Source organism: Glycine max, chromosome 2, assembly GCF_000004515.6.
Source record: "Glycine max cultivar Williams 82 chromosome 2, Glycine_max_v4.0, whole genome shotgun sequence".
NCBI lineage: Eukaryota > Viridiplantae > Streptophyta > Magnoliopsida > Fabales > Fabaceae > Glycine > Glycine max.
In genome coordinates this window covers 31,464,774-31,536,862 of record NC_016089.4, presented here as the reverse complement: position 1 = coordinate 31,536,862, position 72,089 = coordinate 31,464,774, and the positions used below count along the sequence as shown (strand labels likewise).

The following is a 72,089-nucleotide window of genomic DNA, read 5'->3' as shown; positions in this document are numbered from 1 at the left end:
TGTCAAATGGCTCCATTGTCATCACTCCAAAATTGTCAAGTAACTAAGTCAAACAAAACATATACTCTGAGGGAGTCCCGAAGAGATTTGCAAAAAGATAGGGTAAGGTCTCATGAATTATCACGTCTTTCAGAAAGAGACAGTCAATCTATGTTTGCCACAAAAAAGAAAAGAAAAAGCAAAAAAATCAAATCAAAATCACAAAAATAGGAAAAATGTCATGAGCATTACACGATTTTCATGATTCAAAACCTTTTACATTTTAGTGCATTTCAAGATGAAGGTTGCATGCATCTGCATCCCAAAATCATGTTAGGTTATAAGTGCATAGATTTCTCTTTATATACCCAATTCCGAAATCTAATGTCCTATCTTTTGAGTTTAGGATGAGAGGCCCTCTCAAAGAGTCAACCTCTTGCTTTCTCATAAGGTTAAGCCATTTGGTACCTATTGGCTTGTTTCGTAGGACTCAATGTCCTTTCCTTTATCTTTCATAGGACTCAAAGTCCTCGCTTTTATCTTTCATAGGACTCAAAGTTATAGCTTTTATCTTTCATAGGACTCAAAGTCCTCGCTTTTTTCTTTCATAGGACTCAAAGTTCTCGCTTTTATCTTTCATAGGACTCAAAGTCCTCGCTTTTTTCTTTCATAGGACTCAAAGTTCTCGCTTTTATCTTTCATAGGACTCAAAGTCCTCGCCTTTATCTTTCATAGGACTTAAAGTCCTCTGTCATTTACATTTCAAAGACTCCAATGTCTTCAGTCATTTACGCTTTCAAAAGACTACAATATCATCATTTACATTTCAAAAACTTCAATATCTTCAGTCATTTACGCTTTCAAAAGACTACAATGTCTTCATTTACATTTTACAAGACTTCAATGTCTTCTGTCTTTTACACTTTATAAGACTTCAACGTCTTCTGTCATTCATAGGACTCAATGTCCTTGTCTTTGTGCTTCTTAGGACTCAATGTCCTCTGTTTCTATGCTTTGAAAAAAAAACTTCAAATGTCTTCTGCTTTACAGGACTTCAATGTCCTCCATTTTCATTTTATAAGACTTCAATGTCCTTTTGCTTACACGTTTCACTTCCTTGGTTTTCGCCAATTGCCCGGTCAAATAGCAAGATTGCGCGAACAAAATTAGTGTCCTTATCTTTACTTAACTTTTCATTTCCAATAAAAGATAAGTAAAGAGAGGCAACTGTCATACCCTAATTTCGTTTGAGGACTATCATTCATTGATCTTTTGATCCTTGCTAGTCAACTTACAATGTTAAATGCCAGTTACCGCACAAGATGAAAGATCGTTCAATGTTTTGATCAAGAATGCGAAATACCAAAAAAGAGGGGCAAAATGGTCTTTTCATTGAATTTCCTGGACCCTAGCTCGCTTAGGCTAGCCTCTGGCTCGCTCGGGCCCCTAAATCACTTCAGCCTGAAGGAACCAGCTCGCCTGGGCGAGCCAGTTACTACAGGTGTAAGTCTTGGCTCACCTAGGCGAGCTGCCATGGTCCCAAGTGCCCTTTTTTCTATAAATAGGCATAAAAGGGAGCTGAGGGGGAGGTTCCAAGGTCCAGAAGGTGAGGAAATTGAGAGAAGAGACAAAGAAGAGAAAATGAGGCCGAGGGGCTATCGAATCGCAACCGCGATCATTCCTTACTTTGTTTCTTGTTCTGCGTTCTTCGTGCGACCGTCGATTAGTTTTGTTTTTAAGATTTGAATGTGATCTATGTACCCTTAGGGGTCCTCCTTGTTATTATGTGCACAATCATTTCCTCCATCTATCATCGGTGATCTCATTTTCTTTGTAAAGTTCAATCTTACCCAATCACTAGTGTTGTAAAATTGTCTTTAAAAGAGATTGAAAGTTAATAAACAAAATCAAGATAAAACTAACTCATAACTTCTTTTTATCAAATATCACTTGAGAGCGTTTCAAGGTCCAACGCCTTAATGATTCTCTCCATTTTTCAAAATTTAAAACATCGTTTCAAGGTCCAACGCCATAGACGACTTTTTGTTTGCAATTAAAATAAATCTTTCAAAAAACATAAAATCAATTTAACACACAAACATTCAGACTTAAAGAACTACGTAGGTCTGAATTCTTCATCGCACCTGAGAATACGTAGGAGCAAGAGCAACACCCTTGTCAACCAAAAAAACAATTTAAAAAGGGAAAAATAAATAATATTGAAGTCACATTTTTGCACACTCGATTAAAAGCTGTTGTCCCTTGTGACGGGTGCGTGGGGTGCTAATACCTTCTCCATGCGTAAACAACTGTTGAACCCATATTTTCAAAATTCGCAGACCTCTTTTTGGTTTTCCTAACATTTTCCTCAAATAAACGTTGGTGGCGACTCCCACGCGTTTTCCTTTTTGGAAGACGCTCCTTTGGCTTTTCGCCCGCACTCTCGTCGTAGGGTAGGTTACGACACTGACCATTGGATCTTACAATGCAAACTATGAAAATTACATACACCCTACCAGGAGTCAACAAGATTAGGAAAATACACCTTTTGACAGACCGACACCACCAGTTATTAAAAGAGACTCGGTCGACCCAACAAATGTAGAAGAAATGATCAGAATGAGGGACAAGACAACAATAGTAGACTGAAAAGATCCTACTAAGAGGTCACTTGTACTAGATGTGATCTGAATGATCATAACAGTAGGGGATGCATTAATGGTGGTGTTCCACTAAGACCAAAAAAGTGGAAACCATCTCTTAAAGAAAAGACTAACTCAAATGCAACCACAACAACACTAGTAACAAATTTTTTAAAATCTGATTAATTATTTTTATTATTGCTTACAAGTTATTTAAGTTAGATGTTACATATTTGTAGGATGAGATTAACTGCTCTAAATCTGCTCCACAAGTTGAACAATCTCCAACTAATTTTGAAAGTACTCAAACTCCTAATGTTGAAAATGCTCCAACTCCAGCTCCCACTACCACTCAAAGAGCTCCAACTCCTAGGACTATGAGTGACTTTGGCATATAACTGATTAGTTATTGTTAAATTATGTTATGCATAACTAGTCACTATTTATAATTGTTGTAGGAAACAATCTTCATACCTCCACCACTTTCAACTGCATTTATATCACCTCCAATTAGACCTCTAGCACCAATTCAAATTATATTCCCAGATGTACCATCTCATAGGGTGAACCAATCGAATTACACGAGCTTCATACCCACACCAAGGTTGCCCCTTCGCCAAGATTCGAAGAAGTAAAATATGGGATATGTTTGTCTTTTATTTATTGTAGATTCTGACTAATTATTATAATTTGGATAAATTTATAATAATTGGTACATTGGTACAATGTTTATTTTAGTACACTGGTAGAATGTTTATTTTGGAAAATTTCTATTATGACAAACAGATTATGGTTATTAATCAATATTATGCATATTATTATATTTATTCTAACTTATGTTTGCTTCCCTATTTTTTTAAGTATTTATTGTAATGTTATATTTGCAACGATAAAAAATGGGGGAAGATAAAGATTAAATTATATTTTACCCTTAAATGAAACGAAATATGAGATCTGACAAATTAGTCCATTGGAAACGTACTCATGTTTTAGTTGAACAAAAAATTACTGACGTTTTGATCCAATGAAAAATTACTGACATTTTAGTCTAATGGTAACTTATTGACATTTTTGTCCATTAAAAACGTACTGACATTTTGGTCACTTACTGACATTTTGGTTCAATCTATTTAACAGCCATGTTGACAATCATTTTTGTAATATTTTTGTCTCTCTGTGCCATGTAGGTTTTTTTCATTAGCGGTAACGGATAGAAATTAACGGATTGATGAATTTGTCGCACTTTTTTTCACTTTCGGGAATTAAAATTAGAATTTTCATATTTCCGGAACGAATTTTCTAGTATTTTATGCATTTAAGGACAAAAATGATTATTTACCCTTAAAATTTTCGTATACTAGCACCGGAGAGTGAAGGTGAGAGTAAGGGCAAAACTGAATGAAATTCACAAGGTTTATGACGGTACACATGTAAAAGCCAAATTTCTTCGGATTTCTTCACTTGAATGTGTGGAAGTTCTTTTTGTATGAATCATGAACAAATTTTAAAAAATTATTCTCCTTTTCTCCAATACCAAACAACGGAAGTTTAATTTGTATTTTTCCTATGCTTCTCTTAACATTTTTTTTCCCATTTGATCGCTACTAAACAAGGTGTTAAAGTATAATTCTTAAATTTATCCCACAGTTGTTACAAAGAAATAGAATAATTAATTTCAGACATATTTTATTTTTGGATAAGTTATAATTTTACATTCAACTAAAATTTAATTTAGTGAAGAAAGTAGGAAAAATTTATTCTCATGTGACAAGAATCTCTTTTCATAAGTAAAAATCGATATACTTCCCTTGCTACCCGTTACACTACCTCACAATCTCTCTTTCACGTTACGTGCTATATAACATTTTTATCCTTTCTCGCAAATTTCGTCCTTGCATATTGCATCAATTTTATTCTTGCAATTTCATTCACATTACCACCAATTTCTTGCATGTTACTTACTTTTTTTTTTCCTTTCCCTCCATTGCTCCTCTTTTAATAGGATTATGTATATATTTTAGATAGGAAACTTATTTAGCATTTTTGCAAAGATAGAAATTGTGAGATTTCTTCACATTGGTTGCATTGGTAAAAAAAAAAAACTAAAACACAATAAGGATATTATTATAATATATATTTCCAAAAAAATAACTCGATCAAACATATGTTTTTATTATTCCTAAAAATATAAAAAAATACTTTCTGCCTTGTCTTACCCAATCCAGATATGGGGCCTGTCTTCCCTTCTTGTTTTTCTTTATTTAAGCTACATATCAAATTTATGATAAAACACATTGTCAATCATATTATAATTATTGCCATTGATAAAGCATATTCATGCAAAGTCAGAGAAACATGGTGGAAAATGACAGCCACAAAAAATTAAAAATAAAAGAGAAAGTAAAAATGCACTAACAATATAAAATAATTTCACAAATTAACCGTTAAGATTGATTATCTATTACCAACATAACAGGTAATTTGGTAAGTTTTGTTGAATTGGTATTTTAATCCCTTGAAACTTTGAAATTTATGAGAGTAATGTTAATCATTATGTGAATATCATGATTATCTTCTTCTTCTTTTTTAACAGAATCATGATTATCTTTTGTCATTTCATTCTAGTATTTTTTTTTTCAAGATTTTGAGGTGACAATTTCTAGTAACCCCATTAGAAAATTCGGATTGTAATTAGAAATTATATTTTTTAGATTAATCTATATTAAAAATTAAGTTAATATAACTTGTTAAATCTTATTTTATTTTTTATTGACGGTAAGATTATTTATCAAAGTTTTGTTATTAAGTATTTCTAACATTTCACTATCCATATATAAAATGAGAAATTCATTTATTTTTCCTTTAATTTAGCTAATATTAAATAATTTTTAGATACTTTAAATATTTAAAATATTATTTTCAATAACAACAATGATAATTACAAATAGTTTCAACAATATTTTAGAAGCAATGTGTGTATTTGAAAAATAATATAATATTTGTTAATTGCAGCATAATTTTTTTTTTAATGTGTGTGTGAACTTAGGGTATTCCTCACCCAGGAAATAAGAAATATCTCGAGAGGCATTTGGATATATTTAATAGAACGATCTTTGTTAGTCAGCCCTCAAAATGGATATCAATACCTAGAGAGATTACTTCTTTAGTATTGACTACTAAATTAAAGAGAGAGATTCATTCTTATTTTGTACTTCTGACTATACATTTGTTTGTATGAATTGTATATGTTTGTACTTGTTGCATTATCCAATTTTTTTAAAAATAAATCAAGATTTTTTAATGTTATAAAACTTATTAAACTTGAAAGCATTAATAATGAAATATTAATAAAACTTTATTTCAAATGTAATATACATACATATATTTATTATTAAATATTCAGATCAATATAAAATATAATTTATACTAACACAATCAATTAGAGAATAATAAACATGAAATTTATCAAAATTAAATTTAAATAGTCATAAAACTTAATTTAAAAATAACGTAAATAAAAATAAATATTAATAAATTGACATATATATATATATATATATATATATATATATATATATATATAACATATTTTTTACACAAATAAATAAAACATATAACGTGATTTTTAAAACAATTTAAATAAAAAAAATTGAAAAGAAAAAAAAACAAAAATACAATGAAAAATCATTTCCGTTATGTATCAAAATCACTTTTCTATTGTGTTTTTCAGATAAATCCAGAATGAGGTGCACAACGAAAGAAGTTTATATTTGCATTTCTACACAACGAGATTCTCATTTTCATTGGATCTATAGAGTTTGAAAAACAAAATGTCTCGATGGAGACACAACTGCAAAAATGAGTTTATGTTGTGTATTTCTACACAATGGGATTCACATTTTATAATACTTAATGTGCCTTATTTTTTACTTGGTGCATCCCAAAATCACTAATATCTCATTTTTATCCTTCCTCTTACAAGTTACAAGCAAACCCTAACCAACTCTCCCCCAAACCTCCATGACCATTGTACCCCACCTCCACCCAACACCATGGTTGACCTAAACACCACAACCACCCAATGCTATCTCCACACGTCACCAAATTGACCACCATACCACCACGCAACCACCCACCTCCACCATGCAACCCATGAACCTCCACGAATTGTACTACACCACTCTCATATAGTTACACATTGAGTAATATAATGGATTGAGCAATTTGCAATACATACAAATGTATTATGAATATAGATAGAGTAATTCATAATAAATCCCTAATGCAAAATGTATTACAGATTGAACAATCCATAACTATAAGGGAGTGCTGATATGTGATGTGTGGAGGTTCGTGGCTCACATGGCGGTGTTGGGTGGTGGCACGGTGGTGGATTTTGTGCAATGTCACTACTAAAAAAAATAGATTTAACATTGGTTTTGGACAAAACCGATATTAATCTAAATGCGGTGGCATATTTGTAAATAATGTATATTCCTTAACATCAGTTTTTCTGAAAACTGATGTTAATTAAAAGACATTAACATTGATTTTTTAAAAACCGATGTTAACACCATTAGTTAACATCGGTTTTTGGAAAACCAATGTTAACATATCATACAATAACATCGGTTTTTTGGAAAACCGATGTTAACGTGTTTTAATTAACATCGGTTTTTAATAAACCGATATTAACATATGATATGTTAACATCGGTTTTTATCATAAAACCGATGTTGATGTTAACATCAGTTTTTTATTGAAAACCGATGTTGGACTTATATTTTAAAATTTCAGACCCTGAGCCCAACACTTTCCTTGCGCTATGTTCTTTGCGACCGTGAGTACAGGTTCTTTAGCTTCTTTGTACAACTTCTTCGTGACCGTGAAACGTAGCCACGTTACCTAGGTATAGCTTCTTTTTCTTCTTCGCGACCTTAGTCTTTGTTGTCTTCTTCTTGTTCTTCTTCTTTGTTTGTTTGTTTGGGGAACTTGTGCTCACTGCAAGGATGTTTGTTTGTGTGTGTTACAAGGAGTTGGTTTGTGGAAGTCGTGCTCGGTCTCGCTCGAAGGACTAGGTTTGTGGTCATTGTCGTGGGCTGTTTGGGGTGCTGACTTTGCATTCCGTTCGGGGTGCTCACTCGTGCTCACAAGGTGTCATTTTGAGTGAGGTAAACTATTTTGTTGAAGTTTAGGACTTTGTTGTGTGACTTTGAAGTTTAGGACTGAGTTTTGTGCTTGGTAAACATTGAGTAACAGTGTAAACTAAGACTTCTAAACATTTCGACAGTCCAAAAGAATTGTTCGTAATTAATTGCCTAAAGTTATTCTCCTGATTTGAGTTATTCATACCTTAGACATTGCAGTAAACTCTCAGCAGCAGCAGCCTCTTGCATAGCCTCAGTTGCTGCTATCTGTGCCGCATCTCTGTGTTTCATTACTTCTTATCACAAATTTCAACATAGAATAAGAACAAAATACAGTAAAAGAATTTCTCATCTGAACAAAAGGATTCAGTATGCCATATAATCTTTTGAATAATCATATCTAGTAAGGATATAAGTTTGGAACAATGATATGATCATATGACCAAGTTTTATACCTGTGGCATACTTATTATATAGTAGTATTCATGAATCTAACATGATACTCATTTGAGTTGTTTCAGTGTAACTCATGAGACCATTTTTTCAAATATATTCTGTGACAGCCAAGAATCAAAGAAGTAAAACGTAAAAGCAAAGGAGTTCTTGATGGATATACCCTTCCAATCTTTGAAATAGATGATGGGAGTGAAGCCCATTGAATACTTGCATCTGTCACTTTTCTATTACTTAGAGTAACTTTGACCAAGTTCCTAGGGAGTCTGCTGTTAGAAACTTCAGTTGATTTCTTTCCAATGGAAGTTCTTAGCTTACTAGACTTTTCTGGTTCCTCCACAGTTCCATTAGCATTAGCCTTCTTTGTAGGCGTTTGAATCTTATGTTGTTCCTTAGAGGGCTTTGTTGGTGCTTGGATCCTACTCTCCTCTTTAGATAGAAACTTTTCAGTTGAAATGTTTCTCCTCCTAGGCATTTAGTAGACCATAAAATGAAAGAGAAAATGTATAAAATTTTTTAATTGACTCAATCCATGGAGGTAATGAATTAAAATCCAGGTCTCTCAGACTGAAACCAACTAAACTTTATAGCAGAGTATTCCACATAAATTTTCGAAGGAAAAACAATACAAAATGACACAATTTAATCCAGCAAGCCCAGGCATTTGACATCAAGAGTTGCTTAAAAGGAGAAATGGTGACTCTGGGATAGCTTCTCTCAACTCCATAGTTAATTATAGAAGTAGATTATATTAAGGTAGTTTTCTCAAAAATAAGGGAAGGGGTCCTCTAGGTCCTGAAATTGGTTGATAACAATAACATGTTTAATGCAGCTGCAATGTAGTATAATAATTATGTACTCATGGTTCAGTTTTTAATGGAGCTTCAGTGTATTATAATAACTTTATACTTGTGGTTCACATTCATCAATTCTGCTCTCATCACCCTGTTAGAACTTAGAAGCTTAAGCTTGATCCATCATACAATTGTTAATTGTATCAGGTATTTAAAGCCTACGCAAATGCTGAGTTGCAATAAAGTTGTAATTGCAAGTTGAGAGACAGATTAAGTAACGAGTTAGTGATATACAAATGCTAATATATCAATTATGGTCAATAATTCGTCTTTAGTCCTTTAAAAGTCAAAACACTATAATATAGTAGATGTATCTTGTTGTCCCTTAAATTTATACAAATCAAACAGATTCTAATTTTCTTATTCTTGTTGGTTTCTAAACTTTATTTAGGTTTGTGATTGCATTCAGAGAGGAATTCTATAAGTTGTACTTGCCGACTTTGGGTGACATCAAGGAAAGGGTAAGATTTAAGCTAGGATTGCCTATTTTGAGCATTATTTAACTTTTTTATGCACTTTAAGCATATTCCTTGTTTAATTCCACTTTAAGTTGGCACCAAGTAAACTGTGATTGTTTGCAACTGCTGATATTAGGGTGTCTGACATGAGATAAGCTTGTAATTTCTCTAACAAAAGTGTCCACATTTCCATCATCATTGATTATGTGCTTTATTGCAACATTCAGATTATTTGTCATTGTACCCTTATAGACCTTACCTAAAATTGAAATCCATTAATAAGATTTCCTTATACATACAGATTCAATCAAGCTTGGACAATTTAAATAAATAAGTGGATGTCTTCAATTGGTTAGGCAAGGCAAAGAACCAAGATTTAAGTTTTTAACTCCAGGAACACTTATCCAATTCCTGTAGCTCTTATTTCACAGTAATATGTATTTGTATTATTCCAGGGCATCTAGGAAATTTAGATTTAACTGTCTTATTGTATTTTGCGATTTTTTTCTAGACTCATTCATGATTAGGTTAATAATTTTTTGTCACCACCATCTTTTCAACAAGGTGAGAAAAAAGAATCTCACCTAAAGTTCCTTTCCCAATGATATTCATTTCATTCAGATGGTTAGTGGCCGCATACACTTCTGTAATAAGAACTCTGGGACATGCAGTTTTCCTTAACATGTCTCCAAATGTTACTGTAAAAAACAAAAAATAGTTCATGACACATGAGCATAATAACCTTAATCTATGATACTATCTAGCATGAGTTTAAAATAATTGTGGGCTTAGGATTTTTTTTTTGGTGGGGCTGATCTGAAGTATCTTTGAGACATGAAGCATGCAGAGATAAGTATTATCAATATAACCCCTATGATTGTTCCAGTCACAATCCATATACCTTATTCCACATAAAAGAAATGATGATCAAAAGAGAGGATGACACCACAATATGCATATTAGGAAGCACAATCATTGAAACATTTAAGCACCTATATTCCTCTTCATCTTCTGATTATTGCCTTCTGTGATTTGATTTTCTGCTAGAGAAAAGAAGAGTAATCACAAAGGTTAACTAGCACTTCATATAAGATAACAATCCAAATTTATGTGTACACTCACCTGAATAAATATGTTGTGCTCCAAGGCGTCTCAGAACTGTTTTGACATACATCACATTTTCAATTTTTTTGCTTATCAATGTCACAAGAATTGCAATTCTACAGAGATTAGCTTCAATTTTTTCAGTTTTGGCATTGGTCTTTTTGGAATCTGTCCCTTCTAATTCATGTCAGAAACCCTAAACTGTGATAGTTTTATTCACATTCACAATTTCCGCTTCCAATTAAAAAATAAAAAACCCTCTCACACGTGGCAAACCTTAACAACCTCATTGTCGCTAGCTACTTGAAAACCCCAAATTTTGGTCACTCATATTCATTCCTGCGATAGCACAAACTTACCCAGTGGGTGAGGTGATCCAAATTGGAACTTTCCATTCCCATTTTGAACATTTTCTGTTCCCCTAAATTTTAGTCTGCAACTCAATTATTATTTTGAACTACAAGTTACTTATCTAGTATTCTTAACAGCTTTTGGCAGGTAGTGCCTTGAAGGAAAGAAACAAATTTGAAAAAAATTGCTACCAGAGACAAACTGCTTCTAGACGGTTAGTGCCACCACATCCTTACTTCAGAGTGTTTTTGGTGTGTTTTTGCTTGCTTATTCTGCCTTCTTCGTTCTGCCTTGATTGGTTATTCTGCATGCTATGTTTTTGTTGTTTCCAAAATGGTTTGTTGCTGCATATTGTTGTTGTCAATTATTGTTGAAAGAAGATAAATATAACACCCTCCACCCCCCAATACTAAGTTTAAACCATCATGTCAACTTAGTAAAAAAAAAACTCAACTATGTGTGCTAGAACATGAATGATATAATTTTTAACAGTATGCTGCCTCACTTGGACCATTTAATTGATCAAATAAAATTGGCTTCATGGAATTGGTTGAAAGAAAGGATCCCAGGCTTAAAATTCAGTTTTTATAGTTGGTGTATTAATCATGTGGTGTGTCTAGCATGCCTTCATCATTAACAACGATCAAATTTGAATGGTATTATAGTAGTGGGAAATTAAATTTGGGATTTGCTTAGCGGGGGGTGGTGAGATTTTGTAGATTGTACTTTATACAGGGTCTTAATATTGTGCTGCTTCACTCCTAACCTTGAAAGAGCAGCTTGACTAGCTCCATGTTTCATTGGTGTATGTGCAACTTTTCATTGTATTCCTAGACCTTGAATTGTCTTAACCAGTGACAAAGAGCAAGTATTTGTTTCTCTCCAATCTTCCCTGCTCTCCATGTTCTCTCCCATGATTAATTTGTCATTGACATCAAGAATGCTTACTATCAAGTATAAAATTATTAAAAAGCATCAATCATTAATATAAATTATTATATTATAATTATTTAATCTATGTTTTCAACATGCACCCGTTAATATAGATGATCCAAAATCCAAATCCCCGGTTCCAAAAAGTCCTAATGTGGAAATAAGCTCACTTATTATATATAGTACTCACTCCTAAACAACATTTTTATTTCATATGAATAGTTTGAAATCTGCTGCTTACTGATTTTGGTCTAACCATGCATGTGCTACCTCAGGTTGCCTAAAATCCACAGCCTTAACTCCACTTACACTCTCAAGCACCGCTACACCAAAACTACCTAGTCTTAGGCACCACAGCCTTAAATCCACAACTCCTAACCTTAATTAAAATCCACAGCCTCAGGTTGCTCCTATTGCTGATTACATGATGTCCATGCTCATTCCTTGACAAAAACTCAGCCACAACAAAACTACCTAGTCTTGGGGTCATGTCAGGTTCAAGAGTCACTGCTGAAGAGGTTATTTTCCTGTGAATGACTTTTTCATCCCATTCCTCATGCAGATAGAGAAATGGAGATGCAAGTCATTTCACTATGTTATACCTATGATGGTCAAGTTAGTGACTGAGACACACACACACACACACACAGACACACACACACACACACACACACAGAGCCACACACACACACACCTGAATTGCAGAAGCTGTCCAAAGCTAATTAGTAGTATGTATTGCCTTAAGGTTTGTCTTTGGTGGTACTCCATTTTTTTTCTTCTTAGGCTAAACTTGTTCTAGTACCCCACTAATTAGTTTTTAGGATAATCATTAATAAAACTGGTTTTGTTTATGTTGGTTAAAACATCTTAAATTGTGTACTAGAAGGTCATTTTCAATTATGAGATATCTAAGTCCACTAAAAAACATAACTCGTGTGGTAGCTAGAGTTTTGTCAATTAAATTGAGTAACATGGCTCGAATTCCCTCCTACATGCTAGAAAATTCTTAGCCTGCATCATAAAAACAAGTCATTCTGTACTCTAGTCTATACATCCAGCTAACTTGCTAAAGAGAGATATTCGGATGCTTTTTGGAAAGAGAGATTAATTTCATACTCAATCGGGACCTTATACAGTTGTGCAAAGCCACATATATCCAGAAAGTAACCCCCCTAGACCACTTTGTTAATTACTTAAACTCCATCTTCACTAATGAAATCAATTTGATCGAAAAACCCTTGTGGGATAAAAAGCTAATTAATTTATGTTACCTATATATGTCTCTTTCTCAATTGTTGACATATAGCCCACCTACTTTGTGCTGAAATTCAATTTCTTATTAGAAATTGTGAGCAGAGGCAGAAAGTCAGAAATCCAATTACTCGTCCACTTTCTGGAGCATAGTAGTTTGTAGCATATAGTTTTCTGAATGTTAAATGTACTTAGTATTCTTATGCTTCCAGTTGTTTCTAAATTATGTCACAATTTACTATATAAATTATATAATTGTATCTTTGGAATATTGTTGAAGTATCATTTTGGTTAATTGAGTTAAACTTTTGATGGAATGTTGGCCACAAAAGTTGCTCGTAACACGGCGTGCCGTTGCACACACACACACACCCACCCTCATCACACACACGCACACACCCTCATCACCCTTATCACCCACACACCCTCATGACAAATACACACACACACTCATGACACACACACACACACACCCTCATGACAAATACACACACTCATCACACACACACACACACACAAACCCTAATCACACACACACCCTCATCACCCTAAGTACACACACACACCCTCATCACACACACACACACCCTCATCACAAACACACATACACTCATCACAAACAAATGTTGTCATTTGAAATAATCAACAAAAAATACCTACATGTACAAGTGTATATTCTACCAATATAAGTTGTCATTGTTTTTCTTCATCAACAACTCAGTATAAATTCCATTTATTGCTGTTTGATTTTCAGTTTTCAGTCATTGAATGATGAGTTTGATTTACATGGTTATTTCAGGAGGTTAGGTTATAATCCAATCTAAACTATATTGAGACAAAACAAGTAACAGCTCTTAAAATATTTTTGTTTCAGAGGTTAGACACCTACCAAAAATTGCTAGTTTTTATCTTTTGTTTGAATGAAACATGATGATGGTATATATTTATGTAGGTCCTTGATGATGGTATATATTTATGTAGGTCTATGTGATATATTTATGTAGAATATTTTTTTCGCATGTATTGCCTAGGATTATTTGCTATCAACATGGCAAAAGTTTTGACACTAGTTAAAGACAATAGGTCTGGTTTGTTCTGTATTGTTGCCCTCAAAGCTTCACCCAATTACTTAGATTACATTACTATCAAATAACACTTATAGCTATTCAATATTCATCCTTTTTGGAAACTACACATTTACTTCTATGAGTTATTAAGAGAGATTCCTCCAACATGAAAACATCATCACCATTAAATTCTGAATGAAGCCCTTCATGTCCATCAAATTCCTTGAGTCCTACCAATGCCTCAATTGGAATCTCAGCCTCTTGATCCAAAGAAAAATATCCTCTTTTTTAGATGGCATGACTATCCTTGATGCATGGCTAGATGTTACACTGCATTCGCTTCCATCATTGCAGAAGCTCTTTTTTTGTCTACCTATTATACACTTTCTCTAGTTTGTCCTAGAAAGTAGAAACCTTAAGCTTTCACCACTTGGCACACTGTGCAGCATTGCATTACAGAGTTGGCTACAGCAAGCAAACCTAAATTCCTACCTAAAAGGCTAAAACACTATTACCATTGTTCCCTAACTCACTATTTTCGCTTTTTAGTACATTGTAATTCATTCTCAAGTCACTGCCAATTAAAAAGCCGAAATCCACTTCCACTTTCTCGATCTGTGGAATCCGATTCACTTCCCATTGTATCCAGTCTGCATGCTCAACGACCCAATCAGTGAATTATGGAGAAGATGCTCAATCTACTAGAGCTTACTTAGTGGATTCTACTAGAGCCTGCCCATTTCTGCTCTGCTTGAGTCCCAGAAGATTGTGACAAAATCCCGAAAGATGGTGATACAACACCTGCAACAGAAAAATGAATCAAATTAAAAAATTGTAAGAAGCTTCGTATGTTTAAATAAGTGTGTAAAATATCTTAAAAAAAGCATTTTATAACACTTCACCCAAGTTCATTATGATGACTCACAATAGGTCATCATGATGGTTAGGCTGTATGTGAACCTCCATGCATCTCATTTGCACATTGATTAGTCTGCTTGATGGTTTCCCATAATGAATAGCATATCGAGTTGGGTCTTGAATGATCACCAAGCAAATGGTGTCAGAGTTGGTTGAGGCACATAACATTTTCTCTCCCCCCATATGTTTTGCTTGCTACTAGTGAGAGAATGATCAATCCCCATCTCTGAATGTCTCAGACACACTCACTAGTTACATAAAGAACTGTTGATGTCGATATTTGTCTGTAATCGAAATTTACATTTTGCATGTTCTTGTATGTCATGAATGTAATATGCTATACAAACAACTATTGATGTCGATATTTGTCTATAATCGAAATTTAGATTTTGTATGTTCTTGTACGTCATCAATGTAATTTGCTATATAAACAATTGTTGTTCATACTGAGTGAACCTTAGATTCCCGTTTGAGACTGAATGCAATGATTCTTACGGACAATTTGCATTAGTCATTGTATTTAGTCTTGAATTGTCCGTTTGGACAGTTTGGGGAGATTGATATTTTTATGTTAGATTCATTCGTTAAGGCTATTATTATTTTGATTAATTTGATGAAATTTTGATACAATGCATTTCAAGTTGTTCTCTGAGTGCATACTTGATTATCGGGAAATTAATTTCACCGATGTCATGTCGTGTACTTGGAGACCAATGCGAAATGCTGCCGAAATTTCGTCAAATTTTTCAAAATAATGCTAACCCTGACGTATGAAGCTAACATAAAAGACAGTCTTCCTAAATGGGATAGGGCCACACCTATAAATAAAAAAGTGAGATTTTCATGCATGGAATTGCTTAGATGGATCGAAGTTGGATGAATCAAAGTCACATAAGCCCAGAATATGAGGATGGCATCGAGCAGTTCTTGTAATTTGCTTCAGAAAGTGGTCGACCGAATGAAGAAGGAAAATATTATTGTCATTGCATCAACTGTTTGAACGGAAGACGACAACTACTGGACGACATACGGGAGCATCTATTGTGTGATGGGATTAAGAAGAATTACACGATGTCGATATGGCATGGTGAAGTGACAAACATACAAAGTGGGTCCCAATTTGAACCATTTGATATAGAAATGGGAGATCTCTTGGAGGACATGATTTGTGACCTTGGACAAGAGTCTTTTCAGCAAGCACACGCCCCTGTGTATAAAGGATTGCAGAGTGATTCAAAGAAGCCTTTTGTATACGGGGTGCGAGAATTTCTTAACCCTATTGTTTGCGGTTAAGTCTGGTTTATGTGAAGGCCAGGTATGGGTGGAGTGACAAAAGTTTTACCTCACTGCTTGAGGTAGTGCACAATCTGCTTCCAGAGGACAACATGTTACCTAAAAATTACTATAAGGCGAAAAAGATACTATGTCTGATGGGTATGAAGTATCAGAAGATTCATGTTTGCCCCAATGATTGCATACTGTACAGGCATGAATTCCAAGAAATGTCCAAATGCCCTATCTATGGGACTTCACGGTACAAAGTGAAGGATGAAGAGGAAAGCAGTTTTGATGAAAACTCAAAGAAGGGCCCTCCAGCGAAGGTTTTGTGGTATCTTCCAATCATTCCAAGGTTTAGGCGTCTTTTTGCTAATGAGGACGACGCAAAAGACCTTACATGGCATGGAAATGGAAGGATTTCTAATGGAATGGTCTGTCATCCAGCTGATTGCTCGCAGTGGAAGAAGATTGATGGTTTGTATCCGAATTTCGGGAAAGAGCCAAGAAATCTTAGACTTGGGCTAGCCAGTGATGGAATGAATCCATATGGCACCTTAAGCACTCAACATAGTTCATGGCCAGTTCTGCTAGTAATTTACAATTTGCCTCCGTGGTTGTGCATGAAACGAAAATACATGATGTTGTCTATGATGATATCGGGCCCAAGACAGCCAGGAAATGACATTGATGTTTATCTAAGTTCGTTGATTGAAGACCTGAGAAAGTTGTGGGACGAAGGGGTTTTAGTGTTTGATGCATTTTGCAAGGAGACGTTTGAAATGCGTGCAATGCTTTTTTGTACCATTAATGACTTTCTAGCATATAGGAATCTCAGCAATTACAGTGTTAAAGGTCACCATGCATGCCCCATCTGTGAAGAAAAAACAAGCTACATACAACTAAAACATGGAAGAAAAACAGTCTACAGTAGGCATCGCCATTTTCTAACACCCAATCATCCTTACAGATGACTGAAAAAAGCTTTTAATGGAAGTCAAGAGCATGATATTGCATCGATACCATTGACTGGTGAGGAGGTATACCAGCGAATTCAACACTTGAATACTATATTTGGAAAGACCCAAAAGAAGGATAAAAGTAAGACTTGCATATGGAAGAAGAGGTCCATTTTCTTTGATCTTCCGTACTGGTCTGATCTAGACGTTAGACATTGTATTGATGTTATGCATGTGGAGAAAAATGTATGTGATAGTGTGATTGAGACGCTCCTTAACATTCAAGGCAAGACGAAGGATGGCTTGAATACCCGTCAAGATCTAGCTGAGATGGGGATATGATCACAGTTGCATCCAAGGTCTGATGGGAAGAAAATTTACTTGCCCCCAACTTGTCATACTTTGTCCAAAGAGGATAAGATAAGTTTTTGTCAGTGTCTTCTCGGGTGAAGGTTCCACAGGGATACTCTTCAAATATTAAGAGCCTTGTGTAGTTGAAGGAGCTTAAGCTTGTAGGGTTAAAGTCTCACGATTGTCATGTGTTGATGCAACAATTGTTAGCCATGGTTATACGAGACATCTTGCCAAACAAAGTCAAGTTAGCCATAACTCGCATGTGCTTTTTCTTCCATGCCATATGTAGCAAAGTCGTTGATCCTGTCAAGTTTGATGAGCTGGAAAATGATGCCGCAATTATACTATGCCAGTTGGAGATGTATTTTCCCCCTGCTTTCTTTGACATCATGATTCACTTGATTGTGCATCTGGTTAGAGAAATCAAATGTTGTGGTCCTGTTTATTTGCGGTGGATGTACCCGGTTGAGCGATACATGAAGATCTTAAAAGGGTATACAAAGAATCTATAATGTCCAGAAGCATCTATTGTTGAGAGGTACATTGCAGAAGAAGCCATTGAATTTTGTTCAGAATACATTGAGAAGGCTAAACCTGTTGGCCTTCCTGAGTCTCGGCATGATGACAGAGGGGTGGTAAGGGTTCAAGAGGGCTGCATGTGATCACTCCAAGTCTAGAAGATTTGTTACAAGCTCACTTGTATGTCTTGAACAACAGTAATGAAGTTTTGCCATACATACTTAAGCATGAAGCTTTAGTCAAACAGAATAATCCAAAAATGTTAAAGAATTGGGTGTTGAAAAAGCATAACAAGACTTTCTGTGATTTGTTTAAAGATACAATCTTTGCAGATGAAAATGATTCAGAAACATTAAGAAAGCTAGCAGATGGGCCTAAAAGAAATGTTATAACTTGGTAAGGATATGACATAAACAAGTATTCATTTTACACAAAAGCACAAGACGACAAAAGTACAATACAGAACAGCAGGGTCACCCTAAGGGATGAATCTCAACACTTCGCAAATATGCATGATGTCAATCCCTGTGTAGCTTCCATCCCTTACTTTGGGTTCATTGATGAAATTTGGGAGCTTAACAATGTGAAATTTATTGTTTGTGTTTTCAAATGTAAATGGGTTGACAGCAACACTAGTGTGCACGTCGATGATATAGGATTTACGTTGGTAGACCTAAAGAAACTTGGTTACCACAATGACCCTTTCATCATGGCAGAACAAGCTAGACAAGTATTTTATGTGCAAGACCCTTGTGATGAAAGGTGGTGCGTGGTTCTACAGGGCAAAACAATTGGTGTTAATGTAGAAGATGATGATTCATACGTGGACACCTATGTTAGTCCTTTGTCCACACAAATCATAGCTATCATTGTCAGAGAAGAAGAAACTGACAACGTTCATGCTAATCGTAATGATCATGATGAAGGAGAATTAAATAACATCGTCTAATGTAATTTTCTATTTATATATTTGATTTTGCTAGATTGATTTGCATAAGTCATACAGTTATTTTTTGTAATGTTTATTAACCCTGGTTTTTTTGTATAAAGGATCATGGCTTCTCCACCTGGCTCACCTCCTCCTCCTCCTCTTTCTCCTCTTCCTCCTTCAGACGCATCAGCTTTGTCGTCTGCCATGAAACGGACACACAAAGCTACATGTTTACTATCCTTGTCTACTAGATGACCTGGTGCTGAGAGACCAGTGGTCCAAGTTGATCCTGCTACTGGCAAGGACGATGGTCCCGACAGGAAGAAATTAAGAACATATTTGGGGATTGTGGCGCGTGATAAGGAGGACATCACGTACAAGAACTGGAAGGAGGTCCCTACTGCTCAAAAGGACTTGATTTGGGAGGATATTTAGGTATTTTTCTTTTCTTATTTGATGTTCTTTAATTAATACCCAAAAAATACATTATTGTAACAAATAAACCTTATTTTTTTATTGTCAGGAGGAATTTGAAATCGCAGAGGCTTCTGACAGTAGGATGAAAAAGAAGTTACTTAAGACTGTCAGTGAGAGATGGTGTGACACCCTCTACCCCATACATATAAGTACAAATAATAAAAGAAATAAGAAATCAAACTTAATTAAAAGTTTTTAAAACACATTTAAATACAATCCTTTCAAAAGGGTAGAAGGTTCACATTCACCTTTCTAACATCATAATAAAATTTGTCCAAATAAATAATAAATTCACTTCGGCTCAAAACAAGGCCGTCTAAAACTTCATACAATTAATATAGAACCTATACCCTAATGTCACATCCTATCAGAGCATTGTGTTCTTGTGTCCTCTAGCATCAGGTTTTTTATAGTCATCTACCTATTCATTTGCTCCCACGAACACAAGGTTCGAGATCATCATAGGATCCAAACACAAATAACACACAGGGAGTGAGTTATCACATTCCTAGCTAATGAAGAGTAACGAGACAACATGTAGGTATAAATATCATAAAAACAAAATAAAACTTACTTAAACATAGCTCACATCATTTCACCACTTTGTCACCCAACATCGCATCATAACACAACACGTCTCATTCATTTTCACAGCATTCACGTACTCAAGGATCAACACACAATATCACCAAGTCAATCAATATCAATCAATACACAAGCGTTATGCAACATATACACTAAGACTCAATCCTATATGCAATGTGGTACCATGTCAGTGAAAAACCTCGTCGGGTGCCTAGGAGTACATGACAAGACAAACCACACACTAGCAAGTCAGGTCACTCTCACTAGGTAAGATCATAGGGAGACCAGTCAGGGTCATGGTGTTTTGCGAGAATGCTCCAACCATATGGGATCAACATAGGCTTAAAGGAGCACTCAAACCGGGTGACCCTCAAGGCCTACACTCTGAAGAGTTCATCAAGGTCTCTCCCTCCTGATTTAGGTCCAACCGAGAAAACATTTTAGCACACAGACTCTATCTATGAACTGTACAAAACACACAACTCCTCAGTTATTCTCAAAATAGTTTTAACTCGTCGCCCTTTAAGGGTCTTAGCATTAACTCCTCGCCCTTAAAGGGTCTTATAGTCATGTGATTATACAATTCATAGTTCACAACTCAATACACACAACATCTCAATGCACATATATATCTTAATCATATACATACTCAATTTATCACTTACACTCGATCTCAATCACAATGGTATAATCTCAATTTAACATGTTATCACACCTCATGAATCATATACACTTTACCTATGAACTATGCAATACACACAACTACTCAATTGTTTTTCAAAATCATTTTATCTCTTCAGGTTCCCACAGTAGATCCCATCACAATACTCATTGCCCTTAAAGGGTCTTACAATTGTGTGATTGCACAATTCATAGCTCACAACTCAATACACATTTATTTCACCATTCATCACAGGTTTAATTTATTACATACTCACAATTTGAATCACCATTTCATAATCTCACTATAACAATTTATACAAAAAGTTTATCACAACATGGGTAGTAAAACCCCTCAAATAATTTCACACAGTTATATCAAAATCATGGGTCAAAACACAAAACATCCAGAGCACTCAATTTTATCAATTAATTCTTATCAGAACATCAATTGGAACGTAAGGACAATAATATTGTATTTATAATTGTAAAGGAAAAATCATAATTTAATAAACATCCCAAAATAAACCCAAATTTAATCCTCTAAGTATCCCTATACATGTTCTCACTATTCCCCAATTGTGAATAACGCATCCCTTACCTCTAAGCGAGTTCACGTGTCTTCCGACAGCAATAGCAGCATCTCTAGCAATTTCCTGAGATTCCTCAAATTTTTTTCTCTGATTGCTCTGATAGGGTTCCCAAACGTTAAAGAGAAGGAGAAGGGATTGAAGCCTCTATTTTGTACTCTCTTCGTGCGATTCCGTTATCTCCCTCCATGAATATTATCTTGCAAATCCCAACGGTGAAGGTGTGCGGAAATGAATCTCAAACAACATATCAAAATTTTACGACAATCCAACGGTTTTGGGTTTCTGCGGGAAAAGAAAAGGCTACAATACAAAGTTTATTTCTCTCGGTTCCGACATTTTCTCGTAATTCCCAACGGTGAAAAGCCTCGAAATTGAGTTGCGAACTTGGTGCTTAAATTTCATGATTCTCCAACGGTGAATGAGTCTGAGATCATCATTTTTCTGAGACAGGTTTGGTGTTTGCGGGAAAAAGAGAGGGTTTTGGGAGGAGAAGGGGGAAAAACGAGAATGAGGAGAAGATAAGGCATCATTCCTGTGAAAACTGACCTAACATCATTATTTATACCTAGGGTACTCACAACTTATTATTTACTCTATTTATTTATTTTTAAAATTTTATAAAAACAAACTATATTTTATTCTCTATCAAATGAATAAATAAAATACACTCTTTATTTTCTCTAAAATCATTATTTTAATAAAGTTATTTTTCCTTATTCATTTAATTACAAAAACCTCATAATTTTTTAAAACTATTTATTTATAAATAACAATTCTTTTTAAATTTAGTCAACGAAAAATGGGATGTTACAGATGGAGGCAGTTTAAATCAGACCTCATGAGGAAATGGGCCCTTGCAGCCGATCAGGACGGTGTGAACGACACTGTCTGTGAGAAATATGGCATAAGTAAGGAAAAATGGGTCCAGTTTTGCCAGACTTGTAGAGACCCTTCTTAGGAGGTATGTACCATGCCATTTAAGTTGTTTTTCAAAAAACATTAACTTGTTATAATTCATTCTAGCAATTTGAAAGATTATTGTTTTATTTTAGCAAGAAGTGCATAAAAAGGCACAGGCCATCCAGAAACAAAACACTGCCCCCCACGTTTTGTCTCATGGGGGTTATGAATATTTGGAGTAGAAGCTCCTGGCTGAGAAGACCAAGAAGAAGCCGGAGGAAGTTGCACAGTCAGGAAGCGTTGATGGCGTCATCGACCCTCCATCCCCGTCAGACGCCATGTGAAGTGGAAGATGGCCCGCACCAAGAAAACAGGGGAGATGACGATTGAGGTCGCAAAGGAAATCGCTGAGAAGATCCTAAGTCATTTTCAACTAACCATTAGAATTATATTTCTTTATTTTGTGAATGCCATGTACAAATGTTTCTTTTTTGTGCAGGATTCCTTTGAGGAGCAGGTGTCACAGGGATCCTTCGTCCCCTATGGACGTCAGGATGTTCTCACCGCTGCTATTGGACGTCCAGAGCACCCTGGACGTGTCTGTGTTGCTGGAGTCGGTGTCACCATCAAGAAATACTTTGGATCGGTTCCACGGACGTCTCGCAGCTCTTCCTCGCTGCCTCCTGAAGAATTGCAGCAACTAACCCAGCAAATCAAGGACCCGCTAGAGGAGTCGATCACAGAAAAAGTGACTCGGCAGCTCATGGTATCGTTCAGCTAGATGCAGTCCCAGTTTCAGTCCCAGATGCAATCTCAGGGACTTACACTTCCTCAGGAGCCTCTGGTTAGTCCCTCAAGTCCTCGAGTAAGCACAAAGGAGAGTTGTATTGATCCCTCAGGAAACGATCCTGAGACGGGTGACTCAGACAAGTGCGGCTTGTACATCGAAGCAAATCTTGCCCGCCTGGTTGCCTTGGGAAGAGTTTGTGAGGGATCCACTATTGTTCATAACACTCCTTCGTTGCCTGGCCAAGTAAAGGTGGGTGTGGAGGAGGTTAAAGATCCAAATGCTCTCATTCCTGTACCCACTGATGAGGTTTCCTTAGTGGGGTAGGCAATTCACACCTTCCTTGCTTGGCCGACACATCTGGTTAAGCCTTTATCACAACAGGTACTTTACTCTTACTATATGTTTCTTCTTTTTGAATTAATTCATTCAGCATGCCTTAAATTAGGCCATTTAACTTTGTTTCATGAACAGACAGTTGTGTCTCTGGCAAAACCACCTCAAAAGCCAAATCTAGAGGTCGATGATCTGCTTTATCTGATGACATTGATCATCCCAGAGCTTTTCTTGAGGCCTTGCTGGGTTACATGGGATGCCACCATGTTCGGGGTCTTTAATCCAGACTTCCCACTCTACATAAAGCACGAAGAACTCTCCGAAATCGCACACGGTGGTTAATGTCTCAGTATATCAGTGTTACAGTTGTGGATTCTGTAAATCATTTTAGATTACTTTTAATTACCTAAGTTATTGTTTTCAATTCATAGATATTTAACTTTGACTTAACATAAATAGGCATCTAACTAAAACAAGTATGCGAGCGGAGAATTATGATCTGTATGGATTCCTCGAGCCACAGTCCATTCAAAGGTCTGGGCAATCGCAGTTTGGGGCTGAAAGTTACATAAAGAGTTGGATGCAGAGTTCAAAACGTGATGTCTACCTTGGAGCCTACCTGAATGGGTAAGTCACACAAAATAACTGAATTTAATTAATGTTTACTAATATACTAACCCATATTTGTCTCCACTACAGCGGACACTGGCAGATGGTGGTCATCCTGCCCAAGGAAAACCTAGTTGTCTGGTTAACATCAGTACTTTCAACATCGATTTCAAAATCGATGTAGAATGCCGTAAATAACAGATGTTGAAAGTGTATTTTCTAATAGTGTGTGGAGGTGGAGTTTGGGTGCAACGATGGTGTTTGATGGTTGGGTGAAGGACATATTTAATTTGGTGGTCATGGAGAAGTTTGGGGGGAAAGCAGCTTGGGATAAGAAGGGTAAGAAGGTAATAGTAGGTATTTTGGGGTGCATCAAGCATAAAAATAGGAAGCGTAAAGTAATTTCCTAGATATACAAGCATGCAATTTTTAAAAGCCTAGCCTAATTTAACTCTAATGCAAACAATTAACTAAATTTTACACTCATTTACTTATTTAGTTTAACCTTCCTCTACTTATCTATTTAATTAATTTATTCTTAAAATTTCTTAATTAATTTAACCATCAACTAGTTGCTTACTTAAGTTTCAATTAATTATATATTTTGAAACATATAATAATTCCTAATCTTTTTTATTAAAATTCCTATTAATAATCAAAACTTCACAGCAGAATTTTATTGCATTCTATGGACAATTCTCAAATTATTTAAATTATTAATATTTTAAAGCTAATTTCTATGAATATTTTTAATTACATTAATTTATTACGAAATTAATTGTAATACAATTATGAAACTAACAATTAATAACAATAGACAAAAGAATACTAATTTATTTTATTTTTAAAAATAAAGAAACTTTAGAGAAACCTAGTATGTTACAATTCTTTGTAATGTGTTAGTCTTACTCACATAAATGCTTAAAGAAATTTACAAGGAAGTTATTCATATCCTATATTTTTTAAATCAAACATGTTTAACCGTAAAAAATTTATGCAATGGATTACAAAAAAAAATATCATTTTAATGTACCGGTACTAATCAACTACTTTAAATCATTCTTAATTATACAATTTTATAATTGTACCATCTCTGACTCCATTGCCTCACGAAGCAGAAGCAATAGCTCTTCAAACAGCTATAGATTGAATTTCCATCCAACTTTTCAGCTTGTTATTCTAGAATCTGATTGTAAGCAAGTTGTCGATTGGATGAAGGCCACATGTTTCAATATTAATGATAGAGAATTTGGAGTCATACTTGGAGGATGCTCAAAGAAATTACAAAATATTCAAAACTATCCAATTCAATTTGTGGGTCGGAAAGCTAACCAAGTCGCTTATGAATGATATAATATAAACATGTTTTCAGTATGAAAAAAAAAACCTCAAATTTAATCCATTCAATTCATAAATCATATGTTGAACAAATTAATTATTGAATTGAATCTTTAATTAATTCATTGTAAATCATCTTTTGAAAGTACCTAGATCAATCACTTTTCTTTATTTGTTAATTATGATTATCGCACTCTATAGGCATGGCAACGGGTGGGTAGGGGCCGGGTTTTGCTTACCCAATCCCTGCTCCCGACTCCCCATTCCCCTGCCCCCGAAATCCAAACTCCCCATTCCCCTGCCCCCGAAATCCAAACGAGATGTAGATTTATCCTCATTCCCACCCTGGACATGCTTATAAAATTCTATAAAAAAAATATAATTTTTCATAGAATGAAAAATATAATTTTAAATAGCAACAATAACATATTTTTAGACTGTACATAACAACATAAAATTCAATCTAACACTAGCATAAAATTCAATCCAATAGTTTCATGTTTTAGTGTGTTATATATATATATAATGATATTTTTGTAAATTAATTATTAGTGGGGTGGGTTCGGGTCAGGTATTAATAATCTCATCCCCAAGCCCAAACCTAACTTTGGCTATCGGGTAAAATCCGACCCCCGACCTTGATCAACTCAAATTTTTCTCATCAAAATTAGGGCGGGTCCCGCGGATTTGGTCCCCATTGCCATGCCTAGCACTATACATAATTTTTTAAATTATATTCACGGATGCATTGTACAAATTACAATGTTTTTTTTATTATTTTAAGAAAATTGTACAATGTGTTAAAAATGGGGAACAAAGGATAAGAGAGAGTATAATATTGTAAGTGTTTTATCCTTAATTTTAATTTAAACTATTATGATTACCCTGTTTTTTAAAAAAATTGGAAATTAGAAACATGACTATTTCTTTTCAATTTCAATTGTATTGATCACTATTTCATTTATTTTATTGATTCGTGTCTAGTGTTGTATTTGTTTGTCGTACACTCACACATATACTAAGGATATCTAACTTAAGTGATTGACCATGATACATGTCTTTGTTTTCTATAAATAATAAATAAACAAATACACTCGAATAGATAGGGAAGACAAAATAGAAGTAGATCCTACAAGTATCTATAAAAGTATCCACAACTAAAAATGATAATTATTCTTTTATTGGGATTGGAGATGGAAACAGGTCATTATCCCACACACACATATATTACATATTAATGTAATTAATATATGTTACTGACTAAATAATTTATAACATACATATACTCTTCTATTTTATATCTAATAGTAACAATTTAAGAGAGAGTAATGAATTCTAATTCATCATGTCTTATAAATTTATTTCAAATTCTATTTAAGAATATTGAACTATTATTTATTTTTATGTATAAATTTATGAATTTGTTGACAAATTCTTTTAAAATTGACTTCCAATTGTGAACTGAATATTGTGTTGTTTGGTGCTTTAAATTAGTAGTGTAGAATTTTACCTCTTTAATGACTTATCTTTGTAATGTTGGATGATTATATTTGTAATGGTGTTTCTTTATGACTTAAGTTTGGACGAATTAATGTTATGTTTGCTTGTTATAATACTACCTTTAATTCTAGCTATATATAAGAAATAAAAGACAACACTTTCTTAGTCCTAATTATAAGAAATATAAGATAATTTCATTATTAAATTTCTTTTTTATCCCTAATTAATTATGAGGTCAATTAATGATATACACTCATTTTCCCATGAAAGTAAAAACATTTATTGAGTTATTAACAAAACAATATATATTAATTGGTTAAAAAATTGTCATTGATAAATAACCACCTATTAAACAATTTAATGTTATGAGTAGTCTTAGAACAAAATTAAAATTTATGACAAATTAACTAATCTAATCACTTCTACGGTTTTGATGAATTAGGTAATATTTTCTTATATATATATGGCCAAAGATATTATTATTTTTTAATGTTATATTTGAATTAGTTAAGATTAATTAATTTTTAATTTACTTGTAATAATTTATTTTATTAATTTTTTATTAATTGATTAACTTTATACATAATTAAAATGCAAGTTGTGTGATGCAAATATGTATATATAGATATCCAACGGATACAACATGAGAATTGAAATTGCTACCGTGCATGTATGAGGACAAGTATGACTTTTTTTTTTTCAACATGGTATAAGAATATGTATGGATACTATAAGACCCTACCCATTATCATTCATATGCGCGATATACATTACTTATGATTTTATTTAGTTAATTAATGTCAATGCTTAAGTTACGGATCAATATATCTCGGAGATATGTTAATAACTTATTTTTAAAAAATAAAATAATCTTACATATCATTTTACTCAATTTAAAAAATATACTTTGGTTGTCACGTAAGACAAAAGTTAACATCGTTTGTGAGGAGGGACTAAAAATAATTTTTTTTAATATATAGGGACTAAATTAGATGATTTAAAACTTCCAGAAACAAGATTTCACAAAAGTATAAGAACTAAAAATATATTTTTTTCATTTTAATTAAAAGAAAATACAGAAAACGTATTCCATGATTCCATCTTAATTTGCTGGTTATTACACTCTTGAAAAATCAGTTTTTTCTTCTTCATTTTTTCACGTTGTACTTCACAACAGAGATGCTGTACTACAACAACGAATTCCTCTATGAAAGTAGTACAAAGACTCCTATTTTATTCTTCTTCTTTTTATTTTTTTTCCAGTTGACTTTTATTATATCTAAACTACAATGAATAGAGGAGTCCTGTTAGGAGTCCACATTAAGTAGAATAAATTATTTGATTTGATACTTACTCTTGAGGCTCCCTCAGCTTATAGATTAGTCTTTTGGTTAAATTCTCCTCTTGTGCTTATGTGCTTAAATCCTAACAATTGATGTTCTCCTTGTGAGATATAATAGTATTACATTATTGAATCTACGCAGTTGCATGGTATTTATCTTCAGATAGTTGCAAAATTAACCCAATATAAAAGGTACAACAGTGACAATTATTTGAGCATATATATATATATAAACATCAACGATCTAACTAAAAAAATCACTTACCGAAACTAGAACAATATACATCATCTTTAAGAAGTGCTAGTTAGACAAATCAACGTATGTATCATTTTTCGCAGGTATCAAACGGAGCACACAGCAGTGAAGCCGACGTTGGAGGCTCAGAAAAAGACAGCTTCAACTTCCAACGACATGTGTTCGATGTTCCTTTTTCGTGTTTGAAGTTCTATTCACAAAATTTGCTGTGCCAATCTTCTCGGGACGACTCTGCTCCAATGTTCGGAAGTGTTGTTGATTCTTTCTTGTCTAGTGATGAAGACACGTTTTGTGAAACGTATAGAGAATATAGTGAACTTCCTTGCCATGACGTGTCACTTTATGAGCATTTCAGACACGAAGAGAAAAGATTGGAGGGTGATGATTCTGCCCCAGTTATTGAGGTTGGTGTAAATGGTGTTTAATGTTGTATTTGGATTTTAATTTTGATTTTTGGATGAGAATTATGAATTCTCTATTAGCTTTTTGCTCTCAGGCTGAAGTTGTTTGTGCCACTTCTGGAAACTCTGCTTCTAGCATGGTACCAACTAGGAAAAATAGAATAAAATGGACCAAAGATTTGCATGAGCAATTTGTTGCAGCTGTCAACAGCCTTGGTGGTCCTCAAAGTAAGTTAAGTTAAAATTATATAACAAAAAATAAATGCAGTTTTTGCAAGTCTTCTTTAGTCTTGTTCTCTTGTCAAAACTAGAGTTTCATCTTAGTAATTTTTGTTAAGTTTTAATGTAAACCTTGGTTATGCAAATTACTAAAGTAAAACTTTAATTTTGATTAGAGAACATCACCGAAAATATATAAAGAGGTGTATTTAAATTGTCTAGAATTAAAACTGTGAACAAGCTACAATTATCAAGGAACTATTCAATGTTTGGTTTTTTAATGAATTGTAGAAGCAAAACCCAAGGCAGTGCTACAGATGATGAATTCAAAGTCGCTCACCATTTTTCATGTTAAAAGTCACTTGCAGGTAACAATATTCTTTGAACGAAATTAGCATGTTGTTCTTGAAATTTTATGGTGTATACTGCTTCTATTTCGTGTGTATATTCTGGAATAGTAATTTTGATTATCCATATTTTTAATTGACACAATTTCGTTGCAGAAATATCGGACCACAATGTACATGCAGAACTCTAGCAAGGGTATAAATTCCTCTTCTTTGCAGATATAGTTAACATTTATCATTTTTGTCATCTATATCATGCTTGTTATTTCAAATATTAATTAAATTAAGAAAAAAAAGGTGAATTTTACATTTGTGCATATACTTCTATGGATAAATTATCACCCATTATATTGTCTTGTTTCCATTGCAGAGGGATACAAAGAAAGCAAAGGCATAGACATGGTCACTGAACTTCAACAGAAAATGTAACGTATTATAGCATGCCACAATATATATATATATATATATATATATATATATATATATATATTGTATCGTTTGTGTGCGTGGTTATTTTCTCACTGTAACATGCATTTATACAAATGTTTCTAAAATGTAATTGCTGTTAGAATTATACTTCTGGCAGCTATATGCAAATTGAGGAATCAAGACTACTGCAACTTGAGATTGGGAGAGGTATTCAAGAACAATTGGAGGTGCGTGTGAGACTTTTCGTTTTCCAATGATTCATTAATTTAAGTAACTCTAGTAGTATTTTCAACAAATTTCTCGGAAATTTAATTATATACATTCAAATTTGTCCTTTAATTTCGTTATAAAATCTCACTTTGCAATAACTTTATCTTATCACAACTATTCAGTTGAAATAATTAATTTACCCAAAAAAAATATTCTTATAAATTTATAGGTACTTATGAAAAAGTTAAATAAGTAAAATTAAAAAAAAGTTAAGCCTATTATACGAAGTTTAACTTATTTTATAACTGTCTTTTTACTTTTCTGATGGTTAGGCTCAACGAAATTTGCAAATGCTAGTCGAAGAACAAAAGAAACAGGTCAATAGTGTTTGTGGCAAAAATCAAATAAAGCAAATTGGAGGATCCAAATCTTAGGAGAATGACGGCAAAATATTTCTGGAAAAATAAATGGGCACGGTCCGCACGGACCTGTAATATTATTTACTTTTTAATATTTTTTAAGGACATATGGCCAATTAAACCTTAAGTACAAGTCAATCAGCTTAATTAAACCTTAAGTAAATAATGTGTGTCTGTTTTATCTACCTATTTATCTTGGTATACAAACATTACAAAAATTAAATCATAATAAATAATTTGACATTAAGTAATTATGCTTGATAGCTTTGACTCCTTTTTTTCAGATAACAAGTTAACAACATATTAATTCAGAACAAAATCTCCCATTTTCGCTTGCCATCAAACTTAAAGAGCTATAGGAGTATATGTCAACATATTGAACCATAAGTGCTTCTGTTTTGGCTTCATTTTTTTTTTATAGTGTTTGTGTCATTCTCTTCTATGTGCTTCTTTGGTGTGATCATTTTGTTCCGTTATTTGATTTTCTTTGTCTTATCCTATGTCCAGTTATCTTTTGTCTGCACTCACATTTAGATCTACGACGTCATATGATGAAGACCAAGAATCATTCTTTCAGGTGTCGACATTTTTTGTCATTGTCGTGATGCATCTTTATAACCATGTCGTCATCCTATATTGTTATTATGTTTCTATTGGGTGTACGTATTTATGCAAGCAAATGAAGCATGTTTTGTCATATTTTTCTAAAATATTTCTTTAATATGTTTAATAATTAGTATAAAATTTTGCATTTAATGCTTTCAAAATATATAAAGCATTTAATAATTTTTATTTAACAATTGAGAAAAATATTTTTAAAAAAGTAAAACTAAATTACATGCATCCATGAAGTTTTAGCTTATTACACTTCGATACCTCAGATTTTCAAAATTATTTTTAACCCTTGCTTACAAATGGCGTTAAGTTTCCGTTAAAAAAAATAAACAAAAAATAAAATGTGTTAAGTTCCCTTATGATCCTTTTTTCAATTTCCTATCCGAAATAATCAACACCTCCTCCAATGCTCTCCCCCATTTCCATTTTCCCACCATGAGCAAGTTCGGTCCTTGATCTCTAAACCTAATTTTTTTGCAACTTGTGTGTTGGATCCACCCCTTGGGGAAGTGATCAATGGCCAACATAGTAAAGCAATTGTTGGCAAAGCCAATCAAAGAGGCTAAGGCAGCAAAAGCGGTCAATTCCTCCTTCAAGCAAGAATGCTCTTAGAACTCAAATCAAAGACCAAAAAACTTAATTGTAGGGTTTCTTCCAAAAGATGTACATGCGAGATCCAACCTCTACAAGCATCTAATGCAACACATCATTTTCGACACTAGTCCTCAACAAGGCCCTATCTTTGGTTCTGAAATGTCACACCCTCTTAGTGTCATTTTGCAAAAGTTTGAATGTCATTCCTGCCTCCTTCGCCAGCTTAGCCACTTTGTGTTGTTATTCCACTACTAAAAAAAAGGCCTTCTACATCGATTCTAACGACCTTTCTACATCGGTTATGACGCGTGGTGGTAATCCGGGGTTGTTGAATCACAACATCGGTTTTATGACCGTCTTTGAAAGTCGATTTTTCTACATCGGTTGTCTAGCTACAACCGATGTAGAATGGGTAGCTTTCTACAGCGGTTCTAAGGCTGAAACAATGTTGAATGGGTAGATTTCTACATCGGTTATCAGTCAACCGATGTAGAAAATGAAAGGTTTCTACATCGGTTATAGTTCAACCGATGTAGAATGACTGGATATGGTAACGTTGCTACATCGGTTATCAATCAACCGATGTAGAAAATGAAAGCTTTTTACATCGTTTATCGTAAAATCGATGTAGTATGAGGAGATTTTCTACATTGTTTATCACCAAAACCGATGTAGAATGGGCACGAATGGAAATGTTTCTACATCGGTCTACAATCAACCGATGTAGAATTTGAAGAGTTTTTACATCGTTTATCGCGTAACCAATGTAGAATGAGGATATTTTCTACATCGTTTATAATTGAACCGATGTAGAATATGCTGATTTTTTTTTAATTTTTGGAAATTTATAAACTCAGGTTAAATTAGTACAAGAAAAGCTATGAATTGAAATACAGTACAAATAATGAAATTCAACAAAATATTGAAAAGCTATGAATTGATCTATCTTGCTCACTCCTTTTAAGAATGTTTGTACCAATGATGTAAAAAAAATAAAATAAAAAAGACTGAATTTCTTTTTGACAAGGCTTTAATTTAAATCATGCTCCAAAGTTCAGACAAAAGTTTGATCTGCTCAAACCTACTTCTCATGGAGATCTTTGATTTGTCTTTCCAAATCCTTTAATAACATCAAGCTTGTCTCTACAGAAGAAAGAAACAAAAATAAGAGTAGATTCATTGCAGATAATTCTTTGCAGTGATCAAGAATAATTATGAACCAATCAATCAAGAAGCATAAATTGAAAATTGGTCCCACATTCTAAAAATGGTCATCTCAGTGCTTCAAAAAAATTTCCGAAAAGAAATAGAAAGTACAAAATCATACATAAAAGCTTAGAAGCAAAGTTTGAGGGTTTTATCTTACTTTTGATATCCTATGTCCACACCTTTGCTGGGGATGAACCAATTTCTTCATCTCCCTGAGTGTTATTCCAATTGACACTTTCTTTCTTCAAATGACCAAGCTCGCTCAACAAATATTCAGCATTGATGTAATGGCATTCCCTCCGAGTCTTCCAGAAAAGGAGTTCCACAAACAAGAAGGGTTGCTTTTTCATTTTCTTTAGCATCTTTCTGACCAAACAAGTAGAGAAAAGGATCAAAATGTAGGGACATCAATGCTGAATTTATAGACTCCTTGAATTTATAAGATATAAAGTAGAGAAAAGGATCAAAATGTAGTAAAATCTTAGTTGGTATGCTCATATTTACATCTGAATAACTATACCTGCATAGTCCTTGCAGGGACATCAATGCCGATTGTTGTGTTAGTTAAGGAGAAGCACCCCTTGGGCAGTAGTGAATTTACCATCCTTGGGCAGAGGAAGATACAAACCAAGCTGCTTAAGTTTTCGAGAGACTTGGACAGTAGTGAATTTACCATCCTTATCCAGTGCATTGGCTATCATGTAACTACATCTTCTGTGGTCCTTGAATCTGCAGAAATAACAACCCAGCTATTAACAGCAAAATCAAAAGCTAAATTGAAATGCTATTTGTCATCCTGAGCAAAATAATATAGAAAATTCAAAAAACATTGAATTTTCTTATTTAACTATCCATTCAGCAGTCATCAAGCAAAGAGCAGAAAGAGATCAAATGCAAGGCAACCAAGTGGTACTCACTGCTCATATAGAACTTTGGTTAGAGCTTCCTGATCTTTATTGAAAGCCTGGACTCTTTTTTTTTTTTTTGCCTATAAATATTAAATTGAACACAAACTTAGAGAAGACTTAAACACATTCGATGCATCAAAATGTATATAAAAAAATTGTCAAATTAAGATGAACAATAATGACAACATTTCATTTCCTAGAGGAAACATAAATTTAATAGAAGAAAAAATATCAGTAATAATTAATAAGCATAAGAGTTCAGTATAAACTTACAGGTGCGGAACCAACAGGCTTCCCTCCAAATTCACGGATTTATGATTGGTAGCTCCTGTTATTTTGTCACCGTCTAACTGATTAGGGCTAGTAGACAAAGGTCCTTCAGCATCAGCATCAAAGTAAATTTGTGAACATCATTATTGATCCTATCGTTGATCAGTAAAGTGGTGATCCTATAAACGGGAAGGTAAAGGAACATTACTTGAGAACAGAGCTGAGCATTTCATCACCAGAATCGCCTTTTGACAATTTATCCTCACTGGTTTGCCCATGTAACTGTCCCCTTGATAATTTGCCACTGCTTCTATCTGCTTTAAAATATTATCCAAATGAACTATAGGCCACACAGAATTAATTCCAAATAGCAATAACTTCACCTTCTCAGAGAGCCTGCCATTTTCAGTGAGCTTGGCATTTTCATCAAGTAGGACTTTTTCCTGAATTAAATTACAAACACAATAGTCAGAATCTTTTATATGTAATCCTTATAGGGAACTTTTCAACTTTCAGAACTGATAGAAAAGGAATTGAACCTTGAAGCATTTTTTTGATGGCATCATAAACTCAGAATTATACAGAAGTATATATTTAGAATTTTTATATTTTCTCCCTCTTATTTTTAGATATTTGAACTTTATTGTCCATAATTTCTCATTCTGTTGTCAAGAGTCAAATTTTAATCAGGTTTAAGAAGTAAAAGGAAATGTCTTTAAGTAAAAGGTTTTGTAACTAAAGAAACTTTTTTTCAGATGTAACTATATATAGAGACTAAAGGTCTTAAATCTGTTAGTGCCTTAAGCACTAGGAAAAAGTTGTTTTTGAAGAAACCTAAGACCAATGTCAAATTTGAATCATGTTTAACATTCTAAGCACATCAAACTTCTCCAACTTGAATATGACTCCGCTCATTTCCAGTAGAATAGACCATAACTTCGCAAACCATAACTAACATCCATAACTTAATCGGTTTTTCCTTTCACTAAGCTGTAATGACAAATATAGTGATCTCTACCCTCCTCACTGACTCAAAACAGGTTATAACCATTTTGATGAAATGTAAACAACTTACCTTTTCTTTTAGTTGCTCGATTTGTTCTTTGAAAACCTGGATCTAAAGAAATGAAAGTTGAGATACAAATATATATTAACTTCAATCACACACTCTAAGCCATTAAACTATTACAAGTCATTCTGGGTAAAAAAATAAATCAGTGACATAACATACACTTGAATGTGTAGTTGACTGTTTGTAGCTCTGCCTGTGCACTCAAAGTACAAGAACCGCAACTTTCTATTGCTAAATGCAAAAAAATATCGCATTCTACTCCATGTCCAAGAATCAATTCAATCCAAAGAGACACCAATAATCTGAATGAACTTTAAAAATTAGTAGTTTTTTTTTTCAATTAAAGAATTTATTCATGAACGTGAATTTAATACGATTCTTAAAAAAATTGAAAATATTAATTAATATAAATTAAGCATTTAGTCTATTTCAATGTCAAGTTAACGATGGAATTGTCATACCAAAAATAATAGTTGTTAAGGAAATATATCTTTCGGGAGCAGACTGTCCAGTCAAGCTTGGAATTTGAATGTTCCAAATCTTATTTGACTTTAGTCAACAAGAAATTAAGTCGAATAATTGGAAAGATTACTAAAATACAATTAACATTGGTCCAAAACTGGATGAACTTGTTCTCATAAGATATAAAGAAAAAACTTAAGGCTTGGAAATATAAAATTGGTTTGCTGTTATAACCAAAATGACTAAGGATAAATGTGTTACTCTATAATATATAGCATCCCCTCATTCTAGGAAGTTTTCACAAAAGACACAAAAATTGGTTCAGAACTTTATGAACTTGTTAGAGACGTACATTTCACATTTTGTTGGGACATTGGCAAGTTGATTTTGAAATCTCTGTAGTTATGGTGAATAAGATATTGCAAGATGCCAACTGCCAACTAAAATGCAATGTGTATCATCAGGAAATTCAGGTGAAGCATGTTTTGGACCGAAATCACAGTGTGTTTGATTAGGATTCTTGTGACCGCAAAAGCAACATTTTTCTACAAGAATAACAAAATTGTAGCTTTGTCTCCTATTCCTTGACTTATTATTATTATTATTATTATTATTATTATTTAAAATATAGATGAAACTTATTTATGGAAATAACTTATTTTAAAGAATTAAGTAAACCCAGTTATTATTAAAAAAATTAATAATTAATATTACGTGCATAATTATAAGTGTGTTAGAATATGTATTACAATTTTTCTTATTTTGTACCTGGAGGAACAAGAGCTTGGCAAATTTCCTGAAACATGGAGCAGAATTTATGCTCTTATACATGGAGCATAATTAATATTTTGTACCTGGAGGAAACATGGAGCAGAATTTATGCTCTTATACAGTTTACTAAAAATATTGAAGTCAGTATTTTTGTGTGTTGATACTCAATTCAGATGGTCAAACAGTGTTTTTAAACAGCTACAACATAGATGATACTCTAGGGTGGGAAATGCTAGCAATGAAGGTAAATAGTAGACATATATGAATACTGACTCAATATTTGTCAACAATGAAAGCCTTAACTCACTAGGTGTGACTGGCTACATGGATATAGCAATATTTAACCAAATCAATATACATAATTACAGATAGCAGGTGCAGACAAACATATACAACTTTACATGTATACAATTACAATATACCAAAGAAAACCCTGAGACAATCAAGTTTCAGAATGTCACCAAAACAAGTGGACACTTATATTATATTAATAATTTATGGCAAAAGAACATGTAAGTGAAAATAAAAAAGCAGGAAATAACCTCCTTTCTTTTTTCTAAAAAGTGGAAACCAAGCTGCATCTCTTCTTGAAAACATGCAAACATTTCGCATAAAATATGAGAAATATGTATCTCACTTCCACATATGCCTAGTAAGTAAATAGTAAAAACTTACCATAAACCATCCTCGCTACATAATTTCAGTTCCCACTAGATCAACAGAGAAATGAAGAGAAAAAGATTTGTGGACAATAGTCTGGAACTTAGAATGCCATACCTGTTTTTCAAATTCAAAGATAACTTAGAATCTAGCTGGGCATGTTCCCAAGTTATGGTTATAGTGTTAATATTTTAGTTTTGTAAAGATAATATCTACTAAATTATATTTAAATTTTGCTCATTAAAAGTTCATCTTAATAAGTTGATATGATCAAAAAGGAAAATCTCAAATGGGTATGTTTGGGAGTGGGGTTTTGGAAGGAAAAGGAGAGAAAAAAAATCATTTTAAATTAAGTATATAATGTTTATTAAAATAAACAAAAGATTAGGACATTACATTTATACTAATCTATCATTTTATGTCTTTTTTTAAATATTAAATTAGAGAATATTTATTAGAAATTAAAGGTTTACCCTCTCAAACATACCTAAAAATGACTGTGTCAAACAACAAATTAGAATTGTAATTTACCGAGAGAAAATGACAGCATGAACCCAAACAAAATTTAGAATAATATTGTTTACTAAAGGGATACATTTAGAAACATTTTCCATTTAAAACGTGGCATGAAGATGAAATTAGAATCGGTTGCTAAAGTACAATTCACACTACTTTAGACCAATATCTGGATGGCATATAACAGCCCAAGTGCAGAAATCTAAATGTGTAAGAAACAATAAAAGGTTTCTTACATTTTTGTACTCTTTGTTGTTTATAAATATCTCAAATGCCTTAACTGCAAAAGAAATGCCATCATGAACCAATATCAGTCAGCAAGACCTTGGTGAAAGAAAATCAAATGCTACAGATCATGAGACTGAGATCACCGGATCGAAATCGAATCACAACTCCATGAGTATATTCCTTAGAGCTTAGACTCAAATTCAAACCTGGCAATATAGTAATAACCCAGTTAGGCAGTTACAAAATCAAAATTCAGTGAAAAGGATATTCTTCATACTATTATAAAGGGCAACCCAGTGCATGAGACTCCCACCTAGTGGGGTCAAGCACAGATGCTGTTTTCAAGATTTGAACTCGTGACCTCCTAGACTCCTAGTTATAGGCAACAACCTTTCCATTGTGCCAAAGCTCACACTCATTTTTATACTTTTCTTTTGTGAAAATTTTGAACTTTTGATGAGCCAACAAACTAAGTTAAGTAACAAGGAAACAATTGTATAAGTGATGGTGGAACTGTAAGCATACCATGTGTAAATTTGACTATGAAGGAAGGAGATTCCAACATCATCGATGCCAGAGAGGCTAATGCATGCTCTGCTTGGTTACCCAGTGCATCCTCATTAAATGATATCAGAAGCAAATTTTTAAAATATAGACCATAGTAAATCACTAGTGTCTCTTAAAAAAAAATCAAATCAGATCATCTGAGAAGACAAGTCATCAGGCAATTTGTAATTATAAACTTATAAAATTTGAAATTAAAAAAAAGGAGAGAGGTCATTATTGCAGCACCTGAGTAGCTTTTCCGATGATTTCTTGGACCAATGTATGAGAAGGTTGCGGCGGACTGAACGACCCAAGCAGGAGCATGTCAAATGCTGACCTGCATACAATTAGAGTTGCACAACAAAAAAACTGATCCTATATTGGGACCAATACAAAATGTAACCCAAAAGCAGTGCACACTAATAACGTAAACAAGTCCCATAATCATGTAACGATGCCGAATTAAAAGTCATGATCAGACATAATGATGTGTCTTGTGCAATGAAAATTTTACGTTACAAAGGTTATTAATGTTCCTATGTCATCTAAATTTGTCTAATTTACATCCATTTTCCAACTTCTAGAAAATAGGCTGCCCATTTCTTGTGTATTGTCGTCATGGTGTCAGTGTCTAATGCTGTTCCATCTGAAAAATACTACCAAGGGGAAGAAAATAAAATTTAGTTAGTACATCAACCATTTAAGTACGATTTCATACTACACAAATTGATTTGTTAGTCTAATAGAGGACATACATTGTGGAGTTCATTTTTCAAACCGGCACTAACGATGCACCACATCCAATGCATCACATAATATCCACACTCATATCCTCCTTGTTGTACATGGCTCTACATGCAATATAAGCGCTCAATAAATGCTGGATCATTCTAATTGAAACATCAGACTTATTTCAAATTTTAAAAAATAAACAGGGATTACAACATACCTTAGCCTCAATCCATTAAGGTGGAGGTGGAGGTGCATTGTCCTTGCCTTGGAGATTACTGCATATTTTCTTCATTGCACTAAATTTGACAATAACAAAAGCCGAAGTTAACATGTAATGTTTTGAGTAGTAAACTACAAGTAATGACCAATGCTAAATTGAATAAGGTTGCGAAGTACTTGTTCACTGCAAACTTAATGTGAACATCAGGCTTTCTTCGTATAGAACATAACCATACTATAATGTTCTCTCGTGGACACAACACAAGAAGTTGCCAATGTGCCCTGAAGTCAACAACATGAAATTCACCATCAAACTGATGCAAACACATTGATAACAACCACATGAATAGACTTACTGATTGAAGTAAGGTCCTAAGTAGATTTCTCGATGTGACTCCTTGACCCACGTTTCTATGTACTTTTGACATTCTTCACGCGTGTCCTTTATGCAGCGTATAGACTGGGGCTCAAGGAAACCGTACACTGGAGAAAAACCAATGCTTGTACTCCAATCATTCATAAACCTGTTTTAAACACAATCAACAATATTCTTAGACAAATATGGAGTGGACAATAAGATATGACAACCAGTCAAATAATATGATTTACTTACATCATCCACAGCTTCAGTACAAATATGTTTAAACATTTGTCACCTAAAATTATTTCAATCACATCTGCATGTGTGATAAAAAACCATTTGAGGCATTAGGTAACCCAAATTTCGCCCCGTCCCATGCCAACTCCATTGGCTTTGTGTAAACCACATATGACTTCTTAACCAATTCTCCCAGTGGGTCATCTGTGGCCACAGATGTTAACCTGTTCGGCTCTCCAACAGACCTTGATGGAGGCTTATCGGGTCCTACGACCACCTATGATAATTGAATTTAGTGTACAACATCAAGAAGCATGTCAACAAATAGAACAGATTCATAGGAGAAAAAAACTAACCTCATTAGTTACTTCCCTAACAAGATGGGTCGGCCATGCGACGAATGTGCCAACGGCCTGCTCAAGATAATGAACCTCTGATGTAGGAATAGGGACCTCAGCGTGAGGCATGTATGTTCTGACAACCTGAAACTTAACAACATCATTTTCATAACGAACATTTTGTATGGTGGATGAATTCTCAAACACTTTTCCCAAGCCCGCAAGCACAGTATTTTCCCCAACAACTACGAACAACCCCATTAGATCGTCACCACCACTCAAAAGCTCTTTAAGTAATCCGCTTCCTTTAGGTCCAGCGCAGCTACCCTTTGTGCTAACACGCGCAAGTAGAGCTTGTATTTCTGGCGCCTCAATGGGGGCTGACTGATGTGATGCAATATGAGATAGCTCTACTTTCAATGATTTTTTTAACTCTTGCTTCATCATCTCCAAATTTTTCCACTGTTTTTCTTCAATTGCCCTCATCCAAGCCTCTTGTTGCTGCTTGTGTTCTTGTTGTACCTCCTTTCTTATCTCATCCTGTACCTCCTTTCTTATCTCATCTTGTAGCTGCTTTCTTATGTCATCCTTAATTACACCGATGATATCAGCCAATTGTTGTTGGTTGATCGATGGTGACGATGTGGTAGAAGCACGTGAGGCTTGGCCAAAGTATTGGCTTATTGTGACACCTGTCCCTGCGACGTGAACACGGCCTGGATGCTCAGGTCGGCCAAGGGCCGTGTTGAGTATGTCCTGTCGCCCATGCGGAACAAAACTCCCCTGTGTTGCTTGTTCCTGTAATGAATCCTGCATGCATATACAATTGTTGAATTTGAATAAAACAAATTTGACTAGGTTAGCTAACCATTATTTGCCAATGACTGTAACCAAAAAAATATATGAACTGACAATTTTGTCTACAATTTCTTGTGCCACTTCAGACGTCATTTGGCCATGCCGCTTAGTGCGGGCGATCTTCCACTTCAAGTGTCTTGCAACTGGGGATGGTGGGTCGACGTTGAGTGTTGGGCTTTCAGTACACGAATGTTCCTCATGTCCACGCTTGCTCTTCTCCTCCATAAGTTTCTTGTCAAGCAGTTCATACCCCCCACGAGACAGTACGTGAGGGCAGTCATTAAATTTTTGAATTTCCTAGGCCTTCTTTCGTATACCCTGAAAAAGACAAGCTTGTACTAGTCATATATATGTTACAAAACAACGAAAGCAAAAATTGAATCGATTATTGCAGATACAGAAATACTTAAACAAACCTGCCAATTAGGAGTTTTGCGGCTTTTTGCAAATTCCGCCCATGTTTCTGGATCAAGGCCATACTTGACTGTAGGATCAGATATTTGCTGACCTTCATTGTCAGCAAAGACAAATTTTGAAGTCAATGAAGACTTAAATTGCCTCCATCTTGCTGCAGCTGTTGACATCACCTTTTTTTTTGCATTTTCACCTTCAGGGATATCAAATTTGCGCTGCACAACAAAAGGAGTTATGTAACAGTATGTAAATGAATCCTTTAAAAGTAACTTAACAACAAAATCATGAATACAAGTGTATTTAGAATTAATTACCAAAATATCTTTCCATATTAAGCTCTTTAGATCGTCGGGGACAACATTCCAATTCGCGTGTACAATAGGAACTTTTTCCCTTGCGACAACCCCTAAATAACTGTGAAATTTCTCTTTATGAAGCCCTGACCCTCTACCTGTAGCCGGATTCACGTTCACAACTAGCCGTGGGCCATCTAAGCATCTAGACATCAAACTTCTAAGCCTCGTGGATTGTCTTGTCCTTTTCGAAGTAGCCTCAGGAGGGTTTTCTGATTGTGGCAGGGACGGTGGTGGTGTTGCCATGGCCCTGCGGAAAAAAACAAGTGTTATAAATATGTCAAATTCAATGATGTAATAGGGTGCATGATTTTCAAAACAACTTAGAAATTTATGCATGACTAATGTTAGAAATGTTAAGTAATACTTATATGGTTGTGCTTACATAGTTACGTAGGAATGTTGTCTCATAAACCCTCGTCATAATCAGTACGATTTGCATATACATCATCCTTTTCTTGTTCAATAGTACTTGAAGGCATATCTTTGGAGAAAGATGGCATGTCAGTGACATCAAGTGTTGATCCATCAACATGGTGACCGATACAAATTTTTCTCCCTTGCAAAACCACTGCCCATCTAGAGTCGCATGGATCTTCTACATAAAACACCTGTCGAGCTTGCGCTGCCATTATGAATGGGTCGTCCTTGTAACCAACTTTTTTAAGGTCTACTAAAGTGAATCCCATTTTGTCTTTACGCGCACATGTGTTTCCGTTGACCCACTTACATTTGAAAAGAGGTACTCTAAATTCACCGTAATCAACCTCCCAAATCTCTTCAATGACTCCATAGTAAGGCATGCAAGCTTCAATGGGATTATTGTCAGCAGCACTACAAAAGTGCTTTGATTGACCATCAACACTGACCCCGCTATTCTGCACACTACTTTTATCATCCTGGGACTTTGTGTAGAAAGAATACTGATTGATATCATATCCCTTCCATGTTGGAACATTCATATTTAGACCCACGGCTAGCAATCTTAATGTGTATGAAGCACTGTCATCGGCGAAGATTGTTTGTCTAAACCACGATATGAAAGTTCTATTGTGCTCTTGCAACAACCTCATCATGTTCATTTTTGGGTGAATACGACACAGATGTTGTTTGTGAGCATCTATGTAAGGGATTACCTCAGCTGTGATGTGTAATACATATAGATGAGCTTGTGCCAACTGTTGGCGATCCATGGTTACAACATTGAACCCCCGTGTGACCCTACCTTCCATGGTGGAGCCATGACGACTTTGAGGAAGTCCCACTGGTGTAGCCATTTCTATATATTGTGAACAAAACTCAATAGCTTCCTCAGCAACGTATCGTTCAACAATGCTAGCCTCTGGTCGATATGGATTTTTTGTATATCCTTTCAACACCTTCATGTAACGTTCAACTGGATACATCCATCGTAAAAACACGGGCCCACACAACCAAATCTCACGTACAAGATGAACAATTAAGTGAACCATGATGTCAAAAAACGATGGAGGAAAGTACATTTCTAATTGACATAGGATAATGGCTGCCTCGTTCTCCAAATCATCCAATTGTTTTGGGTCAATGACCTTACGACAGATTGCATTAAAGAAAAAGCACAAGCGGCTGACCGCAACCCTTACCTTTTCAGGCAATATACCATGCACAGCCACTGGCAACAATTGTTGCATTAACACGTGACAATCATGAGATTTCAAGCCAACCAACTTCAAATCATTAACTGACACAAGGCTCTTGATATTGGAAGAGTATCCTTGTGGGACTTTCACATTTTTAAGACAATGACAAAATTGTTTTTTCTCCTTAGTTGACATTGTGTAACACGCTGGGGGCAAATAAGTTTGCTGACCTTGTGATTGCGGATGTAACTGTTCTCGTATACCCATATTGACCAAATCCTGTCGACATTTTAGACCATCCTTTGTCTTGCCTTTGATGTTAAGAAGGGTGCCAAGTAAACTATCACAAACATTCTTCTCGACATGCATAACGTCGAGACAATGCCGAACATGTAGATTGGTCCAATAAGGAAGATCAAATAACATTGACCTTTTCTTCCAAATGTTCTTGTTAGAATGATCCTTCCGCTGTGTCTTACCAAAAACAGTTACGATGTCTTTCACCCGATCATACACTTCATGGGGTGCTAACGGTTCTGGGGGTTCTTCAGTCTCTTGGCTACCATTAAATGCTTTCTTCAATCGTCGATATGGGTGATAATGTTTTAAAAACCTACGATGTCGTGTATAAACTGTCTTCTTCCCATGTTTAAGTTGGATGAAACTTGTGTTTTGCTCACAAATTGGACAAGCCTGGTGACATTTCACACTATATCCACTCAAATTCCCATAAGCTGGAAAGTCATTGATGGTGCAAAATATCATCGCATGCAACCTGAAAGTCTCACCCTGATTTGCATCATACACATCAACCCCGTCTACCCACAACTTGCGCATGTCTTCAATCAAAGGAGTAAGGTACACATCAATATCGTTTCCTGGCTGTCTTGGACCCGTTATCATCATAGACAACATAATGTATTTGTGCTTCATGCATAACGAAGGAGGAAGGTTGTAAATCATTAGCAACACAGGCCATGAACTGTGATTAGTGGACAAGTTACCAAATGGATTCATGCCATCCGAAGCAAGACCAAGTCGAAGGTTTCTCGGTTCGGCTCCAAATTCAAGATACAAGTGATCAATTGTCTTCCACTGTGGAGAATCAGCTAGATGTCGGAGAAACCCATCATTTATTCTCTCAACTGCATGCCATTTAAGGTTAGAAGCATCATGTGTAGTAGCAAACAATCGCTTAAACCTTGGTATAATTGGAAGGTACCAACAAATTAGATGTGATCTAATGACAACTAATGCCTGACGCCTTCCATTCACACAGTTTACGCACGGGCAGAAATACTTTCCACCCACAGCTGGTGCATGTTGTTGTGCAAACTTCAAGAAATCTTCAACCCCCTTTTCATACTCATCGCTTATGCGTGGTGCTTGAATCCAACTTCTATTCATGTTTCTTGTTCTACAAGAAGGCATCTGTTATGACATATGCATGACAGTCTCACTTTTTTGAAATGAAGGTCGGGTCCTATCCCATTCAGGAACAAACTTTTTTTGCTTCATTCATATGTACAAGTTAAGTATGTTATGCTAAATTTGATGAAATTTTGGCAGCATTTCGCATTGGTCTCCAAATACACAAAATGAAAGCGGTCACCTAAATTGACCACAATCAAGTATGCACTCGGAGAACAAAGCAATACGCAATAAACCAAAATCAAATCAAATATACCATAACATACTTAACCTATAACTATGAATGAAGTAAAAAAAGAGAGTTCCCAAACTGTCCGAACGGACAATTCAAGAATCCATACCACAACTAATCCAAACTATCCGTATTAATCATGGTATGGAATCTCAAACGGGAAACTAGGGTTCACTCATAATGCACATATTTTTATGAACAATAATACTAATTTATGGAACAACAAACTTACAATCCAAATAAAATTCCTATTAACTTACATACCTAGATACATGGTTGCAGTAATGGAAGCTTCAAATACTATCAATTTTCTCGTGGGTTAACCAACAAAGTCTAAATTGTCCAATACAAAACTCGTAAATTGTAGCCACGGAAACCACAACAATGTGTAGACAGCTGTGAAGCACAACAAATTATACATCGTTTATCAGCAGTTGATGAAAATTTAAATAAAATCATACATTGCTAACTCAATTGACAAACAAATTTTATGATAATACAAGTGTTGAACCATATACAGAGGTGCATACTTTTATAGCTAGGCCTAGGACTATTGTATCTATCATTTATTACACACAATATCAATCTGAGAGTATTATAATTTATTCAATATTATAATGGTGTGAACATTTGCAGTTATTTTTTTTTGGGGGCATCCATCATCATCTGACTATTATACTTGGCTATAGCATTATTATACTATTTTTTGCTGGTAAAAAAATTTGTAAAGTAACTTGTTTGATGGTTTTTAGTCATACAGAAAGTTGCACTCAGCTTTTTGACTAACGACTTAAATCTGGTTGTATTTAGCTTCTTTCTTTAAGCTGAACATAGTAGCTTGTAATTTTTTTCAAAAAAAAAAATTGTTCAATCCCGCCCCCAATAATGACTATCTACTATTATCATGCATCCTTATTTTCCTAATTCAGAAGATCCAAGGTTTCTAACGCCTTTGGTGTCAATTTTCTTTTTCTTGTTTGTTCCTAATCATAATGTAGTTTGTCCACTTTACATTGTAGGGTGTAGGACACAATGATCAGAAAGTTCTTGTTCTAGCAGCTACAAATACACCTTATGCTCAAATGCAAGTTTTAATGGCAACAAGTTGTTCGAGGATGCTATATTCTTACTGTGGACTTGGCTAAGAAACATGGAGAAAGATTTTACCATTCACTTTAATCAATGGTCGAGTCAAATTCGACAAGGATTTTTGTATTAGTAGGGGGTAGTTTTTCTTGAATTTCTAGCAGTTGTTCTACTTATGTAGCCATATTTTGGTTCCTATTCAAACTGATAGAATTTTTCTTCAACCATCTTCACTAGTTTACCATTCACAAATTTTATGATAGTTATAGGTTTGAGTTTTTTTAGATTCCAAGCTGGGGTGAGGGTTGACAATTTCAGCTGCTATGCTTCACCCAGCCGCACGAGACAAACTAATTTCATCACTAAACTGTGTCAAATGATCGCCTTCCTCTCCTCTCTTCTTGAAAGGGTAGCTGAGTCAAATGATCACAACCAACAGCACCAAAAGATCTCAGTGTTCCATGGCTTGACAAGGCCAAACATCTCAATTCAGAGCTACCTTGAGAGAATCTTCAAGTACGCCAACTGCAGCCCCTCGTGCTTCGTCGTCGCCTACGTCTACCTCGACCGATTCACTCAGAGACAACCCTCCCTTCCCATCAACACCTTCAACGTGCACCGTTTGCTGATCACTAGTGTCATGGTAGCTGCCAAGTTCATGGATGACATGTAAGTGGCTTAGGCCTTAGTTAGTACACTTAACAAATTTTCAAATTCTGTGTTTTCTTGATTGTGAAACTTTGATGTATATATAATAATTAAGTTAATCATTGATGAAATCATGGGTTATTTAGAGGCTTGGAAAGTTAGAATATGATTTTTTTTTATTTTCTAAGGTAGCTAGCAATACTAAGAGAGTTTGTTTGATTTTTCATCCTAACTTTTTTTATTTTATTTTATAAACTGTTTTCCAAATTAATTTAATAAGTTTTGAAAATTCTTTAAAAAAAACAACAATTGGTAGATGTTTTTTTCTGTCTTGTAATCCTAACTCAAGAGTGTGGATCATCTAGATAGGTATTGCATGTAGTAAGGCATGAACATGGCGTAGGAGTCTAATTTTTTTTTTTAAAAATAAAAATATATTTTTTGAAAATAGAAATCAAATACACCTAACTATCTTAATATCCTTAACAGATGTTCAATTTCTGTTATTTCTGAATTCTGAAACTTTAATATGATTAAGTTAACCAGTGATCAATTATGGGTGTTACTCTTTACTTTGAACTCTTTTCTTTTCCTCTACTTTTTCTTATGAATTCTATGGAGATCTATGATTGTCTCCATCATTTTTTCTGCAAATTTCCTACCAAGCTAAACAATACGAGGGAATAGAAGACTCACTTCTTTATAAGGGTAGCTTTCTGTTTATCCATTTTGTTCGTTTCTACTTTGAAATCGAAAAGATATTAAAAATTGAGCATATACAAGTTAGCTGTAGCAATCTCTTGGATCCTCATAATTCAGGGCTCGGGCAAAAGGGAAACGCATGCTATTTTAGCTAGTTCTAGCTCCTAGAGTTATTAATTTAGTTGAAAAGCTATACATATATTCTTTGGTTCTAGTAGCTTATATAAAACAAGTTGCTAATATTCATCTGGGGATTTAACCTCAGTACCTGCAAAAACCTACAGATTAGTTGACTACAAGAATTTATATTCCAAGTAAGCTATGACTAGTTGACTACTCATAACTTGAGGTTGGCTCCTTATCTAAGATTAACAGGTATTGCTTCTTACTTCTAAGTCAATAGTGCATAGGCCAACATAAGAGTCATTTGTAATTTGTTAAACCAGAAACAAGGTCAAGGTCATTAGAGATTGCATAAAATTCCATCCAACTAGTTATGTAAGTCATATTAGTTAAGTATATATTTCCAGTTTCCACATACATCAGCACAACCTGAGCACTAGAATGTCCTTTTTCTTTTTGGGTAACATGCAGGTGCCAGAGGCCTTGAGAAGAAAACCACAAAGCTATGTAAGCTGTCTCGTACATGGTGAAATCCTTAACATACTAATACTATGATTATTTTCCGGGAGTCATTTAACTTAATTTCTAACTTTTATTTACTGACTTAAAAAATTATTTAACTATTTGGTAAATAAGTTTTTTTAAATAGTTTCTAGCATTTTTTGACACGTGAAGTAATGTTTTTAAAAAAGTTACCTTTTATATTCTAGTTTTTTCTATGAATTTTCCTCTACTTTAATATGATTAAGTCAAATGATGGTTCAGTTGTTCTGCATTTCCCCTGTCTGGAGATCTATGATTGTCACCATCAATTTTTCTTGTTCTGAATTTTGAAGTATTCCACTACCAGAAGAAAATTTAAATATCTTAAAACCCCATATTGTGAATTATAGTTGGGGTGTTTCTTTTTTTCTCCTTTTGGGGTGTTTCTTAATCTTTTATAATTGTCTCTGACGTAATGTTCCGTGTTTATGACAACAATATTTTTAACAAAATAATTCCAAGCTGGGGTGCTGTTGATATGGCCCAGTGGTTGGAGAGGGGAGAAGGGAGGAGGGAGAGTCATGAGTTCGAATCCCCCCAAGTGATATTTTTAACAAAACTAACCTTTGTTGATTAAAAAAATGCCAAAAGAATCTAAGGATGGAACATTTTTGGCAGAGCACCTAGTAATGAAATATAGCTTATATTTTCTATCTTTTTTTTTTTTAAGAATCTTAATTGCACTGTAGCTTATGGTCTGTAAGCATATGCGATTTGTGGTTCCCAATAACATACTCTCAAAGTTCAGACAAGGGAACCACCCATCGTCCTTTGCAGTCTAAAATATTGAAAAATTTGTATTAGTTCCAAATAAGGTAGTTGTGAATGATACAAGTATCAATCCAATAATTGTTGTTTATAATTCGTCCAAATGATGTTAGTTCGTTAAATATATATTCATCTTATCTCCTGTTGTGAATGCCATTTAAGTTTTTGAAGAATCCCAAATGTACACTAAGTTCAACTATATAATGCTACATTAATGCAAATCCCAAAGTTAGTTTTGTTCTATATAAGTAAGTAGGTAGGAGCTGCTAGTAATGTAGCTCGTAGGCTGTAGATGCATGCAACTCACGTTGACACCATGAGCATGAGCATGAGCATGAGAATGACACATGTATATGTCTTAAGAATGTATGAAGAACATGAAATTTATGGAACTGGCTAGTTCTAGAGCTACGCATATACATTGCACTTATCATCTTTCTTTTTCACTGCACCTTCACCGGCACCGATTGGTGAGTTATGTTACAAGGAAGAAAATGTAAAGTACTGTTGTATATCACCAATACAAGTGGGTATTCCACCCCCTTTGCCTTCACAGCAGGTAATAAATTGTGAATATACCATAACATTAACATTGTTTCTTTCTTTTCCAGGTGTGGGTATTAATTCCACCTTAAACTTTTCCTGAGCAGAGCACAGAAATTTTGACAGATACATTTTACTTTTTAAGATATAAATATATGCTAAAATAAAATTTTAGTCTCTAAGAGATCAATTCATTAGAGCAAATACTAAGAATCTATTTAATATAAGAGATATACACTTTTAAAAAGTCAAAGTGAAAATTTTTTGAAACATAAACTATCTGATTGAAATAAAAAATTAGAAGAAAATCAGAATTCTATTTTAACTTAACAGATTAATATTTTCTTCATATAAGTTAAAAAGAAATTATTCACAATAATAGATACTGGATGGTACGAAAACTTTTACGGAAAACTACTAGCTAATAGGAATTTCTTCCCACGATTTCTGTCACTAGTCCTTACTTTTCTTTCATTCATTCACTCACTTAACAATCTAAACAATAAGGCAACAATAAAAAAAGTGAGTTTATAATAATAGACTTATATATCTTTAATTTATACAAGAGGTTACAAGGTATGCAGAATGCTTACAGTGCTAAAGCTTGACGAGATTAATATACAACAGGCTCATATCTTTTATATTGTTCATTTATATGCCTTTTTATTTAGTTAGAAAATGATCGAGTACTATTTTTATTGACAAATCAGCATGTTATGATACAGTTAAAAAATAGCATGTTCGTTTATCTCTAGTCTTTTTATAAGAAACAAGCACTTTGTAAATATAATTGATAAATAAAATGTCCATTTATTTTTGGTCTTTTTTACCGGAAAGCGCGTTGGTAAGTGAATTTCAACTTTATAAGAGATTAGACTCTAATTTTTAATTAGACTCTAGAACCAGCCAGTTCCATAAATTTCATGTTCTTCATACTTTCTTAGACATATACATGTGTCATGCTCATGCTCATGCTGTCAACGTGAGTTGCATGCATCTACAGCCTATGAGCTGCTTTACTAGCAGCTCCTAACTACTTACTTATATAGAACAAAACTAACTTTGGGATTTGCATTAATGTAGCATTATATAGTTTACATGGGAGATCATTCACACCCTAATTCAGAATCTGTAATCAGAGCAAACCATGAGATACTAGCTTCAGTTACTGGAAGGCATGTCACTCAATTTAAGATAAAACTCATGGAATTCATTATAACTAATGATGTTATTTTAAGCTTGATTTATTCAGAATGGAATAGCGTAGTCTAACATAGTCTTCCTCTGTAAATTGCTCAAGTATGACTCGAGTAAGAGTGGTGATGAGATGACCAGCCTCAAGGACTATGTTACGAGGATGAAGGAAGCAACCCTTCCTTGAAAAGCTTAGGAAGAAGGGGTACGAGGTTCTCTATATGGTTGATGCTATTGAATTTGAGGGAAATAAGTTGGTGTCTGCTACCAAGGAAGGCCTAAAACAGGTCCGTATGCACCTATAATATATAGGGACTATATTGATTATGCTGAATGAACAAAAAAAGATGACACAATATTTTATTATCATTATTTATAAAATCCATTATATTTAATAATTAACATATATAAAAAATTGATATAGTTAATAATTGATTGATAAACAGTCACCAGAGGCAAAGCAATTGCAAAGTTTCATTAAATATGTACATTACCTTGTATTGGAGGTATATTGACCCTTTCCTTTAGCAATAAAAAATCGAACAAGATGTCCCAACTATACTTAATTATTCAATTCAAGAACCTGTCATTACAACAAAAAATTGATTTTCAGGTTCAAGTCATAACAACTGAGTATAACTAAGAGTTTTCTAGAACTTATTAGTATGGTACTGTATGACATGGATGACAGGATGCAATTTCTCATCACAGTATAAACTAAAAATTCTTATGCATGTGTAGAGGCTACCACTTGATGTTTTCTCATATGGCTACTACAAGTCACAATTTTCTTGTGCAATGACTAAAATTTAAAATAGGAACTATAAGGCACAAAGAAATAGTTTAACCAACGAATTTCTTGTAAACATAGACAAAAGTCAGAATGGAAGGACCTCAAAATGACCTGGCAATAGCAATTACTAATTTGATAACTTACAATATCATACATTGGGTACAAAATGAAAAAATAAAATGTTATAAACATATAATATAAAGAAAATGATAACTTAATCATGTAATCATTTTGTTTTCTTCTAAATTTCAAGAAAAAATATTGTAAGTAGTATTCCAAGTGAAAGCAATACCAATCAAGCACTGGACAATTTGAATCTCTGTCAAGAAAAAATGCTACTATCTTATGGTATTTCAAGTAGAGATGACTTCTAGCATGTCACAGGAAATAAAAACCATCTATTACGAAAGATAGATGTAGAAAATTAAAATGAAAATAGTACTTATGCATCAATCACAGGAAATAAAAAACAGGCATGACCCTCGATATTGTTCATCTAACATGTGCAAAATATATTATTATACTGTATGAAGTATTTTGATCTGGTAGTATAATTAGGGTCAGTGCTTGAGCAGTTCAGAATAGAGCGCTGCAGTGCAATAACCAAGACAACAAGGACTGACTTTTTTTGGTTGCACAATAAGTACTGTCTGACACTATGATTGCCACAATAAATAGTTTAAGGGCAAATTAGTAATAAATGATAGTTTGATTTAAACAATAGTATTACACTCCTGGGCTCAGTGGGCTTTATGCATCGAGCCAAGTCCAGCGAACGTGTAACACACTCCAAATTTCATTTAATAAATTTGTTACTATTTAATTTTTAAGTATTATTTTGTGCAAGTTGAAGCTTCCTCAGTTCCATAGCACTGCTATAGCAGCAATGCTTAACTAGACACTCAGAAGTTAAAACAGAAACCTGAACTATTAAGTAATAAAAACCAGTTAACTGTTATAAACACCTTCAGAGTATATCAGTATATTCCATATACCTAGGCTTATTTTTTTGGAGGCAAGAAGTTTCTGGTACTCTGCTGCCCCTGATTTTGCTTTGGCAATTCTCTTCTTATCTGCAATCCTTGCCCTCTTTCTTTGGAGGGTCAGGGGAGTGACCAGCTGTTGTATCTTAGGAGCTTTGCTCACCTTTTTCCCTACAACCAAACATATGTAACTCAGACTAGAAATCATCACAATCATGTCCAAAAATAATCTCCTTCAATGGGTCCTACCCATCAAACAACAGCATAAATATGCAAAACAAAGTTTTCAAATTTGAACGAGAAGTGATAGATCATAGGAGATAACCTCTTAAGATACATGTACTAATTTTTTAAGATTATAAAAAAGAATGACCTGAAGAAAACACATTTTTATCAGAAGTCCTATTTTTGCTACACACACAACTCTGAATGGATAATTTAGATAAATTCTTACTGCAAACAAAATATATATACAGGACCACAGATAAATTTCAAAAGAAATTTTCAAAAACCAGATAAGCTCTGTTAATGTGGTCACCTTAAAAAAAAACAATCCATTATTAAAAAAACTTACATAACATCACGTAAATTTATATATTTCATAGAATTATATAATTTTTTTTGTCTCTATCAATTATATGAAGCTCTATAAGCTTGTTCAATGGTAATAGAGGCAATTAGAAGGTAAGACATGCATGTGTACTTTGTGAGAAGTTAACCAACTAATTCATTTGCTGTGACTTTGTTAAAAAAATAAAAATTGTGAAGAACGGCTTCTCTGCCAACACAACCAACTTTAGTCAATTAGGGTGTGTTGTTTGGAGAAAAAGAGGATAAAAGAAAGTATAAATCAACAAAGTGAGATTCACATTTCTACACTTTAGTTTTAAATTTTTATCACACTTTAATTTTTTTTTTCATTTCTTTCCACTAACAGACCCTTAAAAAATTGAAAAAATAATGTGGACAATTTAGTCAACTCACTAACACTATTATAAGCAAGTGGGTTTTAAATTTTGAAAAGCATTACGCAATAAAAAAAATTAAATGTTAAACTACAAATCATGAACAAAATCATATATGGGATTTACTAGATGAGAAAATCCATTGTTTAATTTCCTTGAAAAGGAATTATTACTCGGGTTTTTTTTTTCTAAGCAATTAAGCAAAGAGATATCATTAATAAAAAGCTAGAAGACTGTACAAGATTTACCTAGGCCAAGTCATAAGACAGCATACAAAGTTTAGAAGCAAATACATCAGAACATAAAAAATGCAGTAAAAACCAGGATTATCCTTTACCAGTAAAAACCAGGTTCTCATCCAAACTTGGCCTTGTTCCTCTCTTTCTCTTTTCGTGTACCCGTTGCTAACCACGAAGCTTGATGACCATGACATGACCAAAAATAAAATATATCAGAAAACGATAAGGTCGAATAATACGTTAAAGGGCAAGGTTGAAGCTTGATGCTTCACGCTATTTCGCTGAGTCTTGTAATCAAAACCGCTGAGCTGATGCTATAACATAATTGCCAGAAATGACTCACCTTACAAGTAAGCTCTCCTTGGAAGCCACCAGAGCAAAACTACTTTCTATTACCATCAAGCGCTTGTTTCTTTACAAATTACATAACTAAACTTGCTCCTCTTTATATTCATTAGTATTTTCAAATTTCATCCTTTCATCTTTTGACTTTTAATGCTTCTTTTTCCTGTTATTAACATTGCTTGTTACATGTTTTTTTAGTTAAGGGTAGTGGATTGATTAATAAGTTAAATAGTTGAGTAGTTACTAAAAAGTTGTATAGATAGAACATGTATCTTTGGGCTCATTTTAACTAATTACATTTAGTTGATTTTTTTCTTCTCATTTATTATTGTCTTTTTTGGCTTAATTGTGTCTGTTAACAGTTGTGGTGTGAAGTATTAATGAGGATGGGATTTGAAGCTTCTTTACACGGTTTGGTTTTGTATTTTGCAGACAAATTCATTACCAAGGCAAGGACCAAACACAGGTCTTGCACTCTAGCTACCAAACAATGCACCTGCCTGGCAAGGTCCTAACACAGGACTTGCAATTCAGCCCTCAATCTGGTGTACAAAAACTTGTAATACATTTTTGTTTCCAGGGCGTATTTCAATCTGTTTGTAAGATTTTTAAGATACTCATATCTGTCATACACAAATTCTCGTGCAGTTGTTTGAGTATATAATGAAAGTGTTAAAAAGTTTCATCTATTACATATTTGTATTAATGGAGGGAAGAAGAGAATTAGATTTGATGTATAGGATAGGATAGGATAGAAGTATATGTAGAAGTTCTTTTTGGTTTTACTATATCAAATTAGATGTTTTTTATGAATTGTGATGAATGTTGTCATGACTTAAGGCTTAAGCACAACAGGATTGGTCAATAACAATAGTTCATTATGTGGAAAAACCCCGAGGCTTAATTACCACATTAACATCTTATTTTTCTCAATGTAAGATTCACAACATTGCTACTCCCTTTAAGAAACATGTCCATGGTGGCTTCGCTCTATTTCCCCTTACATTGGCAGACTCTCAAATAATAATTCAGTACATTGCATCTTACTCTAGCCTATAATTAGGTATTTCAGCAGCTAAACTCTGAATTACCACCCATGGTGCCTTCACTATAGTTCCCCTTACATTGGTGGGTTGACACATCAATGTATGCAGTAGATTGCATATCATAACAGCAGACCAATAAGTTGATTCTCATTCATTATCTATTGTCATCATACTGTCAATTTGGGTCTGCAAAAAATGTCTACCCAAATACACAAAATCTTACACAATTACAAGCTTCCAACAGCCACAAAACCTAACAAGGTTTCACAGTTATACAATAGGCACATCTTCTGGCTAGCCAAATCAATTATTCTAACAAATACACACCAAACAAACAAAAAAATAAACCCATCTTGCAGAAATTCACATTACTAACTAAACCCTTAAATTTTAAGAAATTAAAAGAAGCTAATTCAGTAAAAATAAAGATAATATTGTTACCTCTACAGTTCTTCAAAAAATTATATGCTTTCTCGGTCACCAAATTAACCTTCCCAACAATGTAGCTATAACACTAAAAGACTGGAAGCTCACAATGCAAGTCTTCTGCTTTATGCCACATGCAAATTAACCCCGTCAAATTTGGAAGAGTGGAAGCTCAAAATTATATGGGGGAAAAGAAGCAATTACCGTACGTCAAAGAATCAAAATGGCGCGTCAATGCGCACGAGAGGCGACAGTGGCGATGTCAGGGCAACACGGCGGCAAGGCAGGGGAGTGTGACTTATGGAGGCGGTGATAGCTTGCAAGGTAGGGTTAATGCACAGAAGAGACTAGCAACGACTGAATATGAACTGCGATTCCGTGCACACCCCATGCACGTGACTATCAAGTGCCTGAACAATGACGATCCTTTGGAGAAACCACCTTTGAAGTTGACCAACCAATTTATGAGATTGCCATTATGTGCACGACTCGTGCACGTGACTGTATGAAATGCGCATTCAACGACGGTCCTCTGGATGAACCGCTTTTGAATATAACAACCAATTTACCAAATTGCCACTCCGTATTTACCTATAAAGACGGTCTTCCATAAACGTCGTCGTCATCTTCGCAATAATTACAGGACTGCCACCGCTAACCAATCTACATCGGGTCAATAGAACCGTAATAGATTGAACGTCATTAAAAATGGTTTTTTTAGTAGTGTTCGCCACCACCTTCCTCTGATAAACCTTTTTCACCAATTTAAAGGCACTCAAATGGATCGGTTGGTCACTAAAAAGGAGTTGAATAATGACACACCAACGTCTTTTCTTGCACAAAACTCTTGTTTTTATTTTTCTTTCTCAAGCTCTTGCATGGAAATCAAGAGTTCTATTAGGAGCAAGGAATTTCCTTCTTAAGTACTTAGACAAAATGAGTCTAATGTATAGACTTCAGTGAAGAATTCGTTACGGGATCAATGCTGAACTTTTATATGACTGTTGTATTATAGCTGGAGGCAACAATACGTGGCACACTCTAAATGGCAATGATAAGAATAAGGTACAAGCAATTGCATGTGCTTCTTTTTCATTACGAAAGTGACCATTGAGGAATATTCTACAAATACCTTTTATTCCCTTCTATTCTGTCATTTCCTTAAATTTCAAATGTTAGCAATTCAAATAATGAGAGACAAAGCTAAAATTTGAAAAGCGAGAACATGCACTTCCCTTTGTGGCTATCATTGTCCTTTAGTACCTTGTTGGACACCACTTATGAGGATATATAATAAGTGTATAAGTGACTTTAAGTCCAATAGGAATAAGTAACAATAACTCAGTGTGTAAACATTGGTTTTCACACTAAGTGGATGTAGTAGATTTAACAACGCATTGGACTTTAAATATATCATAACAAAATTTTTTTCTCTTAAGAGCGGACGCATACTTACTAGAGTTGTAAATGTGAATATAATAATAAGTAAGCTCCTTTATGAAGTAGGTCTTCTTCACTAAGACTTATATGTATGATTTCTATATGTTTATGTTATATGTGTGATGATAGTGGATCATGATTTAATTGTTATGTTTTATCTAGCTTTAATATATTTGTTTTTTGTAAGCGTACCATTACGTTGTTGCACGTGTGGTTCGCACCCATGTTGATCCCGTATCTGATGTATGTAGGGAGCAGATGAATAAGAGGTGGTCCTGTGTCTTTGGAGGCTTCATGGATATCCGTATCTAGACGTGAAGAGAAGTTATCCATTTTTGTTTCCTCTTTAAAGTTATGTATAGTTTTAACTAGCTTAGAATTTATGTAGTTTAACCTTATAGTATGGTTTATGTTTATATGCATGTTTTGACCATATTTGGATTACTATAATGTTGTATATATATCATGTGATGTTTTATTTTAGAGTTGTATATTTTAGCCTTTGGCCTTTGAAACAAAAAACATTGGCAAGTATTTTCAATCAAATTAATAGAAGAGTTTTAAATGAATTAAAATAAAGTTTTTCGCTTGAATTAGTTTCTAGTTTCATGTAACAGTGGCGAGTGGTTATATTTATGGTATCATAACCAATAATGTCTTTAGGGAACAAACCTATGGGGAATAGGTCTATTTTATCTTCTGTTTTGTAGCTCTGGTTGTTTGTTTTGTTATAGGTATCTTCCAAGAGTCAAGTATGACATTTTGGGGGTCTCAGTTGTGTGTTGGATCTCTAACTTGAGTTAAGATATCCTTTGGTTGTGTTGTCTAGTCCACTAGAAGTGGCTACAATGTGATTGTGAGACTGATCACCTCAAAATCATGTTTAGGCATCGAAGGTGGGGGGCGACATTGTATGACATACTTATTGAAAAATAGGTTTACAATCTCCTTTGTTGTGTGTTGTTAAATCATTTTCATGAGAAAATGATTATTGGTTGTTGAACCATATTTAGTTGATTCTTGAAGGAGATCACTGATATGGTGTTTTTTTTTTGCATTGAGTACAATTATTCCCAGGGGAGAATAATTGTATTCGATGAGTATACTTATGCAATCTCACTATGATCCTTAATCAATTTGTGTTGTTAGAGACTCTTAGCAAGATAGAGGTTGTCCTAATTCTTCGTGCGAGAACTCTTAAGTCACTAATGTATCAATTCGATTATTTGTGATAGATGAAGACTAGAGTAAAGTCGAGATTCCCTAGATTGAAAACTTGTCTCAAACATAATATGTTGAGGCTACTAACCCTCATGCCACTACTGTGTACTTAGTGAAGTTTCCTTTTATATAACATGTGATGCTTTTATGATATTTTCATTGTTAATTCCCTATGTTTCTTCAGTGTTTTAAATGTTTGATGTAGTTTCAAATATATTTTTCTTTTGAAAATGAAGATGGTGTTTTGCCATTTTGCTTAAAGTGATTTTACAAAGGTTTTGGATTTATAAGTATAGTTTTTTTGTATATGTTGTTGTGTCTCCTCATGTAAACATTTTTTAACTTGCTTGAAGTTTTCTAGAGTGGTTTCTTCTTTGAGAATGAAGATGTTTCTTTGAACCTTATTTACTTAAAGTGTTTTGTAAAGGTTTGGTGTTTAAACTCGTTGTCCATTTATGTTGGTGTGTTTTCTCTCAATTGTAGATTTTGTTTTCAAAATCAATTGCTTTCAATGATTCAATTACAGTGTATTTCACTTGGTTTTGCTTATCTCATTTATGCAAAAGCAAACTTCCTTTTTTTGATGGATGACTATGTTGTATAACCCTATTTGTTCACAAATCATTTTCCGAAGTTGTTACTTATAGTTTCCCTTGTTCTCTATACGTTACATTTAACCACTTGTTGATTTGGAAGTTAGTTGTGATATATGTGATGTTTTTCTATAAAAATATTTAAGGACTTATGTCAAAAGATGGGAAAGCATTTTAGTGATTTCCTTATTCCCAATGACAAGTTTTATTACTTCCTCATTGGTGGAAATCAGTTTTGAAAGATTTGATTCCATTGCATAAATTTCTTCAGTTTTGGGATTTCATTTTTCTCAAATATGAAATTGATTTCAAAGTTGTTCTTAAAAACAAAAGTTTGTCCCTTTGGTTCTATTTTCCAAAAGTGGTAATGTCTTCCTTAGACCTTTACCATTATGCAAAACAAGTTTTGCTATCTTTCATTAGTTATAAAATGGATGTTGAGGGGTTTGATAAAATTCCTTGGTTACATTTAAAATTTGTCATCCGTGTTTCGCATAAGTTTTGTTTTAGTGAACCTTTGCATGTTTTCGTTCCTTGGTTTTATTTTCCTTTTCCTCCTTTGATGAATTTTTATGCATGATCCTTCTTTGTTGTTTTCGGCTAACCCTTATCTTAGAGGATTCATCCAATAGTATATTGGTAAGATGTTGTGTTGATTAGGGAGTATAAGATGTTCTTGTTGAGAATACACATGTAATTATGAGAAGATGTCAAGCCCTTGTTTCAACCAACCCGAGTTAGAAAGGTGTAGGACTTTGATCTTCAACCTCTAGTAATAGATTTTGATGTCAACCATGCGATGATTTTATTAGTAGGGTAGTCTAGAGAGTAAGCGTGTTGACTTTCCTTAGTAACTAGTGGTAAGAGAAGTCAAAGCTTTGAGTGATGGCTAGAGACTGATAGTTTCTTAAGCTAAGATCTTGTACCTTAGAAAGAGTTGGGATATCAGTTTTCATGTGAGGATGGATACCTTAGTAGAGAATGCGATCAGAAAAGTGGCAATCATGTTTTGGGGCAGAATCCTATAATGTGAGGAACTTGGTGATGATTAGAGTGAGTAGAGTTATGAACCCTGGAGAAAACCTTCATTATATCCCATAGGAATGACCTACCTTTCTTGTGTTTTGGGGGAAACATTTTGAGATGTTTGTTAGACATCTTATAGTCGCATCATTTGAAGAAAAAAAAACCTAGTGTAAAAAAGCTTTGATGTTTTAGACCATATTGAAAGTTTTGATTTTTCTGTTTTTATGTGATTTGAAAACTCTTTGGAAAATGGATCAAAATGTGGTTTATGTTTTTAAACTTTTTGAAAGTTTAAGTTCAACCTTTTATGTTTTGAAAGCCCTCTTTTGAAAAATGGAAATGTTTGCTTTATAAAAAAATGATTTGTCATCTTTGTGAAGTTATTTGATTCATGTTTTGGAAAAGAAAGAGATTTGTGGTAAATATCATGGTTTTATGCAAAAAGTTACACAGTACTAGCAAGATGGGAAATTGGTTAGGGACATTCTATATGGGAGGATTAAGGTTGGGGAATTTGGGTGAATCACTTGACAAAAAGGAACAACTTGACCAAACAAAAGATCACATAGGAAAGATCAAGACTTACGAAAGATGAAGGAGTCGTGTGCATGGACAATGTTTACAGTATATCCTTAACAAGCAAATTTCAAGGACAAAATTTCTCTTATTGGAGAGTACTGTAACTATGATTTCTATAATGTTTGATTAAGTGTTTTAATTAGATTGCAAGAACAATTAAATTTAATTCAATTGCATGTACCTTGAGTCATGAGAAAAAGGTGTGTGAGTTAAGTAAAGTGTGGGGTGTAAAGAGAAGGAAGTGAGAGAGTCATAAACTCCGCACAAACTCTTTGTAAATCTAAATCAAAACACAAAACTCTCTCATTTCACTCTTTTCTTCCTTTCCAAGATAACTCACCATTAAAGAGTGTGAGGCATTGAATTTCCTTTACTCAAAGGATCTTGTAGTAGTTCTATTTTTGAGTTTTGAGGCTAGTTCAGTGGTAAGGAACTTTCCTCCTTCCTCTCTCATCTTCTATTTTCGTTTTCCCTCCATCAACATTTTTGGAAGTTCATAAAAGTGTTCTTTTTCATGGTTTTGATATGGTTTCTATTGGATTTTAGGGTTTGGGTGGTATGGATGGTGTGGAGTTGCTATGTGAATAGGAGAAAGCTTCCATATTGGACCCAAAGTTTGACCCTTTTCACAAAGTCATATTTGGAGTTTGAATAAGTAAGGGAAGCTTTATCCTTTTTTTTCTATGATTATGTTGTTGTGGATTGGTTTCAATGGTTCTTGAAATTAATCATGTTGCTTAAAAATAAAAGTTTGAACATTTGAGGTTTTGATTATTTGATAAATATTAATGGAAAACTCCTATTTGTAAAGAGTTTTTATATTGTTTATGTATTGAAATTGATAGAAAATGGTTTAAGTTTGTTTTGAGATGATTTAGAAGCCATGAGAGATAATTCTATAGAATTTCAAAATTATGTACAATTTGCATCTAATGACCAGTTTTGCGTCTAGTGACCAGTTTTGATGTGGATGTGATTCATGTTTATTTTCCTTGTGTAAATTAATTATTTTGAAATCTTAATGAATTTATGATGATAAGAGATGTGGTTGAGATGATGTTTTTTATAATTTGAGTTGACTTTATGTTGAGATCATGAAATTCACATTCAATCTAGTGTTGGATGTTGTTGGTGGTGACTAACAGAGAAAGGACATATAGAATGGATGAATGGGCGAACTCCTAGATAGGTTAAGGTCTTTACAAGCCTTGTTAAGGTAAGCCACTACACATGCCCATCCATTTACGATAAAATCACACTTCCTTCGCAGGATTAATTTACGTCTCCCTGAATGGTCAGATCATATAGTGTGAATATGTTAAGGGATGTATTTGGGTTAATCACTCATGTAGTGTAAATCTTCATGTATTCGAGTTTGTCTTTGGTGTCTGTCATACCCTAATTTTGTCCGGGGACTACCATTCATGGCTATTTTGATTCTTGCTAGCCGAATTGAGATGTTCGACACTAGTTACTGCGCAAAACGAAAGATCATTTGACATTTTGGTCACGGATGCAAAAAATACCCAAAGGGAGGGGAAAAAGGTCATTTCAGGCATTTTTCTAGGCCCTGGCTCACCCAGGCTAGTCTCTGGCTCGCCTGGGTCCCCAAATAGCTTAGGGGTGAAGTAACCAGCTCGCCTGGGCGAGCAAGGTTACTTCAGAGTGAAGCATCAGCTTGCCTGGGCGAGCTGCAAGACCACCAAGTGCCCTCATTTCCTATAAATAGGCGTGAGGGAGGCTGAGGAAGGGGGGACCTTCAGTACTAAGAGTATTTTGAGAGAAATTAGAGAGAAGAAGAAGAAAGAAGAGAAAAACGAGGCCGAGGCGCTACCGAATTGTGACTATAATCGACTTCTACATCGTTCTTCGCTCGGTGTTCTTCGTTTTCCATTCAGTTAGTATTTGTTTTAAGGATTTGGATACGGTCTATGCACCCTCAGGGGTCCTCTTTGTTGCTTTGCGCATCTTCATCTCATTCTTCTACCATCAGTAATCACTTTTCTTCTTGTAAAGTAAGTTTCAACCGATCATTAATATCATAAATCATCTTTTTAAAGAGATTGAAAGTTAATGAATAAAACCAAGATGAAATCAACATATAACTGAATTTCTCTTCATTAAAGTCACTTGAGATCGTTTCAAGGTCCAACGCCTTAACGACTCTCTCCTCTTTTCAAATTTTAAAGATCATTTCAAGGTCCAACGCCTTAACGATTCTCTCCGCTTTTCAAAGTTTAAAACATTGTTTCAAGGTCCAATGCCTTAAACGACTTTTGTTCGCAATTAAAATCAATCTTTCAAAAAAAACTTAAAATCAATGTAACATACAACTTTCAGACTTAAAGAACTATGTAGGTCTGAATTCCTCATCGCACCTAAGGATACGCAGGAGCAAGGGCACCCCCTTGTCGACCCCAAAAAAATAAAAAAATATAAAAAGAGAAAATACACAATTTTAAAGTCATGTTTTGCACACTCGATTAAAGGTTGTTGTCCCTTGTGACGGGCGTGTGGGGTGCTAATACCTTCTCTATATGTAAACAACTCCCGAACCCTCATTTTCAAAATTCACAGACCTTCGTCTTTTTGGTTTTTCTAACGTTTTCCTCGAATAAACGTTGGTAGCGACTCCACGTGTTTTCTTCACGAGGAGATGCTTTTTCTTTTCACCTCGCCCTCCCGTCAAAGGGTAGGTTGCGACTGTGTCAAATATTGATGGGTTGATGATAATGATGATGATGATGTTTGATGGATAAATTGTGGTGATGATGATTGATTGTCTGATGAAAATGGTGTATGATGATTGAATCTTGATGGGATAGTTGATGGTGATGATTATTATGAGATGCTTTGTTATATGAATTTCTAAGACTTATGATTTATGTATGATTTCTACATGTTTATGTTATATGTGTGATGATAGTGAATCATGCTTTGTTAAGTTTTATTTGTTTTAGTATTGTTCATTTTTGGTAAGCTTGCCCTTGCATTGTTGCATGTGTGGTTTGTGCCTATGACGATCTCATATTTGACATATGTGAGGAGCAAATGGATAGGAGATGGTCCTATGTCTTTGGAGGCTTCATGGATATGTATATCTGGACATGAAGATGTGTTATTAGTTTTTGTTTTCTCTTTAAAGTTAGAGTTTATGAGTTTATCCTTAGAATGTGGTTTATGTTTAGAATTGTGTGTTTTAGCCTTTGACCTTTGAAATGAAAAAAAAGTTTGTTCCTAGTTTCGTGTAATGGTGACTGGTCGTTAGATTAATTAAAAAAAATAGTTTGTAATATTTTTTGTTAAATTAAATTATCTATGATCAGATAACCATAATGATATTGTCACAATCTTATTTTTCCAAAATTAACTTTTTAGATGTTACACCTACATTTACTTTGTTATCCTTACAAATAAGGAGAAAAGTTAAAATTACATCTTTAACCTTAAAATAATTAGTGAGAATACAACTAACCATATTAACCTCAAAATTAGTAGGAAAAGTAAAATGACATAAACACCCTCACTTCTAGTTTTATATATATTAATATAAATATATAAAGATAAAGATAAGAGAAAAATGGTTATACATTGATAGTGTAAAAAATATATATATTGTCATCCAATCACAATCCACCATTATGATAAGTTTGTTGACTTTTATGATAATTATTTTAAATTCCATATTAACAATGATTTGTAATTAAACAATGGTATAAAACTATTTTACATTATCATTGCATCACATTAAACTCTAAAGATAGAGCAATGCTATGGACAGTCACTCAAACACTCTTTGCACAACTCTCTCATTGGTCCAGGTGGCTTATTTTTTTAAAATGCTCACTTGTTACCAGGTTATGAATGTCTAGGATCTTTTTTATTTTTTTTAATTATCTTATCTTATTATTATTACAGAGAATCAAATTGTTGTCACGCCAAATAATTCGTGTTCTCTCAAGGGCAAAAAAAGCATGCTTTCTCTTTGTTGTCTCTGAAATAAGAAGCTTCATCACAACAATATATCTTGGACTCAAAATAAAATGAACATGCAACAACATTATCGCTGTCATCGTTGGATGAAGATGTAATAGAGAATGCATAGATGAAGTTCTTCACGGAGATCATGGTGTTTCTGCGTTCAGTGAATGCCACAAAGAGGAAGAAGATTTTGATTTTGGGAATGGAGAAAAAAAAAGGACATATGCAGTGTGGGTGGAATCAACATGGAAGAGCTTGGTGACTTTGAGGAGTTTGAATTCGATACCATCGAAGATGAGGTGCTTGTAGAATTGAACCAAGTGGAGGATTTACGATTACTTATCATTGTATTTTCTTATTTTTAAATGCATATTCACTAATTACTATCATAATAATTTATAGAAAATAAATTCCATATGTAAATTCATTGCTATATTCATGTGTTGCTAATTTTATGAACGGATAAGCAATTTGCTTCTCTTTAAATAAAATGAGCTCCCTTTCTTTCTAATTTAATTTGATATACAGTGATTTATTGATATTGATTTGAGGTAACGTTACTATTGCTAAATATTGATGAGAATCCTAAAACTAACCAAATACAAGGACCACCAGGAGTAGGACCAGGTAACATTACTATTGTTAATTATTGAAGAGAATCCTAAAACTGCCCAAATAGAGGGACCTATAACCAGGAGTAGGACCAAATAGTCAGTGGATACCCTCCAACAAATGGTAGCAAACATACTTAACAAGACACAAGTGGAGAAGGATGAAGGCCCAGAGGCAAAGGCACTACTAAGAATATTAATTGTTGTCGAAGACCCAAACTAATTTGAAGGCCCATTCCAAATATGTTCTATTTTTTATTTATAATTTTTTCGTTGTAATTTTGGCCCAAACTGATTTGAAGGTCCATGTCTATTTCTATTTTTTTTCGTTCAGATACATTATATGTATGGATTTCGTTTTCAATAGAAGGACTTTTGGCATTTGATAAAATTTGGTGAGAGCTTCTCTCTGGGTTCCTTGTTGAACCAATCTCAAACTTATCAAGGTAATCCTTATGGCATCTACCTTGACTTATCTTCCCTCTCTGGAAGTGGCATTATCCAAACTTCATGACCTGTATCAAACGATCTGCTCTTAGTAAGGATCACATCATCTGGTATCAGAGCTTTGGCTCTTGATATAGGTTCTATCCTATCCAATTCTTTTTCTTTGTAATTTTCTCAGGCCTGTGTCTTGTTTTTGTTCTGTTATTTGTGTTCTTGTTTGCGTCTTGTTGCGTTCTTGTTTATGTTCTTGTTCTTGTTTTCGTTCTTGTTCTTGTTCTTGTTTCTTTCAAATTCTGTGTCAAAAAAAATTATGTTTGGGGACAATTTGTCTTACTGGAAGAATTTAGGGGTTTAGGGTTTAGTAGGCTCTTGAATCTATTTGCCTATTTTCCTGTTGAACAAATTGCCTAATTTCCTATTGAACGAATTGCCTAAATTATCCTAGACGAATTTGAAAAGAAAGCATTGTAAAAAAAAGTTAGAGAAAGTTTGAAAAAAAAAATAAAGAAAGGAAGTGGGTATTTGATCTTTGAAAGCGGATTTGAGGTATAGTGCGCCTCAAACGGACAACCGTAGCAAAAGTTATGATCATTTGAAGTTTGCATGTCATCTTTGTTCATTCTATTCTCTTCTTCTCTATAATTAAGTAGTTTCTTTGTTTCTTCTATTTGTTATCCAAATTTGTTATAATATCTGTTATCAAATCTGTTATCCAAATCTAATATCCAATTTGTTATCCAATCTATTATCAAATTTGTTATCCAATCTGTTTTCCAATCTATTATCCAAATTTGTTATCCAAATCTATTACTGAGTCTGTGATAATTAAATTGACTTTCCTGTTATATTACCTTGTGCGTCTAATTTGATTCATATAGGAACTTAAGAGGGAGTGAGTGGTAAAAGGCAAGAGTGAAAAAAAAAAGCATCACACAAAAGCCTATATTGAGAGCATCAAACACGAGTGTACTACCATCAAAGAGAGAAACACATGAGTAGAGTGTGGTGAGGTCCTAAAACCTTTGTTTAAAATTACTGTAGATTTTCTTCTCTGTTAATTATGGCATGAGCTAGTGATGGTGGTGGTGATTATCATTAACTGGACGGATCTTAGCGTTTATTATTGGACGTAATGACTACACATATGCAATGATTGCTGAACCGTAACAATAAAGAGCTCTATGGACGAATTGAGGATCTGGAGAACCAACTAAATCAGAATACTGGAAGACATTATGGTGGGAACAGAGTGGGCAATGTTGGACCCAGGCAAAACAGAGTGGAGGGGCAGAACAAAATTGAGGGAGTAAAACTCAATGTACCCCCTTTCAAGGGCAAGAGTGATCTAGATGCCTACCTAGATTAGGAGATGAAAATTGAGCATGTATTCTCCTACAATGATTATACTGAAGAACAAAAGGTGAAGTTAGCAGAAGCTGAATTCTACGACTATGCCCTTGTTTGGTGGAATAAAAATCAAAGAAAGATGATGAGAGAGGAAGGGCGGGAGATAGATACATGGACTGAGATGAGAAGGGATATGCGAAATAGGTATGTCCCAACTAGCTATAACATAACCATGCAACAGAAACTCCAGAGGCTGTCCCAGGGAAGTTTGACTATGGAAGAGTACTACAAGGAGAGGGAGATGACACTAATGAGGGCCAACATTGAAAAGGAAATTGAAGACACGATGGCTCATTTTCTGAGTGGCCTAAATATTGGCATTAGAGATGTTGAATTACAGGAGTATGTGGAATTGGATGACTTGCTGCATAAGGCAGTCCGGGTTGAACAACAGCTGGAGGGGAAAATTGCAGCGAGAAGGAACTCATCCAACAATTTCAACCAGAACTGGACCAACAGATCCAAGAAGGAGAGAGGCAACTCGTCCAGCCCACATGAAAAGTCAACAGTGTCCAGTGTTGAAACCAAGCATAATTCTGCCATATCATCCAACACCGGTACCAGAAACATAAAATGCTTCAGATGCTTAGGCAGAGGACATATTACTTCTGACTGTCCAACCAAAAGGACCATGATCATGAAGGCAGATGGAGAAATCACCAATGAATATGAAATCAATGAAGAAGAAGTGGAAGAAGAGCTTGAGGAGGCAGCTATGTAGGGTGATATGCTAATGGTGAGAAGGCTATTGGGAAGTCAAATGCAACCACTGGACGACACCCAAAGAGAAAATATTTTCCACACCAGATGTACAATTAATGGTAAGCTTTGCTATTTAATTGTTGATGGAGGAAGTTGTACCAATGTTGCAAGTTCCATGTTAGTGTCCAAACTGAATTTGGATACTAAGCCTCATCCTAGGCCATACAGACTTCAGTGGCATAGTGAAGAAGAAGAGGTGAAAGTGACTCAGCAGGTTGAGGTGTGTCTCACCATTGGAAGATACAATGATAGGGTGTTGTGTGATATGGATCCAATGGAGGCAACTCATATACTATTAGGAAGGCCATGATAGTATGACACCAAAGCAATGCATGATGGCTTCACCAACAAAATTTCTTTCCAGTACCATGACCAGAAGATTATTCTTAAACCTCTATCCCCTAGAGAAGTGTGTGATGACCAAATCAGAATGAGAGAAAGGAGATAACAAGAGAAAGAAAAGAGTGATACACCTGAGAGAAAAAGTGATACACATTAGAGAAAAAGTGATACACATAAGAGAAATAGTGATACACATGAGAGAAAATTTAATTGTTTAGCAAAGGTGAGTGAAGTGAGGAAAGTGTTACTTGCTCGTGAACCACTATATCTACTGTATTGCAAAGACAGTAAAATTTTTACTGATAATTCTAATGAGTTATCTATTTCTATTTCTCCTGGTGTTGAACTCTTATTGCAGGAATTTAAGGATGTCTTTCCCAAGGAGATTCCTCATGGACTGCCACCCTCAAGAGGAATAGAACATCAAATTGACCTCCTTCCAGGAGCTTCATTGCCTAATAGACCAGCTTACAAAAGCAATCCTCAAGAGGCTGAGGAGATTAAGAAGCAAGTGCAAGACCTCATGCAGAAGGGGTGGGTGCAAGAAAGCTTGAGTCCGTGTGCCATCCCAGTTACTCTAGTGCCAAAGAAAGATAGAACTTAGAGGATGTGCACAAACTACAAGGCCATCAACAACATCACAGTAAAGTATAGACATCTCATTCCTAGGTTAGACGATATGTTGGATGAATTGTATGGAACTTGTGTTTTCTCTAAAAATGATTTGAAAAGTGGGTACCATCAAATTAAGATTAGAGAAGGGGATGAATGTAAAACAGCTTTCAAACTAAGTATGGGTTGTATGAATGGCTAGTTATGCCCTTTAGGCTGACCAATGCTCCTAGCACTTTCATGAGATTAATGAACCATATCTTAAGAGAATTTCTAGGAAAATTTGTTGTGGTTTATTTTGATGATATCTTGATTTAGAGAAATTCCATGATGAACATCTCGTGCATCTGAGACAAGTTTTAGAGGCCCTTAGGCATGAGAGTTTGTATGCTAACATGGATAAATGTATGTTCTGTATGGACCATGTAGTTTTCCTTGGTTTTGTTGTTAGTTCACAGGGAGTACAGGTTGATCAAGAAAAGGTGAAAGCCATTCAAGAATGGCCAACCCCTAAAACTGTTGGTGAGGTAAGAAGCTTTCATGGTTTGGCAAGTTTCTATAGGAGATTTGTTAGGGATTTTAGTACTATGGCAGCACCTCTTACTGAGATTTCGAAGAAAAATGTAGCATTTAAATGGGAGGAAAAACAAGAACATGCATTCACTACACTTAAAGAAAAATTGATGCATGCACCAATTCTTGCATTACCAAATCTTGACAAATCCTTTGAAATTGAGTGTGATGCATATGGGGTTGGGATAAGGGTTGTTTTAATGCAAGAGGGACATCCCATTGCCTACTTTAGTGAAAACTTGAATGGTTTTAACCCCTTGACTCCTCTTGATTTGTTACCATTGCCTAACATTTCTTATTTTAAGCATAAGGATGCACTAGCTAAAGTTGAGTATGTGAAAAGATTGCATGAGCAGGTGAAGGCTCAAATTGCGAAGAAGAATAAAATCCAAGCAAGCCAACAAGAATAGGAAGGAAGTGATACTTGAACCAAGTGATTAGGTTTGGGTACACATGAGGAAGGAGAGGTTCCCTAAACAATGGAAATCCAAACTTCAACCTAAAGGAGATGGTCCTTTCCAAGTACTAGAGAGGATCAATGACAATGCTTACAGGATCGATATTTCATGTGAGTATGGAGTAAGTTCTTCATTTAATGTTGCTGACTTGACTCCATTTGTTGTAGGTGATGATTCTGAACATTTGAGGGCAAATGCTTTCCAAGAAGGAGGGAATGATGAAAATCCTAAAAATGCCCAAATACAGGGACCCCTGATCAGGAGTAAGACCAAACAGTCAGTGGATACCCTCCAACAAATGGTAGCAGACATACTTAATAAGGCCCAAGTGGAGAAGGATGAAGGCCCAAAGGCAGAGGCACTACTAAGAATATTAATTGTTGTTGAAGGCCCAAACTAATTTGAAGGCCCATGCTAAATATGTTCTATTTTTTATTTACAATTTTTTCATTGTAATTTTGGCCCAAACTGATTTGAAGGCCCATGTTTATTTCTATTTTTTTCATTAAGATACACTATATGTATGGATTTCATTTTCAATAGAAGGACTTTTGGCATTTGATAAAATTTGGTGAGAGCTTCTCTCTGGGTTCCTTGTTGAACCAATCTTAGACTTATCAAGGTAATCCTTGTGGCATCTACCCTGACTTATCTTCCCTCTCTGGAAGTGGCATCATCCAAACTTCGTGACCTGTATCAAGAGATCCTTTCCTAGTAAGGATCACATCAAATATTGAATGTCTTTTCAATTTAGGAATCAATGGAATGCACTAAAGAGGACATAGAGCACACTAAGGATAATGGTGGTCAAGAACCTTACATTGGAATGAAATTCGAGTCAAAGGAAAAAGCTTATCTTTTCTACACTTGTTATGCTAAAATCATTGGATTTGGTGTGTCAATTAAGAGCAGCTGCCATTCAAAAACTAATAAATAGTTTATTGATGTGAAGTTTGCCTAGAATAGATATGGGAAGAAACAAGAATCTACTGCACATAATTCGCGTCCTTATTTGAAGGTGGAGTCTAAGGCTCTTTTACATCTTAAAAGAATTACTCATAGTGGAAAATGGTTGTCCACAACTTCACCAAAGATCATAACATGAACTTTTTCCAAGCCATGCCTAATATTTTCCTTGACACAGAGGTATCAATCAGGCCCAAAAATAGTGTATTAAAGCTTTGCAACATGTTGGAGTGAAGACAACCAAAATTTATGCCATAATGGCTGAAAAACATGAAGGATATGAAAGTGTTGGTTGCTTGGAGAAAGACATAAGAAATCATTTGGACAAGGATGATCGATTGACTTTAGAATTGGAAGATGCAGATGCAATGTTACAATGTTTTATGCTTATACAAGAAGAAAATCCAAGATTTTTTTTTATGAAATTGATTTGGATGATGAAGGTTGCGAGAAATGTTTTTTGGGTGGATGCAAATGTAGAAATGACTACCAAGAGTTTGGAGACCTCGTTTCCTTTGAAACAACATACATTATGATCGAGGTGCAACCAGCCCGTCTAATGATCCTTTACAAGGATTGTAGGTCCTATGACAAGGTCCAAGACTAAGAGAATGAAGCAAGCATTGCAAGGCTAGATTCTAAAGATCAAAGAGAAAGAAGACCAATGTGAATTAAGGGTTACATGTCCTCCATGTCGGCCTTCATCTGTTCTTGAACTTCCTTTATCTCACTCATGATTCTAGCCTTGGCACATGTTCAATAAGGGTGTCGTAAAGTGTCGTTGTTCTTTTTTATTACTATGATTACGTTTTGATGATGACGATGACTGTTAAGGAAAGAGTGCAATGAGTAATACAATAACTAAATAAACGTGAATGCATGACAATGATAAGTTGCTGAAGTATTGTGAATTTACACAAGACATTCAGTGGAACATAGGGTCGAATCAAAATCCAATTTTCATTAAAAACAACATTGTTCATCTTGTCAGAGCCAAAGCATAACTAAAAATACAACACGGACACATTAGTGATTTCTAATTATGTGGGTCATTAGTTCGACCATGTGTTGGCAGTAATTGAAAAGACTGTGAACTTCATCAGGAGCAGAGTATATGTCAGCCACCGCCTTGGCTCTGGCTAACAACCTTGGAAGCTCTTGACTCTCATTCAGAGTGAGAGCAAATCTGTCCATCCATTTCATGGCTTCTTCATGTAATAACTCTATCACCCCTTCTCTCGCTTCCTTTTCAACCCGCAAGGCTGACACCTTTGTTTGTTTGTCTTCCAGCATTTGCTCGTGACTAGCAACTAGGTTCACCTTCTCTTTATATTGGTCAATGATTATCAACATATTTTCTTCCGTTTTGCTCAACAATTCTTTCAAACTTCTCTTCGACCTTTGACAACTCTTTAACTT

At 34.5% G+C, this 72,089-nt stretch overlaps 3 protein-coding genes and 1 pseudogene across 7 annotated transcripts; 3 read left to right on the top strand and 1 right to left on the bottom strand.

Annotated features, from left to right (window-relative positions):
- The first annotated feature begins 28,265 nt into the window (after positions 1-28,265).
- PHR5 (MYB-CC domain-containing transcription factor PHR5) lies at positions 28,266-31,226 on the top strand. 5 transcript variants are annotated; one of them, XM_014773143.3, is made up of 8 exons: positions 28,266-28,514; positions 28,662-28,982; positions 29,075-29,207; positions 29,490-29,566; positions 29,702-29,741; positions 29,916-29,970; positions 30,132-30,201; positions 30,517-30,788. In XM_014773143.3, the coding sequence occupies exons 2-8, from the start codon at positions 28,818-28,820 to the stop codon at positions 30,616-30,618; spliced, it is 642 nt and encodes a 213-aa protein (XP_014628629.1). In that variant the 5' UTR covers positions 28,266-28,514; positions 28,662-28,817; the 3' UTR covers positions 30,619-30,788. The 5 variants fall into 5 exon arrangements, with proteins under 5 accessions (XP_014628629.1, XP_040863137.1, XP_006575228.1 ...); XM_041007203.1 differs by having other exon boundaries at positions 30,115-30,201; XM_006575165.4 differs by lacking the exons at positions 28,266-28,514; positions 30,517-30,788 and adding an exon at positions 31,111-31,226 and having other exon boundaries at positions 28,533-28,982.
- An 11,147-nt stretch (positions 31,227-42,373) lies between these two features.
- LOC100776118 (uncharacterized) lies at positions 42,374-44,992 on the bottom strand. The gene has a single exon (XM_003518033.1). The coding sequence runs from the start codon at positions 44,990-44,992 to the stop codon at positions 42,374-42,376; it is 2,619 nt and encodes an 872-aa protein (XP_003518081.1).
- A 1,718-nt stretch (positions 44,993-46,710) lies between these two features.
- Positions 46,711-47,007, top strand: LOC100778977 (cyclin-U4-1). Its single transcript, XM_003519009.4, has one exon. The coding sequence runs from the start codon at positions 46,711-46,713 to the stop codon at positions 47,005-47,007; it is 297 nt and encodes a 98-aa protein (XP_003519057.3).
- A 22,692-nt stretch (positions 47,008-69,699) lies between these two features.
- LOC113000480 (protein FAR-RED IMPAIRED RESPONSE 1-like) lies at positions 69,700-71,277 on the top strand (annotated as a pseudogene).
- Positions 71,278-72,089: the final 812 nt, after the last annotated feature.

Coding starts and splice junctions, on each gene's coding strand:
- PHR5 (XM_006575163.4), top strand. CDS start 28,644: ATGTATCATTTTTCGCAGGTATCAAACGGAGCACACAGCAGTGAAGCC. Junction 29,971..30,131: donor ACTGAACTTCAACAGAAAAT/GTAACGTATTAT, acceptor TACTTCTGGCAG/CTATATGCAAATTGAGGAAT. Junction 30,202..30,516: donor GTATTCAAGAACAATTGGAG/GTGCGTGTGAGA, acceptor TCTGATGGTTAG/GCTCAACGAAATTTGCAAAT.
- LOC100776118 (XM_003518033.1), bottom strand. CDS start 44,992: ATGAATAGAAGTTGGATTCAAGCACCACGCATAAGCGATGAGTATGAA.
- LOC100778977 (XM_003519009.4), top strand. CDS start 46,711: ATGATCGCCTTCCTCTCCTCTCTTCTTGAAAGGGTAGCTGAGTCAAAT.